The sequence below is a fragment of the Acanthopagrus latus genome, chromosome 20 (genome assembly GCF_904848185.1).
Source record: "Acanthopagrus latus isolate v.2019 chromosome 20, fAcaLat1.1, whole genome shotgun sequence".
Taxonomy (NCBI): Eukaryota; Metazoa; Chordata; class Actinopteri; order Spariformes; family Sparidae; genus Acanthopagrus; species Acanthopagrus latus.
Genome location: NC_051058.1, coordinates 217319 through 289407, shown reverse-complemented (window position 1 = coordinate 289407; position 72089 = coordinate 217319). Strand labels below are relative to the sequence as shown.

Sequence of the window (72089 nt, the reverse complement as noted above, 5' to 3'; positions counted from 1 at the left end):
TATATGTCAGGTCACATTTCACATGTCTTTCCTATTTTGTCTGATTTGTTTAAAGGCGAAATATGTAAGAATTGGCCATAGCGGAATTTAAACAAATAAATGGCAGCATATCACATCATATACCAGAGTAATGTCTCTTCAGATACAATGTGGTTTAGGGCCTGGCAGGTTAGCGTACAAACTTCAATAGATATCCCTGCAATATAACAGACAGATGTCTTTGAAATAATGCCGAAAGTGTTATTATTGTTATTCTTCCCCTTCTGTTAATAATTTAGTTAATTTTTAAATGTTTAAACACAATTTCTGCAATATTCTGCCTTTAAGGTGCATTGTGTCACACAAGTTTTATTAAAAGTGTATCATCAAAATCAACATCAACAAACAATGTAATTATTTAATTATCATTATCTTAAGTCAAGTATTAAGTTTAAAAGATATATTACTAAGAATAGTTGTTATGGCCTAACAAAGCTGATGAATATTGATGTAACATTCTAATTCTATTAAAGAAACATGACTGAAAAGGTAAATCTATTCAAAGTGCTCCCGTAAGCAGCCACTCATGTTCTTCTTTCAGGCTGGCTGACTCGAACCTGAACCTAAAGGCCTGAATGAGGCCTGAGTGAGCACATTTCTGTGTTAAACAAATATATTAGTTTAAAGGCAGTGATGTGCTACGTTTATGAAGAGTTATATTTACAAAAACCCTGGCTCAGCACATCAAATCAAATGTCAGGTGTCTATGCTGTTTGATGCAGCTGTGGTTTGGGAGGAACCTTGGTCACACTGACTGACTTAACATGACTTTATGCATGGGGTACTGAGAGTCCTTAATCAGCCTTTCAGTGCTCCAAATATGGGCCATGAAAGTCAACAAGTCTGTGTGGGGGCAGCCGCTGATGTTTGTTGATCTGTCAGTTGAAGATGGGTCAGATTTATATTTAAACCAAATTAGCTTTCTCACTTTGACAGTTGCACACTCATCGTCTCTCTCCACCCCACTCACACACATTAACACACACACACACATATTTGCATGCACACACCCCAGTTGCTGTACTCCCACACAGAGAAAGTGAGTGGGCTACAAAAGCAAACTGTATCCAGTGTGGGTTTTTTCTTGATGTCTGTGACAATTAACCAGACAAGGAAATAACTGTGTATTCTCTCATATTAAACTAGCTCTGAGTGGGAATGCTTAAAAGTGAACTAGCTTGTATTTTGAGGAAGATAACAATGATGCTCTATTCATCAGAAAGATACATCTTTACCGGGTCAGTAGCTTAAAGAGATCCGACAAAATAGTAGATATCACTGGCAAGACTGGAGGCCAGATGTCCTATAGTCTAATGTTGTGTCATGCTAACTACATAATTATGCTGGTTTGTCAATAAAGGCTTTGTTTTACTGATATTTGTGAATTGAGCAAGACCCCTGTCTTCTGCTGATCAGATAAAAAATGGAAGTGACTGAATATATGATTTAACATCAGAAGGATGTTAAACATTTCACTGTATCTTTTGAAAGTGACTGACACCGCAGCACCATTGGGCTAAACAGTGATATCATGATAATTTTAAACAAGTATACATGTCCTCTGTCTATGATGATCATCCACTGACACCCACGGGCACACTATCAGTCACACTGCAGTAGGTACATTTTAGGGACAGTACAGGGATTTTCCCTGCTTTCTGTTGCAGCAGGTTACAATAACTGTTTTTTTTATGTCAAATGTACATGATGATATAACTGTCTTATGTCAGCTCATTATAGATTAGCATCACATTACGCTGTCATGGGTTTTATGAAGAATTCGGAGAACAGTCTCATTCATGTAGAGATCCATAATTGTGATTTCTAACAATGCTAGCAGTTGGGCTGGAGGAATGGCAAAGTTGGTCCACCACTTTGGTCCAGCCTGCACTATCTCAACAACTACTGAATGTATGTCCATCACATTTTGTACAGACATTCATGATACCCAGAGGGCATATCTTAATGATTGTGGTGATGTTCCAACACTTATGCTTCATAAAGATCGTATAATAAATGGAATAATTTCCAACTACATGGCCAACATGTGGCTACATCTTTTGTGTAAATTTGGTCGTAAGCTGAATGAAACTGTTATTTCAAAGATGAGAGGAATGAATTCTAATACAAAACATTAAAAAAAATGAACTAACATTTTAACAGTGAAAAACAACTATGTTGATGTTATGACATGTTCTGTGTTGCAGAGATATCTGCTGAAGTTAGCATTCTAACCTGGACCTGAAGGCACAAAGTGGTATCAGGAGAACGGATGGGCCAGGGCTAGCGGCCCATCCTTTCTCCTGATAGCCCAGACGCTCAGCTTTGTGCTGCAGTGAACGGGGTCCAGGGAAAAAGTGAAATAAACCACCTAAAACAAGGCTCACCTTAAAAAATCTATAACAGTTCAAGTGTACGTTGTATAGGGAAAATTCACACCGCTTTACATCGCTGTCAGACCTGCCTTTCTTTGGGCACTACATTTTTGTCAACCATAGAACCTACTTCAATAAACATGAACTATCCCTTTAAATCAGCAAATTTACTGTAATAATCTCACAAAAGGTTTTCTTTTTCACCAGGGGCGATTCTAGGATCTGACCTTTGGGAGGGGCTCAGCCCCCACGAAGCAGCTGACATCTGTTCTTGACAAAAAATTATGAGACTACCGAAAAAGACTAAGATTTTTCATAAAAGCATACATAATAAGAATCTTTGATTATCCAACCATGATCTATGTACAAGTTCCACTGACATACAATCCTCCCACTAATATCAGCTATTTTACCAGATGAGAATCTAATACCCTCCTAAACCTATGATGTATAACATTAATGATTAAGGATTAACAATAATCAACTTTTCTCCAAAAATGTGTTAATGTAAACTGAGGAGAAGGCTCAATTGACCACAGCTGTCTGTCTATATTGTCTATTTTTAAAAGCCTATGCCCTCTGGGATTTAATATGCATTGAGACATGAACCAGCTTCCCCCTGCCATGGACAGTACAGTATTTCTATATCATATTTTCACAGTAATGAAACACATTGGTTTTCAATGTAAACGACAGAAGGTAAATAACCAGGGCATGTGAGCGGAGTGGAGCACGGAGCGAGCAGGGGAGCAGAGCGTACAAAATATAGTCGGAGCGCAGAGCGGGTTTTAATCCAAAGGTCAGAGCATTTTGCTCCAGTACTGTTCCGATACTGCTCTCCACGAGTCTAGGGCATGCACAAGTCCACACAGACTCATGTGTAAGGCACACATGGGTTAGCCTACATCAGAGGTCATTCGTTGAGAGATGGAGCTGGTAAAACATTTCGAAAAGCAAGCAGACAGGTCATATAGGTGCAACATCAGGAATTGCTCCCTCTTATAAATTTGAGCGAGAGTAGAGTGATTTCACCGGAGCTGAATGAAATTTTAGGTGAGCGGTGAGTGGTCTTTGAGCTGAGCTGTCTAGTAGAACTTTGAGCGATGGAGCGAAGGAGCGAACATCCGTGTAAGCGGGGAGGGGAAATTCTCGCCACTCAGCTCTGCTCACATGCTCTGGTCTCAACATATCAACTAAAAAAGTTTCAAGGAAATGTCAGAAAGGAACATTGTTAATTAATTAGCGAGGTGGTTAACAATAATTGGGAGGGGGGGGCGGGGGTTATGGACGGGACATGGACGTGTACCAGAGATTATCAGTGAACTGTGAACATGTGCGTGCCTGAAGGGAGAACAACAACTGAAGGTTTAGTACTTTCTCTCTCAGAAAGACAACGAATTTTCCGGCACCTTGACATCTTGGATTTAGATCACAGTGGACTTGGAAAAAAGTGTACCCTCTGGGGTGGCGAATTGGCGGACCAAAACAGACCACCAATTTGCCGCCCTCAAAAAGGACGGCCAAATTGGCGGCTTGCTGCCCAGTAGAAAAATGCTATTAACTATGCAAACAAGGGCCATGCACTGCAGGCACACTGTCAAACAGAAGTGCACAAGAAGGTAGTGCAGGTCATAGCATAAACATGGTGTAGCCAGCCCCTTTCTCCCTTCTTGTCAGTCTCATTCCTTATATAGCATGATGTGACCATAGATAGATACTTCAACAACCCTGCCTTCGTGCAACAGCAATTTTGAGAGCTTTCCATAGGTGTTCTATGAGATTTAGATCCAGATTCATTGCTGACCACTTCAGAATTCTCCAGCGCTTTGTCTCCAACCATTTCTGGGTGCTTTGTGAGGTATGTTTTGGGTCACTGTGCTTCTGGAAAACCCATGACCTCTGACGCAGACCCAGCTTTCTGACACTAAGCCCTACATTACGGGCCAAAATCTATAGTCTCCAGATTTCATGATTCCTGCAAAACTGCAGTCTAGCATTGTTATGCCTCTGTGTCCGAAGTGGGTTCTCCTCAGTCTTCTGCCATAGCACTTCATCACATTCAGATGACAATGTATGGTTAAAGCTGACACCGTTGCACCCTGAGTCTCCAGGACAGCCTGAATTTGTGTGGAGGTTGACTAGGGTTGTTTATCCACCATTCAAACTATCCTGCATTGCATTCTTTTATCAATTTTTATCTTCTGTCCACGTCCAGGGAGATTTGCACAGTTCCATGGGTTATAAACTTCTTGATTATATTGTGCACAGTTGACAAAGGAACTTCTCTGGAGCAGTTTCTGGAGATTGACTTGGAACCTTGAGATTGCTGATATTTTTCGACAATTTTGCTTCTTAAGTCCTTAGACAATTCTCAGTTCTTCTTTCTCTTCTCCATGCTTGGTGTGGCACACACAGGCACACAACACAAAGGTTTAATCAACTTTTATACACTGGTGCCAATGATTTTGTCCAGTCGATTTTTGTAAGTTTCTTCTACTTTTTTGTGTTGTTCCAATCCAATGCAAGGTATATATATATATATATATATATATATATATATATATATATATATATATATATATATATATATATATATATATATATATATATATATATATATATATATATACCTTGTGTGGTCATGTGTGCATGTGCATACACATATTTGACTTTATTTTTGTGTGTGTGTGTGTGTGTGTATGTGTGTGTGTGTGTGTGTGTGTATTACATTGACTCATTGATAAATCTGTCTCTCTGTGTTGGCCCAGTTGTTCTCAGTTGCCACGGTGATGGTTACCGGGTTGGTCCTGGTAATGGACTGTGAGAGTTGTTTTAATAGTGATCTGTGAGAGCTGAGGCTAACATCACATTATCATGCTTCTCTCTGCAAAACAATAACTGCTATCACTCAAATAACAATATGGTTGAAACTATGAGAGTCTTTTAAACATTCTATGAAGTTTTTGTGTGTCTGTGGTCAAAAATGTGTCTTGTGGAGCAGTTTAGAAAAGTGGATGCCTTTGTCTGCCTCTAGATACTTTTCCCCTCAGTTTAATGGGACTTAATGCGGCAGTTGGTCGGTGTACCTGTCAGTTAAATGCCCACCGAGCTAAAGGTTTTTGTCCGATTGCCTCCAGGGATCCACTGTAAGCACGAGCATGAGTGTACCTACAAGCTGGTGTTTTTATTTCCTGCTGGAGTGTAAATTGTCGAAATTAGGATGAGTTGAATGATTTTCTGAATTTTTTTGAGCTCCTCTCCACTGTCAGTTGGCTCCTCCACTCTGGCTGTCAGCATTCCACCCCATACAAACCAATGCAAGAAATCTCAAAGTGGCTGAAATGTTACCAATGTTTGAAGTGTGACTGTGCAAAAAGTATGAATGCTGTGAAAAAGTTGAATTCAGGAGGGAAGTCCAAATCTTTGTGAATGTTTCACTGATGGAATTTCAATCTGGAAGTATGAATGACTAGATGAACTTTGAATGTGCTTGAAAATGTGTGAAAATTGATTGAAGTGTGAAAACATTCCATCATCTGCTTGGGAAAAAAAAGGCTGAAAAACATCAAATATCTCTGAAATTTTGAATGATATAAATTAGAAAAATAGAAGCAGTCAATTCCCAATTGAGATGAATATTTTGTGTTTGAATGGACTGAATCCATTGAAAAATGTTGAAGTAGTTAAGGGCCAAACTTTGACCCGGAAGATATAATAAGTACTAGAAAAATTTGCATTTCCTGCAAAAGTACAGTGTGAATGCTAAAAGCTGAAGTGTTTTCAGAAATCTGCTGAATGTACTGCTGAAATGCATAAAACTATCAGTTGAATGGCTGGGAATTTGCAGAAAAAGCCGAATTTTCAAAAGCTGAAAAGGCTTAAAAGCTGGAAAGTAAGAGGCTGAAAGAGCTTAAAAAGGTTAACAGTTTGATAGCTGAATAGATTCTCTAGATGAATATAAAGATGAATGTTTGAAGGAGCTGAAAAAGGCAGAAAGATGGATATCTGAAAAGGCAGAGCATAAAAAGTTAAAGATAAACATTTTGATAGCTGAACAGTTTCTTTTGCTGCTCATATAACTGAATGTATGGAAAAAGCTGAAAAGGCAGAAGGATGAATATTTTAAAAAGTTAAAAAATAAGAGGGCTGAAAGAGCATAAAATGGTTGAACATTTTGATAGCTGAACATAAAGCTGAATGTTTTAAGGAGCTGAAACGGCAGAAGGGTGATTATTTTAAGAAGCTGACGAGGCAGAAAAGCTAAAGAGGGCTGAAGGGGGGCTGAAAGAGTTGAAAAAGTTGAACATTTTAATTGCTGAACATGAATTTAAATGTATGAAGGATCTGAAAAGGCAGAAAGATGAATATCTGAAAAGGATGAAAACCTGTAGAGTAAGAGGGCTGAAAGAGCTTGAAAAGGTGAATAAAGGTTGTAAAGACTAAAAAGCTGTAGAGAAAGAGGGGTGAAAGAGCTTAAATAGGTGAAAAAAGACTGAAAAGGTGGAAAGTTAAAGGCTGAAAGAGCCTAAAATGGCTGCATTGTCTATGTAAAGTAAAAGATGTGGGATCCAAATCCAGCTGAAGAGAATTCTTTCTCCAGTGTTCCGGCTGCTCTCCAGTCAAGTGATGGTGTCACACAATCTAGCTCATGCAATACACAAGCTGGAGAAGTAGCAGAGACAAAATGTCCCCATAAGAATGAATGGGAAAATGCCTCCCAAACTCCTGCGATTTTAGAAAAAAATGTAATGGTTATGCCCAAAATATCTATATGGTGACTGAGAGGAGAAATGGCCGAACTCTGTCATGTCATTTTTATTTCTGGAAAGTGAGAAATGAGGGCAGAAATGCGAGAGACAAATCAGGTACCGTCTGCTCTCCTCCACAAATTTCGGCTCAAAATGAACATTGCGGCTTATGGGATGGCTGCTTGGGTTCTTGTTGCTCCAGGGCTTCCACATCCAAAACTGTAAGTCGCACCTCTGAAATGAGACCATCATCTGAAAGCCAACATGATTTCCTACATTTCTATGTACACATAGTCTATGTTGAGTAAAAGGTTAAGAGATTTTTTTCTTGAGTTGTTGCAGCTGCTCTTCACTCTAGCGATGATATCACGCACTCTAGCTGACGCTATACACACCCATTATAAAATCAGAAGACGGGCTAAAAATCCTTAAAACTAAAACTGTGATTATTTCAAAACCGTACAATATTTTGAAAAACTGAATACCTGGTAAATAGTTCAAGGTCTGCTGACTTGATTAAAGTTGGAATGGTGTCTCTAGCTCAAAGCGTGTGGGACAAAAAGAGGTTTGAAAGTCGATGAGTTTTGAAGAGGATTTGAAGATTTTCCCATTTGCGTCAATGTTAAATTCTTTATAGAAAAAGCTGAATTTCTGAAATAGCTGAAAAGTTGAAAAGCTGAAAAGCACAATGCTGAAAGAGCTTAAAAATCTTAACATTTTAAAAGTTGAGTTATAGCAGAATGAAATTTGAAAAAAACCCCATAAGGATGAATGGGGAACATTTTGCAGAAAAATCTGAATATTTCCAAAAGTATAAAAGATAGAAAAGCAGTAATGTCCTTAAAAAGCTGCACATTTTGATGGCTGAATGGTTTCAATAGCTCAATATTTGTAGGAGAAGAAGCGTGCTGAAAAACCTACGGAAACAGGAATAATAAATTCCAGAAAAACAATAATGTAAATGCTGACTCAGCATTCACACTAATGAACGCTGACTCAGCATTCACACTAATTATTTTCTCACATAATGATCAAAGAGGCAAAGTATGATTAAAATAAACATGTCATTTGAACGATTCGTCAAGTGCATGAGCAGCAGCAGCAGGAGCAGCTGTCTTTCAGCCCCCTATGAAATAAAAATAGCCTATAACCCATATTTAGTTCAGAATGATTTTAATGTATTAAAAACAGTTCTGAAATAAAAAGAGCATAGGTATGTGTATATATAATACAGTTTGAAATGTTTCGTGCATGCAGACTGTGTGACTCAATACAACTCTCAATACAATCAGAGAAATGTTTATATTTTCTGGGAATCAGAAGATTAAATCGCAACGACCATATAGCCTCATATATGCATTTTTTCACCCCAAATTTAATGCCACCACCTGTGAGTCTTCAGTTGAGATAAATTAGATCTGCATGTGGGACTACAAGGGAGACCGTGAGCAGTAACCACATAACTGCCATGTTGTTCTTTTCACAAATATGGAAAATAATAGTCAAAAATATTATCAAAATGCATAGTTTCATATACAATATACAAGGGCCCAATTAGATTTATTTTCATGGGGCCCAGAATCCCCGGTGGCACCCTTGCATGTGTATACCAAAACATTTGTAATTGCAACACTTTTCTGAGAGAAATGGTACATTTTCTGGAAATGTTCCAAGGGTGCCAATACTTTAGTCCTTGACTGTACATAAAACATAAAGCAAACAATTTCTGGGGTAAATACAGCAAATGTAGGCCTACATTATAACCTGTCAATGTGCAGTGGGACAGAGCAGTTTTAAAACACTGAGTAAATAAATATGGGCAAATGCAATTAATGTGGCCAAAAAGGTGCTTATTATTATGGCCTTCTTGACCAGATGATTGTGTTCTCACCTGTTTCATCTTGTTCTTGTTCCTTTTCTCTCTCTCTCTATGTACTGTTCACCAAAAAGACAATGTAGTACAGAATAACAGCTAACAGCAAATGAATAAACGCTAGCTCATTAACATGTATTCATCTATTAAATATTTTTTTGCTATACTACTCAGTAGCATGACACTCTCTTACCTGCACCTGGCTGTTTTGTTTTTTTTTATAAGAAGAGCAAATGTAAGAACAAATGTATGCCCATCTATGGAAAACCAGACATTTGCAAAGGGTTTAATGTTCCAGTGTTTAAGATGGTATCCTACAGTAGCCTATAGTGACCATGAATCCTCTTTCTATCAACAGCCAGTCATTCAAACACTAGCACTATGTTTAGTCTACTAGCTGCTTGCACTATACTATTGATGCCACATTAACTTACTGATAGACTTTCTAACTTGACATAAGACATAGCTTCACAGTGACATTCCAAATCTTTCATATCTTACCACTGGGCAACAAGTTAACTCTTTGCAATTGAATAGCTAGCGCTAGCTCCTAGCACCCTGACATATCATGCTACGCATCATTACAAGCCTACTCTGGTAAGAAGAGGCACAGATAAAATTGTCTTGTGGTCAACTGCCGTTTGATAGACAGCTGACAGATTATGTCAAGGTCCTAAAATGAAGCATTACCTGGTCATTAGCATTACAACACACTGCTGCCAATTGTCGATGTCGTATGATTCTACAGCTGCACCTCAGGTTATCTAACCTGCCTCTGGGACCCATGTTTGGTGCTCTTGGGCTGCATTTTTTGTTTTGTAAAACAGAAGGCCCCCACCCACCAATCAGTGACAAGACAGCCATGCAGGGAGGTTGTGCTTGATTTTACTGGCCCATTAGATCCTGTTACCATTTTCCCCATCTTCTTCGAAAAGGCTGCATTGGTAGTTTATCATGACTGAGAGGGATGCAGTGATAAATAACAGCATATATCATAATACAGTCTCTCATGGAAAAATTTCTTCGGTAATGGCAGAATTTACAGTTTTTAGGTGAACTTACAATTGCTGATATGTGAATCTGCTACAGATTGCTACAAATGCTGTCACAATTTCAATTTGATATACAGCAGACACAAGATGTTAAGTTCATTTGTTTAAATGTTAGGCACAATGATTGGTGGTACCTGCTCAACACATCCTACTGAACAGGCACACACAAAATATTATGGCAAGTAATTCACACAGCTGCCATGAACCACGATGAAATGTGAGAGAAAAGATAATGATCCTGAAGATCCCTGTGTGAGTTTTCTCCAACATTGTTTTCTTTTTCTTTGACATTTCCGACCTCCTGATAACAGAACACACACACACACACAAACATCCAGACAGGAGTTAAATGAATAGAGCTGTTATTGACAGGGTGTATTGACCACTGCATTGATGAATGTGAAAGATGTGTGTGTGAATGTGACACTCTGAAGCTATTCAAACAGTTGTCTCATTAGTCACACTTTATGTGAGATGTAGAGACACGTAACTACTGGCTTTAAACATACTGGCTTTAAACATAGAATTGATGACATATCAGTGCCCTTCTTTCACTTTCATCATTTCGATCATTAGTTGCACTAGCAGCAGTAGACAATGTGACACACAAGCAGTGGCAGCAGTTATAGTGAAGATTAGTATAAATTAGTAAGTGTTGTAAGTCCTGCACATAAAATTGAAATTTTGAAACATAAAATGTGCAGAATAGATCACATAATGAAAAGGTCTAAATGCTAAAATAAAAAAAGTGAAATAATAGCATAAAAAATTATTCAGATGACAGTAGTGAAAATGTCTTTTTCAATGAGAATCAAAAACATCTGAATACAGATGCTCATAAGAGCAGTCACTCAGAGAATGACTCAGATATGGAAAACATGCCAAGATGACAAAAACTAAAGCTAAATCAACTTAGTACATAAATTCATGTCTGTATATGGCCTTAAATACTTGAATATATATATGAAATAACAGTAACATTGTATAATGTACAGGATATTTGTGTATCTATTGTCAGATGGTGGCAGATACTTATGTGTTTAAGGTTTGAGGTTTAAGCTACTTACTACAGAGTCTTCCTGTCCTGGGCAGTGATGAACCAGGCCAGTTTGTGACATGTTCAGAATGCTTTAAATTGAAATATTTAAATCTGAGATCCCTCTTAGGTTTAAATGAATGAATGTCTGAACAAAATGTCACAAAAATCCATCCAAAGGTTGTCAAGACGTTTCCTTCTAAACCTCTCATGAAAAGTCCTCACCACAGCCAGTAGCAGGGCCATTTCTGTCTTTTTTGGGGCCCTATGCAAGATGCTGTTTGGGGGCCCCTATTTTGTCACGATGTCTGCGATGGATAGATTCCTAACCCTTTTAGGTGATCCACAAAGATGCAACAATCTCTTACAGTCTAAGAGGAAAACAGGCTAGAGTCATGAAAACCTCTCTCAAATTAAAATCAAGCATCTTAAGCTGACCCACCCAAGCAAGTTGAACTGATAGAAAATGATAATACAAGGTAAACAATGGGGATCCTCTACAGGTCAATAAATCAAACTGATGCAGTGTTCCTCAAAAATGTTTAATCCAAATTGTAAAACATTTTTAAACTTTAGCATCTTGATCCGGTGGTGCTGAAGGCAGCCGTGTTGCTTCCTTGTCTGCAGCTCCAAAATATTTCAAAAGTGCTCCTGCAAAGACAAAACTCCCCAAGTTCCCATGCAGAATAGATCCTAAGCAAATATTCATGTTGTCACACTAATGCAGAAATTCCTAACCTGTTTTTATATTAAACATTGCAATATACTGTACAGTGTCCCTTTACAGTATGCACTGAATTTCAAAGTTGTCACTTTTAAGCAGTTTTCTACGCATTGTACTTGTTAGAGTTATAAAACAAAGACAAATGACTGATGAGCACTATATGATATTGAAGGAATATTTTTGTGAATGTTAGTATGGGTATTTATATTACAAAGTGGACTACTTGTGATTAACTGATGGTATGGTCTTAACCTACATTCTGTGGGCAGAACTAACAGTCATATCATGTTATTATGATTCTTTTGAATAAAACAAAGTATACATCAAAAACAACTAAACTGTAGGAATGTAGGCAAATATGTTCAAATTTTACTGTTACAATAGACATTCTAATAAATATGGTAAAGAAAGACTGCAATTAACTCAGTGGAGTTAACAATAATCCACTCAGAGCAATAATCCACTGCCACAATAGTCTATAATAATCCATAGGTCTAATATGTATTAGTGTTGTTTGGCACACTTCAGAGACCTATAAACTGAAGACACACTAAAATAATCCTAAAGGAATGTTATGTGGCAAATATTTAACAGCATAGGAGGTCTACGACGGAACAGCCGCTCCCACTGCCAGACATGACAGACATCTGCCTAACAACACACCCTCCCTCCCAAATATAATGCCAACGTGCTGGACCTGCTATAATTCACCAAAATGGATGTCACTTAAGTCAATCAGTCTTATGGCATTCACATGTGACATCAGGGGCACAATCAGGGATTTTGGGCATCATGAAACGAAATCTAATTGGGCCCTTGTCTAGGCCAGTGAAAACATTTGATGCCCTTTTTTATAAACATTTGCATTTTGATTATATTTTTGACTACAGTTTGTCATATTTTTGAAAAGAACAACATAACAGTTATGTGGATACTGCTCACTGTCTCCCTTGTAGTCCTGCATGCAGGTCTAATTTATCTCCACAACTGTAGACTCATGGATTTAATCTTCTGATTTCCCGAAAATATAAACATTTCTGTGATTGTACTGAGAGTTGTATTGAGTCACACAGTCTGCATGCACCAGAAATGTTCTCCTCTGTTCCTACTGCAAAGCAGGGGGGTGAGAGTCCCAAACTACTGACCAAACATTCTAATTTAGTGATACCTGAATTTGAACTATATTATATATACAAATACATATGCTCTTTTCATTTCAGAACTGCTTTTAATATATGCAAATCACTCTGAAATAAATATGGATTATAGGCTATTTTTATTTTATAGGGGGCTGACAGATAGCTGTTGCTGATGATGCACTAGACGTATCTGCTCGAAGAACATGTTTATTTTAATTATACTCTGCCTCAATGATCATCATGTGAGAAAATAATTTGTGTTTGAATTTCTGTCATTAATTAATATTTCATTTTCTTTTTTGTAATAGTAAAAAGAGCAAGAGAGACGGAGAACTCCCCACAGACTCCCTGCAATGATGCTAACTGGCATGTCATTGAACACAATGTTGCTCACCTTCTTCACTGGGACAGGGAGGGGGACAGGTATGGGGAGAATGGGGTGCTGCTGACTAGTCTGTTATTAAGTCTGCTAAAAGGAGCAGGGACAATGGTTTAATATGAATATCTTGCTAAACGTTTCCCTGCACTGATTAAATGTTGATGAAATGTAGGCTAACACTTGTCTGTAGCTAGCAACCTAATTTGCTATGGACATTAAGCCGAGAGTTTAGTACCACTCACAGACTATAGGCTACCCACCTTTCTTGGTGAAAAACTGGGTCACAGATTGACACCCTTTCCTTTGTCTTTCCTCTCTCTCTTTCCTCTCTTTCCTTTTTTGAAAACCAGATTTTGATTTAGGCAACATTGTGATCACTGTAGTTCTGGCATCTTCTAACTGCAACTAAACAGTCACTGATAAGTGGAAAAGTGTGCTAAGGCAGGACCAAACCATTTCATGCAGATACAGGGAGGTGGTCGGTCAATATGGATGTTTACTTTTTGGTCAATGGGGGATATTTAACTTTTACTGCCAAAAGCAAATAAAAACAAAAAGATCATAAATTTTATTATTATATTTGAAATATATACTCAGTGATGATGGTTGAATAATTTTATATTAGTTTTTTTTTTCTTACCTATTGTTTGGGGCCCCTGTCAGTCCGGGGCCCTTGGAATTGTCCTAACTTTTTCCCTGGTGCCCCTGCATGACATACATTTTATTTCAGCCCTTTCCAAAAGAAAACACTTATGATAGCTAAAAAAAAATTGGCATTAAAGCTCCCCCCAAACCCTTTATCCTGGGAGCATTTTTTCTTCATCTGGTTTCTAATTTTTTTCTTTTTCTGAACCAGATGAATAAGTTCATTTTGATGCCATGCCATGAATGACCGGTATCAGCGGCTCAGCGCAACTCGCCCTGCCTCTCCTCACTTAGTAGTACGGGTCGTCACTGCAATATGGCACGGTAGAGACCAGCCAGATCTGACCAATCAGCGGGCATAGGTATCGCCTTGGCTTGCTTGGAACCTCAGCTGCGGTGCTATGAAAAAAGTGGCAAGTACTTCTCACACCTTTTATGTTGGGTCACTCCTCAGATATTGAACCTGACATTGCAACTTGAGGAGGCCCTATGCACCCGCATAGTCCGCATATAGCAAGAAACAGCTCTGGCCAGTAAAGAATGTTTTTCTGGACTGTCAATGGCCCTGCTGTGACTGCACACATAATGTATTTTATTGGGATTTTATGTGATAGACCAACACAAAGTGCCGCATAATTGTGAAGTGGAAGGGAAATGATACATGGTTTTCAGTTATTTTTACAAATAAAATCAAAAAAGTGTGGCATGTAAGCCCCCTGAGTCAACATTTTGAAGAACCACCTTTCGCGCAATCAGTGCGTTTACATGAACAGCTTAGTCATATTACAGCTATAGCTCGAATATGCTACTCAATCAAACAACTGCATTTGTCCGAGTATACATGCCGGTGAGAAAATTACTGGCCGAAGCATGCATGCTACCGATACGCTAGGTGGCACTGTACCCATTTCACCTAGTGTTAATAGAGCCACCTCCGGCTGACCTCTTTACGTCGCCAGCTGCCTCGGCATTTGAGAAAGATGCCATATGAAGAGTGAGGAGAAGCTACATCTTTGTACATTTCGTATATGGTGTACATGATAATTACACAAACTAGATGCACAATTGTGCTCTTGAAAGCCATCACCGTCCTTCTACTTCCCGCTCACGGCCCCGCAAAAAAAATCTCGAGCCTGCGTAGAACGCAAAAATCCGATCCGATCTGATGGCGCGTATACATGCAAGAGTAATGCAACTATCAATCGAATAATCTAGATGTATTAATCCGACTATGAGAAATCCGACTAAGGCAGTAATTCGGTTTTCTTGAGTGTCATGTAAACGCACTGAACGACACCTGCAGGTCTTTTGGGGTATGTCTCTACCAGCTTTGCACATCTAGAGACTGAAATATTTGCCTGTTCTTCTTGCAAAATAGCTCAAGCTATGTCTGACTGGATGGAGAGCACCTGTGAACAGCAATTTTCATGTCTTGCGAGAGATTGTTCCAGTGAATTTAGATCTGGACTTTGACTGGTCCATTCTAACACATGAATATGCTTTGATCTAAACCATTCCATTGTAGCTCTATATTTAGGGTCGTTATCCTGCTGGAAGGTGAATCTCTGCTTCAGGCTTTTCTTCCAAGAATGTGCTGTATTTGGCTCCATCCATGTTCCCATAAACTCAGACCAGCTTCCCTGTTCCTGCTGAAGAAAAGCATCGCCCTAGCATGATGCTGCCACCACCATGTTTCAAGGAGCGAATGGTGTGTACAGGGTGATGTGCCACCACACATAGCGTTTTGCATTTAGGCCATCTGTCCAGGGCACCTTCCTCCACATGTTTGCAGTGTCCCCCACATGGCTTGTGGTAAAACTGCAAACAGGACTTCTTATACCTTTGTTTCAACAATGGCTTTCTTCTTGCCACTCTTCCATAAAGGCCCGATTTGAGGAGTACATGACATTGTCATGACGTTGTCATGCTGACGGATTCTCCCACCCGAGCTGTGGATCTCTGCAGCTCCTCCAGAGTTACCCTGCTTCTCTGATCAATGATCTCCTTGCCCGGCCTGTCAGTTTAGGTGGACGGCAATGTCTGGGTAGGTTTGCATTCCATTTTCGGGTGATGGATTAAACAGTGCTCCATGAGATGTTCAAAGCTTGGGATATTTTTTTTATAACCAAACCGTGCTTTAAACTTCTCCACAACTTTATCCCTGACCTGTCTCCTGTGTTCCTTGGGCTTCATGTTGCTGTTTGTTCAATAATGTTCTCTAACATATCTCTGAGGCCTTCACAGAACAGCTGTATTTATATTGAGTTTAGATTACACACAGGTGGACTCCATGTACTAATTTGGTGACTTCTGAAGGTGATTGGTTGTACTGGATTTTATTTCAGGGTATCAGGGTAAAGGGGGCTGAATACTTTTGCACACCACACTCCAGTTTGTTTGTTTTTTTTATTTTGAAAATCATGTATTATTTTCTTTCCATGCCACAATTATGCACCAGTTTGTGTTGGTCTATCACATAAAAAACCCAATGAAATTGGTGTTTGTAACATGACAAAATTTGGAAAAGTTTAAGGGGGATGAAAATTTTATATATATGTGTATATATATATATATATATATATATATATATATATATATATATATATATATATATATATATATATATATATATATATATATATATAAACAAGTATTTTTTAAAAAGTAAAGAAACATATCTCTTATGTGACATATATACATTTGTGATAACGCTGCCAAATGTTTTCAACTGTGTCCTTGTGTTTGACTGTTGGTTTGTAAGCAGGATTACAGAACAAACTGGAGGATGATTCTTGAATGGACTTCATTAACTGTTGATGTGGATCTGGTTAAAGGACAGATCCAAGAATTGTTTTCTCATTTTCTTTAACTTTGTGAGATTGAACGTTTTGATGCCAAAAGGACAATTGAGTGACAATCTTATAAATTGTTGTGTAGTTAAAGAGTTTGCAGTACACACAATGTCCACTGTCAGCAGCAACAGGGTCAGTAAAAGTCCTCTGACATAATCAGTGAACATTTGACTTTCAAACCATGGACTGCCCATCATCAGAAATCAGCCTATATTTAGATCACAGCCTGACAGTGGTGATCTGTGACGCTGCTGTGCAACACACACAAACACACAAAATGGAAACAATATTCCACCCAAGGTCCCTGATCATTTTTTGTTTTCTGTCTGTGAACTTTCTCCACCCACAAAGGGACTTTACAAGATTAAAACGGGGCAGGAGTCTGTCTGTCTGTGTGTGTGTGTGTGTGTGTGTGTGTGTGTGTGTGTGTGTGTGTGTGTGTGTGTGTGTGTGTGTGTGTGTGTGCGTGTGCGTGCGTGCGAGCAACAATTCCTCAGAAGGCCACAGGAGGGCACACAACTCTCTGAGGACTTAGGAACAATCCTTAACAGATTCTGTAGAATTAGAATATGTTTGATGAATTAATAAAAACAAAAACAAAATGTCATGTGAGCATCAGCAGTATAATATATAATTTGTTTATTTGACATGGCCCACCACCACTGTCTCTACAAATGTCTATAAATAACCTGCTGGTTTCCTTCAGCGGGCTTTAAATATCTCTAAATGACTATATTTAACTCCTCAGTGAATCTGTTCTTTCCTAGAGCATAGTCAAATCACACTGACACAAGTTTCCGAGCCCATGAAGCCTATCGCACTCAAAGGAGTAAATTCCGCCCCTCTGTTCCTCTCATTTGTTTGTGGTTATGGTAGAGCGATTTTCTCTCTCTCTCTCTCTCACTCAGCTCGGCAGAACTCGTCACTTTCCGATTATCATAATTCCGGAATAAAAACCAAATATGGAGTGTGGGGGGTGTACCCGGTCACCGGAATGAACCTTTTATGGGTTAAGAAGCACAACCGGAATTCCTCTTTTTCACATAAGTGTGCGATCAGACAGCGCAAACAGGAGAAAACATTTAGAGGATAAATAGTGTTTAAATGAAACCTGGACACATTACAGCTCTGCGTGCTCACATTGTGCTGCTGTGTTGTTCTGTGGCAGATTATGTGTGTGTGTGGCACTGAGTGGAAAAAGTGTGTTTATCTCTCCGGGAGCGGCGGGTTCTCCATTCACAAGTGATTCCCTTTGTAATCGTCACGGAGCCTCTCAGCCAATCAGCAACGGCAGCGCCTCTTCGCTCTCGCTCTCGTCACCCCTCCCACTCCATATTTGGGTAATGACGCAGCGGCCGTATTCAAAAGGTTCCCCATATATACAAACTGGTGTCCGGGCCCCCGTTCCCAATAACAGATACTTTACACGGTGTTAACTTTGACAGCAGAGCGCATGCACAGCGCCAGACACACGGAGTTCATCCTCTCACAGCCGCTGACAGACAGAGACATGCAGTGGTGACCCACGGCCGGCCCGGTGTTATATGCTGTTGTTAGTAAAAAGCTTTGAGGAAAAGAAAAATAACGACAAGAAGGAGAGAGCCAGCGATCTGTCCACGATGACGGCTAAAACTTTGGAGAAAGTGCCGGTGAATCTCGGGGGCTTCGGGCATCCTGGTGGGGAGAGTGTGTACTCCGTGGACGACATCGCCACCAGCTTGCCAACCTCGGTGGCGATCTTCCCCAACACCGACATAGGAGCGCATTACGACCAGATTAATGTGGGAGCAGGTAAGATGACACTAAGATTAGATACGGCTCATTCATCTATAAAAAGTTGTATATCCTGTATGTTTCAGTAGCCTGATTACAACTCCAGACCACCAACAAACTTCAGAAAAGGATACAAAAGATTTACTTGTTTGCCTTAGACTTCAGTGGTAAAACAAAAGTTGAATAAATGTTTTATCCATCAACAGACAAGAGTCTGTGCGTAATGGAGTAGAGCCGCAGTTTTCCCTCACTTAAAGCCCACTTCCCTGTGTGCTGTGAAAAGCTTAATTATTGTCGTTCTGCTGCCTCACTAATGACCTGTTTTGTTTTGTCTGCAGATGGCTTGATGGGCGCAGACATGAGTGCAGAGAAGCGCTCTCTGGACCTCTCCTACTCCAGCGGCTTCTCTCAGCCCGCATCCCACCGCAACCAGACCTTCACCTACATGGGAAAGTTCTCCATCGACTCCCAGTATCCAGGTAACTGGAACCCCGAGGGAGTGATCAACATCGTCTCGGGCATCTTCAACGTGGCCCAGCCGCCGCCTCCTCCTCCTCCTCCCTCCTCCTCAGCGTCCTCCTCCCCAGTTTCCTCAGGATCTCCCAATCACTTCTCCAGCGGAAATTTGAGTTGCACCATGGCGGCTCAGAACCAGGCAGAGATGGACCACCACCACCACCACCACCTGTATTCCCCGCCCCCTCCATACTCCTCCTCTGGCTGCGGGGAGATGTACCAGGACCCCTCGGCGTTTTTGTCCACCTCTACCTGCCCCATCGCCTCCTACCCGCCCCCCTCTTACTCTTCACCCAAGCAGCCCGGCAGCTCAGACGCGCCGGGGCTCTTCCCGATCATCCCCGACTACTCGGGCTTCTTCCAACCGGCTTGCCAGCGAGACATGCACCCGGCGGGGATCCAAGATCGGAAACCATTCGGTCCATGTCCGCTCGATTCATTCCGTGTCCCTCCACCCCTGACCCCACTGAACACTATCAGGAACTTCACGCTGGGGGGGCCGGGTGGAGGTGGCTCTGAGGGTGGGCCGCCGAGGCTCCCCTCTGCCTACAGTCCACAGAACTTGCCCCTGAGGCCAATCCTGCGGCCCAGAAAGTACCCGAACAGACCCAGCAAGACTCCCATCCATGAGCGACCATACCCCTGTCCGGCGGAGGGCTGTGACCGGCGGTTCTCCCGCTCAGACGAACTGACGAGACACATCCGGATCCACACTGGACACAAGCCGTTTCAGTGCCGGATCTGTATGCGCAACTTCAGCCGCAGCGACCACCTCACTACGCACATTCGCACGCACACAGGAGAGAAGCCGTTCGCTTGCGACTACTGCGGCCGCAAGTTCGCCCGAAGTGACGAGAGGAAGAGACACACTAAAATCCATCTGCGGCAGAAGGAGAGGAAGTCGTCTACGGTCTCTTCTACGTCCTCCTCTGCGTCCAGCAGCTCCGGGGTGGAGCGGCCATCAGGCGGCAACGGGATCTGTTCGTAATTTTCCCATAATAACTTTATTGTCACCATGGCAGCGTGACGCACACTAACCCCTTATAAAAAGAACTCTTAAACAATGATTGTGAAATTGTTGTGAAGTGGCATAAACAGAATGGGAATGGATAAGAACTCCTGTGCAGAGGTGCGCAATACGCACATCCAACCAGTCCTGCTCCAGAACTGACAGAGAGACTGACACGAATGCACTTTGCCTGCACAGTCTACTGAACATAAAAGTAAATATAGCCATTAATTCATAAGAATATACATGGGCGGTTGTAATATAAAGGGGGATTGTTTTAATGTCCCCAATACATGGCACAGGCTGTGCGTTTAAATGTGAAATAACTGCAATAATGTTTTGAAGAAAAAAAAATCTGTTTTAAGTTATTAAATTGACAATGTGTTCATTCTAACATGTTTGTTGATTACCTATTTCCCCTTGTGGTGCCTTGCTGTGTGTCTTTTTGTACACTGACTGATTCAAGGACGCTTCTAATACAATGTATATTTGTCCTTTAATATGTAAAGTTGAAAGACATTATATTTTTGTACACATTTCGTGTCGCGTAACTTCAAGTGTCCAGCAGCTGTGGTTCACGTGTAAAACAGTGTTGAAGTATAAATATGTTGAACTCATACCGACTTGACATTTTTGTTGTGATGTGTGTTTTGAGACTTATTAAATGTCTGCAGATGATATAAACAGTTTGGCTTATTACTCATAACTAAAACAGCAATGCAAGGCAGCGGAGTCAACCGCGATGCATTCAGGGCACCCGGACGTCGAAATATAAAATACTCGAGCTGTTGATGTTGGAAAGTCAATTGGGTAAATCCCACCTTGAGTCACCCGTGGCATCTCTGACTCAGTTCACACCTACTCACTTTTTATTTAGGTGTCACATCAGGTTATAAACAGACGCGATCTGTTTTTTCTCTGTAAAGTTTAAGAAAAAAATTTACAGGCTGTCAAATTGTTCTTTTATATCACAGAATAATTATAATTTAGCCTATATAATTTATATTTCAGCTGAAAGAGACAAAATGATATCTCCAACCATTCAGATGCGTTCTTGTCGTCCGTTTGTAAACCCGCCTAAGGATCAGAGAAAAGGCAGAAGAACACATGAACAAATAGAAAGTTAACATCATTTAAATGCAGAGATTTACTCTGTGAGAGAAGGTTATAGAGAGATGTCCGCAGCAGACAGGTCCGCGGCAGAGAGGTCCACAGCAGACAGGTCCACAGCAGTCTGCTAGGGATATCGCAATGGTTTTATAAATACTGAGACCATGAATCCGGTTCAGGAAGCACACCAATTATTTTCTTTTTCATATTTCACTCATTTAGTTAATCGCTGAATTACATTTTCTTCAAAGTTGAAGAAAATATGAAGGACATTATTTTCAAAGCTGAGTGCAAGGTCAATAAATATTGAGTCCTTATATTTTCATTTTTTATCAGATTTATATTCAGCATCCATTTATTTGTTGGACATGAGGACATGAGGACGTGTGTTCAGTTGTTCTGTTCAGCTTGACGCTGTTCATACTTACTTACTCGCAATTTTACCAGTCGGACATTTCCCATTGTATCGTGTGTGTGTGTGTGTGTGTGTGTGTGTGTGTGTGTGTGTGTGTGTGTGTGTGTGTGTGTGTGTGTGTGTGTGTCTTCTATCGGGTTCGGGCTGGGTTCTGTTCTGATGCTGCCTCTATCTGTGTCATGTGTTGTGACTCACACCTGAACACCTCTGAGCAGTAGGCAGCTGTGGTAACCTGGTTCCGTTCAATGTACTAGATGTCTGTATGTAATGAACAGCAGGATGTGGTATAGCAGCCATTCGTGGTGTTTTACCTAAAGGTAACCTAAATGGCAGAAGGATGTTAAAGACATTTTATGTAAGAATTAAATTATTTTAATGTGAACAAATAAGAAGAGCCTCTTCATGCAATGGGCCACTGACAGCAACACTTTGCTGTGCAGGAGGACCTCTGATCTGATGTTCTAATCTGATTCTGTTCTGACACATCTCACAAAGTTTTTACATATAATCTGTGTAATAAAATAGATTAATCAAATTTTTAAAAAAAACAAAAAAAAAACCAACGTGTTAGGGCTCATTCTGCTGTTCATTTACTGAAGTATTTACAATAGGTTAGCAATCACAGTTAGTATGGATAAATAATATTACCATGTACAAAAGACCTGCATTTTAAGTTGGTAAAGATACTTTTCTGCTTTGAACAATGTAGTGTTTAATGTATTTGAAAAGCTCAACTATCTGCAGTCAATCAAAGTAGATGGATGGACAGGCAAACCCTGCAGAAGAATGAGTCCAGCACAGCTAAACTGTGATGAGACTGGTTAACATCAGGTCTCTTAACATCAGGCTGTTGGGATTGAGGTATTTGACTGTACTGGGTCATTCAGTGAGTCTTTAGAACTTCAAAACTTCAAACATTCCAGAAGAAACAAGAAGAGGACAACCTGTCTGAAGTATTTTATGGTTCTGTGAATGTTGACAAAGAGCAAAATTCTGCCAAAGGACTTGTACTGTATCAACACTGATATCAGAATCATAACAGCTCATTGATATGTTTGCTACATTTGATCTTTGTATAGATTTATTCATCTGTTGATTCATCTGTGTCTACTTTTGTAAATTGAGAGTTATCTAACACACACAGATGCGTAGAAAAGAAATATAAAGAATACAATATAAAGACGACTAAGCACTAAGTTTGTTATAAGACCACTGTCAGACATTAAACGTATGATATGAAGCAACAAGTTTATAAAACCATATGAACATCATCAATGATTGATAAGCATTAGGGGGGATAAGGGAACATTTCCAGCACTGATGATAGACTGATATAATATATAATATATAAATAATTCATGGACTGCATTTATTTTTTGTTTTGTAATTTTTCCACTGTATATAATTGTTTTTTTTTTTAGATCAGTGGTGCCTAAACTTTTTCCAACCAATAGAACTGTAGAAATGTAAAGTTTTAATATCCATGGTCTGATAAATAATACATTTACATTTACTGGGTTGCTTACCTCCTGCACAATACTTAGAAATCCGACACAGATAAAGATCATGTTTACTTTGGAAAATCAAAAAATAAAATGTTTATCATAATTTAGCTAATATATTTAGCTAATATATTTCTTAGGATTCATACTTTGGTAAATTTCAAAACATTTTAGCTATAAGGTAATAATGACAAATAAACAGATACAGGGACATCATTCCTCTCATTTGATTCTGGCGAGGACAGACTTAATCTTAACTTAAACCCACTCTCCTATCCTAACTCTAACAACTATATGATAGTCTGTTATAAAAAAAAAATCATAGACAGATTTACATTTAAGTCTACCCTAAAATTGTTCGTTGATCATTCTTCATTTTTCATGATGGTCCGTGTGCACTGCTGCGCCTGCACTTGTCTAATTAGCTGGAGGAATGTTGATTTTGATGTTGTACCTGGCTCATGACAAATGAGGGAACATTTCCTGATAGATATAACCAGGTGATAGCAACTGTTTCATTGAGACAATAAGGAAAGAAAGACACACATATCTTACGTCTCTATTCGCAGCTGCCAACAAACGGCTTTTCTTGTTCAAGCTGCTCCACATGTACTACCCATAGTGATATACTGGCCACTTTACACTGGAAATAGAGGATAATTGCATTTACTATGAACGTCATCTTAAACTGAATTAACTAATATGGGTAGCAAATAAAACAAAAAACTTTATTATGAACAGAAATACCTCCTGAGCTGATTGACACACTAGGTGAGATGAAACCTGCTCTTCTAGCCCCTAGGGTGGTTTTCTTCACATGTATAAAGAGAATGATTTCAAATTCAGTGTTCAAGTTTATATAGATGTCTATTTTTAAGATTAAGTGAGGACCACAAATTAACATTGACGTTCAAGTCCTGCAACAAATCCTTTATTGTGTTGAAGTGTGGGAGAAGACTTGGCACACCCGCAAAGTGACCTTTCTTCTCTTCTTTGGTCCAATCTGTCTGGAATTGACTCTGTTTGAGGGTCATTGTCCTGCTGGGATGTGAATCCTCTCTGTCTGTTTTCTTGCACAGTTTAAAGGATGTGCCTCCTGGCTTGGTACTCATTTTACCTTCTCTCAGGCTTTTATCTGTCTAACATTAAACTCCAGTGTGACATGAGAGAGAGAGTCCAGATCTCAGGTCTGTGGACTAGTGGGGTACCAAGCATTTCATGTATGGTGTCTTTCTGCTCAGGACTTTAAGTTTCATAAATATTAATGGTGTTTGTAAAGTAAAAGAAAATGCTCAGTAGTGTTTATTGTAGTGTTTGGTGTAAAAGAAATACCATAGAGGGGGAACAGTGCTACACACTTATCTATCACCCACACACTTGTGTTGGGTTAGCTATAACTCATGTTAGTCTGTCGCCAAGTGACCGTAACTGTTCATGCAGGACTATACAGGCATGTTTCACAGAATACAAAACATAGTCCATGTCAGGGTTTGACTTGAGTGAATTTTGTTTGTTTGAGCCTAAAAAGTCTTATCTTTAAAACTTACTCTCATTCTCATTATTATCATTATTATATAAGCCCACAGCAACATAATGTCATAGCAAAGACTATTAAACAAGGGAGAAGCCTGTTGTTGCACTGTACCTGTCCCCATGAGGGGGGCGGGTCGAGAGGCGAGCTGCCTGAATCTGACCACAAGACAAAGACTGAAGCCATCCAGCGCTCAGTGAAGGAAAAGAAGGAAAGTAGGGGAAGACGTGAAGAAGATACAGGTAAAGTAACGTCAGTGTGATGAAGCGAAAGGAAATTAATAGTTGAATGCATCGTTGTTACCGTTGTTGGAGCAGAGTGTTAACTTGCTAGCTTACTTCGGAAGATAACAGCATTGTTTTATAATCAATAAATAGCTGAGTAGATGGGTGTTAAGGTTACTCCACCTTAAATTAATCAGGGACATTTCGAAAGTTAACATTAAGCCTGTTCAGGTGTTACTTTAAAGGAGTCTTTCCTGTTTGTATGTCAGTTAAAATGCTATTAGTTTCCATCCCCTTTGTAATAGGGTCGTTGTGTGCCTTTGGTTTATTGTGTCACATTTTTTTGTAAAGTTTACACCAGTGTTAAAGTGCAGTTAAAGTGTATTACTGTTAATACTCCACACCTTAGCTTTCCCATTCCCATTTCCAATTTTCATTATTAGTATTTATTAGTCTTATGTATAGCACACATCAAGCATGTTTTTTTTTTTCTTTTTCATTAAAATGTAACATGCAGTGGTCACATATACTTCTCTTCTCCCTTCAGATGCACTTTTAAAATATTTCACCACCACCATATTGCCCCAAACCCATCCGTGGTCCTGAATTTCAGCTGTCTTAAAGTTGCTCAAATAAGTTCTACTGAGAGCAGGCTGTTTGTGTACCTGCACCTTTAAATGTTAATGAGCTCCCTCTGTCAAGGCCTCCTTTGCCTGTTATATGCCCCTCTCAGGGAGAGGATGCTGCTTAAGCTACACTGTAAACCCAGATTTTGTTTCTAATTAAACTTCCTAGTGATCATTACTTAAACTTTTTATGTTTTATAAAATCTGCTATCATTACTAAACAACATTAGCTGATTGTACTATTTAGCTGAAAGATTAATTGCACTAATCGGGTTTAGTAGAGATAGCTTGGTATGTTAAGTTTTATAAGAAAGGGGAGGGACATCATTCAAAAGTGTCCCTGGTCACAACACAAGGCCAGCACAACGGACTCTGCGGGAAGAGCACCAGCAGAGACGGCCTGTCAGCACCCTCACCTGGAAGCAGCTTTACTGAACACCTTGAACGGTTAGTATGTAAAATAAGTAGAAATTTTTGGGAACTTTTAACACTCAAAATGTTGGAGATAATTTGTTGACGCTGTTTTTTTCTGTCACATGTTAATGTACTGTTTGAACCTGTGCATGGTGTTATGCTTATTGCTAGCTAATGTCCGCTCAAAATAGTGTCAGCTGAGCATTAAAGTTAGCTTAATTTTAACAGTGTGAGGACCGCACCAATACCGGCGAGTTTATGTGACTATAATTTATATTTCCGCCATTTCATTCGGTAAAAAAACAATTTAACCACTATCGGGGGCAAAGGAGTGTAGCAGGCGCTGCCGCTATGGAGGTGTTGATGTTGGGGACGCGGCCAGCTGCGCGCCACGCATTGATCCACTGACCGCTCTGCTCAGTGCCCACTCTTTTTCCCAATCTCACTCTCTCTCGCACACACACGCTTGTTTACATGCCGGTTTTATGTGTAACACAGGCGTCGTTTCGGTTCTGTTACCATTTTGTTTTTTACAGCGATACTGTTGAGCTGAGTTGTTGAGCTAAACGTTTTCGTGTTTTCTATTTTTACAGATCCTTGCGTTGTGAGGATGCTGTGGAAGTGTAAGTATTGTGAGTTTATGTGTGATAAAAGGGGTTACCTGTTAAAACATTATCGGTTAAAACATGGAAACTATGGTAGAACTGTCCCATTTCCATGCTTACAACAAGAATGTGTGTGCACATTCAACTCCATTAATGCGCTCAAGGTCCACTTGGCAAAGATTCACCAGAAAACCCAGGGTGCACAACCAAGAGACACTGCACAAGTAACCTTTCAGTGTCAGTCATATGATTTTTCTGCGCCCTGCACAGAAGCAGTCTTTCTCACCCACCTGCGCAGTACACATTTGAAGGTACAGTAAATCACAGAGTCCAGTGTCCATTTAATGGCTGTAACTTTCACACCAATGTGTATTCTACCTTTAATGCACACAGAAATAAGGAGCACAGAACACACAACTGGAGGATGTTCAGGCCGGAAATTGTCTCTGGTAGTGTAACTAATGAAATGGCTCAAGAAGAACATGAGCCTCCAAATGACACCTCCGAATCTGAAGACAGCGAGGATTCTACCAATGAAGGTCTTCATGACCTAGAGAAACAGCTGGAGCACAATCTCGCAGTTCTTTTTTTAAAGATGCAAACGGTGCTACACATTCCAGAAAATACAGTACAAGAAGTTATACAACAGCTGTTGCAGATGTGTGAACTAGCCCAGCCACTGCTGCATAATGCAGTCAAGGACATTCTCAAACAACATACAGTTGTAGACGATTCAGTTGTGGAAGAGTTAGTCAGCGCTGCCGCAAAGAGCAATGTGATCATGAAATTCTGTGGCAAGGATGGCCCCTTGTCAACAACAAAAAGGAGAGCAGCATATGTGAATAGAAACATCACAGAGGTTAAACCAGGAGAGTACCTTATTGAAAGAGGGGAAAAAAATGTAGTGCTGTATGTGTACCTTTGCATCCAATGCTACAGAAGATGTTGAATAGGGCAGACATTTTGGATAAAGCTCTTCCCATCCAAAAGCATGTGCAACATGAGTACAGTTCATACAGAGATGGTATGTACTGTAATGAAAATGACCTCCTTAAAGGGGAGGAATTCAAAATCGCTGTTGGACTCTATGCAGATGATTTTGAAGTGTCCAACCCTTTAGGAACATCTAGAAAGAAACATAAAATGAGTGCAGTGTACTGGGTGATAGCTAATGTGCCATCAAAATACAGATCCACACTCCACTCCATTCAGCTTGCCGTTTTGTGTAAAGCCTCTGATGTAAAAGAATTTGGCTACGCCAAAATTCTCCACCCACTCATTCATGATCTAGCTTCTTTGGAGCAACATCGTGTGTATGTTGAAAAGTTGGGAGAATGTCTCAAAGGTACAGTTTTATATGTGGCCACAGACAACCTGGCTGCTCATTCTCTGGCAGGATTCTTCGAAAGCTTTATGGTTGACAGATTCTGCAGGTTCTGCATGGCAACGAGAGGCGAGATGCAAGCCAAAGAGGTAAATTCAGGTGCTTTTGAACCCCGAACTATAGACACTCACAACCAGCAGGTGCAGGAGGTAAAGCAGGATCCCACTATGGCAAAATGGTATGGTTTTAAAAGAGAGTGTGTATTGACTGACGGTCTGGAGCACTTTCATGTTGTCCGTGTGTACCCCCCTGACATCCTCCATGACCTTTTGGAAGGGATTGTTCCTGTTGAGCTATTGCTCTGCATTTCAGACATGATTTCTAAGAAATATTTCACCATAGAAACACTGAACCATGCCATGAAAACTTTTGAATATGCTTTTGATGACAAAACTGACCAGCCTCAGCCAATTGCCCACGGCTTCTCTACCAAAGGGACCATAGGTGGCAATGGCCATGAGAACTGGGCCCTACTCAGGCTGCTCCCACTTATCATTGACCATAAAGTCCCTGAGGGAGACAATGCATGGAACATTCCGCTGCTTCTAAAAGACATTGTTGAGTTGGCTGTCGCAAAGCACACTGAAGAGTCGGTGCATTTCCTTGACTGCAAAGTGTCAGAACACAGAGACTTGTTGCAAACAACATTCCCAGATTTTAGATTACGGCCGAAACATCACTACCTTGAGCATTACCCCGAGATGATCAAAGCATTTGGTCCCCTTTCAGATGTTTGGACAATGCGATTTGAAGGGAAACACAAATTCTTCAAACGGGTCATTCGTAATGCCCACAATTTCAAAAATGTAGCTCTTACACTGGCTGTTAAGCATCAGAAAATGATGGCTTACTATTTGGACACAAGTTCATTTTTCAAGCCGTCAGCTGAAATGGACAAGGTCACTACAGCATCAATCACATCTTATCCTGAGAATGTCCAACAGGTTTTCTGCCAGAGAGTTCCTCAGCTTACATCAGTTCTTGTTGCATCATCAGTCTTTGTAGATGGAGTTAGATATTGTTCTGACATGATAGTCTCTGTTGGTTCATGCGCTGGCTTCCCTTCATTTAGGCAGATCAAACAGATAGTGGCACACAACACCGAGATCCTGTGCAATGAGATGACTGCTTGGTACCACGAGCATTTGAGATCTTTTGAACTCATCTGTGACAACAGTAACCCCTCTCTGTGTGTGGTGCAGCTGAAAGAGCTGAATGATGTTTTCCCTCTTTCAGCATATAGATATGGTGAAAATTTAGTAGTGACCCTCAGACGTCATATCCTGTGTTAAGAAGCCACAATGTCATTTCTGCAATCAGTCGAGACTGTAATGGGAGATTTTGTTTGTCTTATTTTAGAGCTTATGTTTGGTTCAGTGTTGGTGTTGGTTCAGCTTGATCAGTGTTTTCCAAAGCCCAGTGTGACATTCTCAAGTATTCTGATTTGAAATTATCACTCAAATGTGAAAATAGTTGGAGATTATTACAGTAACGTTCATGTAATCTATTGATTGTTGCAGCTCTTTTATTCCATAGATGTGTGAAACTATTTCTAGTGGTACATCGGACCTCTACATAAACACTTATCTCATTTAACTTATCTTTACAGTAATGTTTCTCAAGGAGGAAAAAGAAAGTACACTGAACTTGAGCAACCAACTTATTACTCAACTATTTTTGTAATGGGGCGGCTATAGCTCAGTGGGTAGAGCAGGTTGACTAGTGATCGAAAGGTCGCTAGTTCAAATCCCAGCTCTGGGCAAGGCTGAGCTGCATATCGAAGTGTCCTTGAGCAAGATACTGAACCCCACATTGCTCATCAGTGAGGGCCCTGCGATGATCATTTTTGTGATGCAATGGCTCAGCAATTGAATGACTTCTTCGATATGTAAATTTATAATCTAATTCTTGTTTCTATTCCCAAGATGACTGCAAACCAGAAGATGACCATGAGGGTCATTCTAACCAAGGCAGATGTAAACCTTTTTTTATTTTCTGTATAACAGGCCAACAAACAGGCACACGTAAAACAGAGACACACACCCGAACACCAGACAACACCCACACACAAAAAGCACTGACACATACACACCTACGCACACTTAAATGCTGTAGGAAGTGGGCTGAAGGATGTGACCTAAGTCTTTGTAGGTGTTAGAGTTAGATATTGTTTTGATATGATAGTCTTTGTTGGTTCATGTGTTGGCCTCCCTTCATTTAGGCAGATGAAGCAGTATAATTGTTTCAATGATTTGAAATGATGATGATGATGATGATGAATGATTCATCATTTTAGGTTGGATGTGTTGATGTTGACCTGATGATAAGTTTGTAATAATAAGATTGGCTGTGTTTTGCCTTTTTCCTTAAAAATAAAATACATTGGAGCATTTACAGGTGTTTATTTTTTCCATCCAATTTAATAGAAACAATGTTTTCTAGGTTGTTTTTTTTTTTTTTTTTTTTTTTTTAAAGAAAAGGTAATTTAATTAGAGGAAAATACAGTAACTGTAATGAACAATAAGTAGCAATAACAAGTAATAATCATTATATTTAATAATTTTGAGTACACACTAACAAATAGAAATACTAAACTTATTAAACTAATACAACTCAATATATTTAGTTTCAGCTTGTGTAAAAACTAAAGATTCTGCGTTAATACAGCTCAATATATTTAGTTTCAGCTTGTGTAAAAACTAAAGATACTGTGTTAATACAGCTCAATATATTTAGTTTCAGCTTGTGTAAAAACTAAAGTGGTATAAGGCAACAGGTTTCCACGCGATTTGGGAGTAAAATCAACTAAATCGGGTTAAGAGTGTAGCGGTAGCATGCTCTAATGTTTACGGTGGATGTTTGGCTATGGCAGTCTGCACGTTTCCAGACTTTTTACTGTGAAAACCAAGCACCCTCATTATATTAACATTAAACTTGCTTCAAACGCCATTGCATGGCGGACAGGAGAAGAGCTAACTAGTTAGCCAATTTCAAGCTGACTTCACCATACTCGAAATGTGGCGACACTTAACCTGTGGCTCGGGTGCAGTTGCTGGGTCCCGTATGGGGGTCAGTGTTGAGGCAAAGCCAGCTCTGCACTGACCCTTGTTACTGAATCAGTCCGATGTGGAGTGGTTAGCACACACAAACAAACTTTGGGGGTGAACACCCCCTTTTGGATAACTCCAGGGAGAGGGGGGAGTGTTTTTGCACAGAGGAGGCCGGCCTATGAAAATCTCTCCTGTCGTTACGTAAGGACAGGAGCTGAATCTGAACAGAATGTTGGAGTCCCGTTTTACCAGTGGGTGGGCCGCAGAGAGGATGCAGGACTCGTTTGCTTTCCTCATTCTGGGAGTTGATAGGCTCAGGGAGGACCAGTTTATATATGTAGAGACTAGGGGTGGAACGGTCCATCAAAGAAATCCGTCCCATTCAGTATGCTTGTCACAGTTCGGGGCGCGTGTGTACCGTTTGGTTCATAGGCACGAGCAACTTCTTTTTCTCATTTACAAAGGAGGCGAAGTGAGTACACTCCAGAGCAGCAGGTGGCAGTACCGAGCTAGATGCCAACCGCCATTAAACAACAAGAAGACGCGAAGCGGTGTAGCAGATAGTAATAGAGTATCTTTGGGTCAGCTGTGGAGACGTTTGTGGTCATGGCGAGTGGAAAAGTGTCGGAGCTAAAAGATGCGCCAGCAGCACTGTATAGGTCTGCTGTATGGGACCACTTTGCATTTAGTGACCTACGATGACAGCGGTATGAAAGTTTTTGACAAAAGTGCAACAGTGTGCAAGCATTGTGCCACACATGTTGTTTATGCCAACAGTAACACGACTAACATGTCAGCTCATCTGTGAAGACATCATCCCGGTGAGACAACTGGCAGCGCAAGGAGGAAAGAGAGAGAGTAAACAGGACAACTTCTGCTACCCGCAGCTTTTAAACAGCCTTACAGTGACGAGTCAGATGGGGCAACATGTATAACGAAAGGAATGGGGTAAGTGGGGTAAGATATGCAGCCTTTTGCCGTGGTGGAGGGTGCAGGATTTTTTTGTATGATTAAAACACTGGAGCCACGATATAAAATAAAACCCCCTCCTGCAAACACCTCAGCAACACGGTAATTCCCGCACTTTATGAAGAGACCTGACGAGGAGTTGTTAAAGAGCTTTCTGACATAGCCTATGTAGCCCTTACTAGTGACGGATGGACCTCCAGGGCTACTGAAAGTTTCCTGACTGTGACTGCCCATTACATTACATTAGTGACAGTGAATAACTATTTGTTCTTAGCATTTGTTAAAGATAACTTTCTTTGCCAAATAAATGAAAACCATGTTTGAACTAGCAATATCACCTCTCTTGCAGTGCTAGAATTTACCTACTTTTAACCTGACTGTCACAATGATGTATCAAATGTCAGACTGCCTCATCCTTTAAGTTTTAACCTGACAATACAAGACTTAATTGATTTTCCTAATAATCAGCGTATACCGAACCGAACCAAAAACCGTGATATGAACCAAATTATGGACCATAATATGGGACCTTTAAGTTGTATTTACACTGTACGTTTCTTAGAGTTGAGATTCACTTTCAGTTACACCCATTTTTCAGACATAAAGTTACAACACTGTTGAACTCCAACTCAAAAAGGGTTTAAAGTCACTGTAAAAATGTTGCATTTACACTGTATTGTAGTGTAAATGCAACATTTTTAGATAGGTCAGGTAATCACTGTATTGAATACAGTGATTACCTGAACTACCAGACTATGAACTTCTAATACCGACTGAGTCATTTTATACACATTACTGATGATTATGGACCATAAAATATTGTTGCAATATTGACATTGAGGTATTTGGTAAAACAAAAAAACATCCTGATATGTGATGTCAACATTTCTTGGTGGTTAAATTGACCAGATTCTAGTCTTTGCAAGGGAAACTTTGTTTAATAATTTACCATTTCATATATCAAAAAAGTTTGCCCTAGCAGTGGTGTCTAAGATGTTGTTATATTGACTAAAATAAAAGAAATCAATATCACTTCAGGACTCACTGGATGAGACAGAATACAAATAAGATGTTTCATGATCACTCATATCTATTTTATTGTTCCACATACATTCAACATCACAGTAACCGAGTCATTGTCAAACTGGTGCATACACCTGTGTTAAGTCTAATTTAAGCCAAAGGAGGATAAAGATATAAGGTAAAGTAATGTAACATACAGGTTGGAATGATATAGTGTTTATCAATCTACATGAAAAAAGTAGTGAAGAAAGTCTAAGTGCGTTGGTTTCATATCACAGTTTCCATTTTAAAATATGATACTTTGTATGGAATATACTTTCTGGACTGGGTTTAAAGACTTTGTTCAGTCTTCGATATAATGCATCACATACACCAGGGATACTTATGGAAGCCAAGTGGCATGCCAAGCATTTTCTAATCACAATGGCAATAAACTGCTTCACAATGTAATAGGTAAATCAGCAGTGGATAAGCAAATATTACATTTAGTTAATTAAGGTCAAAAGTCTCTATGTCAGTAAACTAAGACAAATAACGAGATCTGAGTACACAGCTTGTACTTTGTGAAATATGTATCAACATTTTTCAATGACATTTTATAGCCCTAATCAATTAAAGCAACTAATCAATTAATCATCAATCAATTCATTAACAATGAATATACATTTAGGTGCAGCCCTAGCTCATTTGAAAATAAAGAAGTCTAAATTCAAATTTGTTATTGGCCTGTTCATATTATTGTTTGCTTATTTGTGGCCTTCAGTCAATTGGCAAAAGTGGCTCCAGGGCAAGCCAAGTTTAATATCCCTGATAATCCCCACATCACTGTGGAGTAAGCTACAGAATGTGTAGCTTTGTCCCCTAAACTGACCAGACCTGTGTCATGACTTCTGGAAACAACATTAACATAAAATAAAATAAAATAAAATAAAATGAAATGAAATGAAATGAAATGAAATGAAATGAAATGAAATGAAATGAAATGAAATGAAATGAAATGAAATGAAATAAAGTAAAATAAAATAAAATAAAATAAAATAAAATAAAATAAAATAAAATAAAATGAAATGAAATGAAATAAAATACATATCATATAGTGGGTGCACTTTGGAAGAGGAAAGGAGTGTGTACAATAGAAATGGCACTCTTAATAAGTACATTCAATATTTACACATAAGGCAGGTACGACTGGAGTTACAGGCTTCGGCAAAATAAAATGAAATAAAATAAAATAAAATAAAATAAAATAAAATACATATCATATAGTGGGTGCACTTTGGAAGAGGAAAGGAGTGTGTACAATAGAAATGGCACTCTTAATAAGTACATTCAATATTTACACATAAGGCAGGTACGACTGGAGTTACAGGCTTCGGCATTAAGACACAATACGATGTGGAACTCCTCTGTGTGGAAGGCTTTCTCAGAGAACACACATCAGCAACCCTAATGACACCCCGGCATTCACAGAACATTTGGCTGACAACATTCATTTGTGTACAAGTGTATTAATCATCCACAGAAAAAATACCATATTAGGAATCAGAATTCCTTGGGTTCACTCGTTCCTCAGTACTGAGGAGGTTGTTGACTGTTTGTGGAAAGCAGTTCAGTGTTCCTGATTCTGTGCAGAGTGTCAGAGTTCAAGCTCCTATTTCAACAAGCTTTGGCCTTGTTTAGCATCCTTGAGCAAGGCACTCAGTCCCTTTGACCTCATGCTAGACCCCCTTATGGAATGGGCAAAAACAAAGTTTCCCCTCGTGGATCGATGGATATCTCTATATAATCATTGTTACATACTGTAGTGTAGTTAGGGCTGGGGTTGATTCAGACTGAGACTGTCGGTCCTGGGTAGTGCTCCCCACCACACCAGAAGTCCTCCGGCTGAGGAACTTCTAGCAGCCATGCTTCCTTTTCTTTATCTGTCTCCTCTCCTTTCTGTTCTTCATTGCTCTTTCCATCGGTTTCTCCCTCTGCAACAGTTTGCAGGACTTTGTAATAGTGACAGTCCCGCTCGTCATCTGGATTGTATGGAGGTGCCAGGATATCCAGGAATGCAGCCGGTCCCTCCACTGCATCGATCTGGTGGAGGTTATCCTGTACAGGAGTTAGGAGACAAGGCCCGCTGGTCTCTGAGTACTCAATGACTGAACGGAGCACGGAGCGCCGCAGGGAAGTCATCTGGAATGGAGCCAATGGAGGTTCAAAACAAGGCAGGACATTGCTGACAGTCAGGTTATCCTCCATCTTGTCAAAACAACGGACATTCACCTTCCCGTAGAGAACCTAAACAAGAGTAAGAATACAGTTAGAAGAAAATCCTGTTGCTAACATTAATATACAGGTGATCAGGGACTTGACTCAGAAGCTTGAATGTGTTATCATTTTATAAATTAAGGACCTGCAGTCACAATCAGACAAAGTAATGCTCCTATCAGTATACATCCATCTCATGTTGAGGACAGTATAGATGGCATAGTCTTGAGTATTCATACCAGGAGTGTGGAGAAAGGAGTCTGCTGCAACACTGTTTTGCTGTCAAGCTCCAGAAATATTTTGTGGACGAAAAAAACTTCACCCAACTTTCCATCAGCATGGTGGTGAGTAGATAATAATCACTGAATTTTCATTACTGGATGAACTGTCCCTTTAATCTTTGAGGGGGCCAACAGGCCACAATTTTAATGTTGGTCCCTGCTAACAGGGACCCAGGGTTTACAAGAGATGGAAGCAGAATTAGCGAATGATGCCAGACCTAGTTTAGTTGATAATGCATTCCAAGTAACATTATTCAAATGATAAACATGGATGTGTGTAAAATGCATGTGAAATGAAAATGGATTGATAAATTATCAAGTGATTTGATTAATTTAAAGCCCATTTTGTTTTAGAAAGTGGTGATATGATGAAAAAAAGAGTCATGTTTTATCATTTCCTCCTCTTGCATTCATCTTTTATCAGGCACAACACGAGTCATTTATCAAAGGCTCCTCAAGGCTGAAAAGTAACAAAAAAAACTTACAAAAATGGAAGTGATGAAAACACTTTTAATTAATAATGAAAGTGATCAAATCTATGTGAATTGAAGGATATGATCATGTTATTTGATAGACCTGACTGACATTTTATTCCAAACAGTAATTCTCCGATAATCAACTTGGCTACAACTCATCATTCACAACACGCAGACATTTATCGTTCACAGCAAGCATTTTTGTTTCTTCGACTTGGTAATAAAAGAAAGAATAAAACATCATGCCCACTTAGCAATCCACTCATTCTAATGGCTCACACTGCATTTCTTGCAAGACCCTGTAAACTCTACCTCTGAGGGGATACCTTTGCTACAGTTTAGGGCTGATTATGGTGATTTAACAATTTCAGTTAAGCATAGGCCTCATATGTTGCTCTGGTTTGTAGAAAACTGTGAGTAAAGGGGCTGATACAGCAGTCTACGGTCAGTAGTTTCCCCAAGAAACACACCAGGCTTTTCAGCATCCTGCCCAGCCTGCTGCTGCTAAACTCTTGAGACGCCCCTCTTTGCGGCTGAGTGTCTCTTGGTCAGGCAGAGCGGACAGGACGTGGTGGGTCAGATGTCAGACTGCCCCACAATCTGGTTACATCTATTCATTGTGTCCCACTGACCCAGGGCTCCCTCCCTGTGATTGTCCAGCGGACAGGATACAGAGGGGTGTGTGAACACGGGATGTCAGCCAAGAACAAGCCCTCGGCAGTGGGCACAGGCCACACCAATCAACCGCCCTCCTTCTTATCAGGTGGGCTACCAGGGTCACGAAAAATAGGGCAGCTTTGTGCACTGATGTATTGTAAGATACAGTTCTTGCAAGAAAAGCAATGAGATCCAATAAGCCTAGAGCAGTTCACTAACAGCGTGGGATTTTTGCTTGGTAAAGATAAATTTTGCTTGGTAAAGGTGTTGTGAAAGATGAATGGTAACTTAGCTGTTTATCAGAGAAATACTCTTTAAAATATATTGTCTGTCCAGTTTATCAAATCTTCACAATTTATCACTATTTTTTAGTTCACATACATTTGATCACTTTCATTATTAATTCGTGAGCCTATTCTTGTTACTTTCAGCCTTGAGGACACCTCCCTTCAATGATAAATGGCATGTTGTGTGTTGTGAATGACAAATGATGAATGTTACACGACATAGATGATAAAATCAAAACTTTTTAAATCAAGTCAGCTTCAAATTAACCTCATCATTTATTGTTCACTTTTTTTCCACAAATGTTTTACATTTTCAATTTTTTATTACATCCATGTTTATCATTTACTCTGTATGTACTAATGTGCAAACAATGCATATTAATATATATGTAATATGTTGGTGTGTGATAATATGATGCCCCGTACAGCTTCATGCTCCCTGTGACAGGGACATGTTACTAGGGATGTCCTGATCAGGGAAATCAGGACTGATCACGTGGTTTCAGTCTCAATCGGAATCAGACATTACATCACAATTTTTATATATATATGTGTGTATGTGTGTGTATAAAATTTATTTTTCTTTATTTATTCTCATTATTTTTTTATCACCGTTTCGTAGTGGTACAGAGTCAGACTGTCCGACATCACTTGTCCGACAGCTTTTGGCTGAATTTTGAATGTGGACCCAAGCCCGATTTTATATTCTTTTTTTATGTCAGAGCATGATTTTTGGCAGAACACAGATGCATGAGTAACGTTATAACGTGATAGTAGTTCAACGGTGACATGCAACTTCTGCATTACGACCGTTTCGTGGGGGGCCGGTGGGGTGGTGCTGGTGCTGTTGGTTGTATAACAAAAGAGATACATATAACACTACACATTTGATACGGCAAATACAAAAAATAAAAAAAAAACACTCAAAGAATATAAGGAGTTCACTCAAGCAACACAAGCAGTGGTGGATCTACACGGGGGCCTACAGGGGCCAGTGCCCCTGTAAAAATGTCCCTGGCCCCCGCTTAAATATCGAGGCAAACTCACCGAAGAAGCAGAAGCAAATATGCGAATTACAGTAACATTATCCTAGCTACTTCTACACAATGTTGACATTAATCACGTAATTTTATCAGTCTTGGCTGTTGCATTTCGATAAATAATACATTTATTGAGTAAAGTAATCGACAGTATCCGCCTGTGTTAAGTTGGGAGGGATGGTTACTTGTGAAATGAGACGTATGCCTCTACATTGTGCTTCCTCTTTTAGTAGTTATCATGAAATGAGGAAGGGGCATTGCAGCCTTTTTGCCCCAGTAAATAAAAATCTGAGAGAAACATACCAAGGTATTTAGAGTGCTACAGAGCAGGAAGAGGGAGAGCCAGAGGAGTCGGTGGTGGTTGGAGAGAAGGCAGGTGATGAAACTCAGGGCACTAACACAGTGAGGGACATTCCAGAGGGTGAGAAGGAAGAAGAGGGTGAGGAGGGAGAAAACATACAGGGACAGAGAGAGGAACAGCCAGAAGAACAGCAAGTGGATCCATGTGGATCATGTGCTGCATCATTAGGTTTGTGATGTAGAAAAGGTGTTCTTGTTCAGGCCATTTGCAAAGCAGTGTCACTACAATTCATAGTACAGTGTGTCCATAAAATGTTGGTTTCTGCCATAAGTTCTTTTTTTGCATCCTACTGTATTTAATTTCTAATTTTTGATGGCCCTACCTCATTGTTTCAATTGATGCACTCTTTGATGATAAACATGATAAACGTTTGCATGATTTTAATGTAAAGCAAAATTAAAGCATGTAATGTTTAAATATCATTTGTTTCCGTTTTTTTAATGTGCCCCTCTGATTAAACACTGGCCCCACCTTGGCCCCTCCAGTAAAATTTGTCTAGAACCACCACTGAACACAGGCAAAGACACCGAAGCAACAAACATACTTTCACAGACAAATATCCTCGAGACAGCGACATGGCCAGAAATATTACAGAGAGGGTAATTAAATTAATCGCTCTGGATAACCAGCTCATCTCCGTGGTAGAGGATCAGGGTCTTCTTCGTCACCTTGAGTTTTTGAATCGCTGGTATGCCCCATCATCTCGGCATTGCATTCATTTTTTCCACTTTTGAGTTACAATGTGCTGGTATGTGCACGAGTTTTGTGGGTGTCATACAGCAGAGCATGTAAAACAGGCAATCGAGGAGATGCGGAACGTGTGTGATATAGACAAGGAACGCATCCACATCATTTTACATGACAACATAAGGAATATGTAAAAAGCAATGGATGATATGGAAGTACCAAGCCCGGAATAGCATATGCAGAATCAGGAAGAGCCATAAGAAAGTAGAGCTGTGGGATATTACAATATATATCGTAGTGCGATATAAAAATGTCTACCGTAGGATATAACCCTCTGTTGTTTATATCTTAATTTTAATGTGTAGGCTACTTGATTAGCACTGTTGCTACACTAATGTTAACGTACAGTACGGTTGTGATTTAATACTGCGTGTAACGTCGGAATGACCATTGGACAAGGCCGCTTTAATGCACGGGCTGCGCCCCTACTGTAAACAAACGTACCCCACTCGCAAATTGATGATGAATGACGTCACACACATAAGCTGCCGCAGAGCTGCTACATGCGATGCACTGTGGAGAAATGTCCCGGCAAAATTAAAAGTCTGGCTGCATTTCATAAAGAAGGACAGCATCTCGGGATCGTCACCTGTAATACCTGTAAGAGGGATCTGTGCGCCAAAGGCGGTAATACAACTAATATGCCCAAGCATTTGGCCACACAACATGGCATTATAATCCAGCATTGCTGTGTATTTGACGCACTTAGCAGCACCAGTGCTAGCACTAGATAGATAGATAGATAGATAGATAGATAGATAGATAGATAGATAGATAGATAGATAGATAGATAGATAGATAGATAGATAGATAGATAGATACTTTATTGATCCCGGAGGAAATTCAAGAAGAGCACCAGCACAGCTGGTAAAATTAAACTGGCCAAGGTCATTTTACTCATTTGAGTATTATTATTTTTTGTTTATTGAGGACTCATTTGAGTATTGATTTATATTAATAAACCTGAAATTTATTTTAATGAACCAGGTTGTATTCTTTTCTGCACTCATGTCTACTTGTTTTGTTATATGTTAATAATAATATTATGGTGTTACAAAACCTCTCAGTCCCGGGGCCTAACATTAGGTTAAGGCGGCCCTACCGTTGGATATCCAACTTTTGAGTTCAAAACAAGTTTATTGTATGAAAGCAAATGTAACTGCAGCAACGCTACTGTTTTGGTGGTAGAATTTTTACGTCACCTGCAAGAACTCATTTACGGCACCGGTTGCTCTGCAGTAAACAGAGGCATGGCGGAGACGGAGGAGATTGCAATGGAAGATGAAAATAATGTTACTAGTAACGGTACATCTAACGCGGATACAGAAGTAGAACACCAAAAAGATTTGGTGCCGAAAAGGGGGAAACGGAATTCCATCGTTTGGCTTTGGTCAGACACCGACCAGACAACGGTGATCTGCAAAATATGCCGCCAACAAGTTGTTACTAGCAACACACATCTAATCTTTCCTACCACGTTAAGACACAGCATGAGCTGAGCACTAAGGTTACCTCAAAACCACAATGACGAAAAGAAAAAAACACACCAAACGAGCCGTTGACAAGAGGCACCCAGAAGCAGTCCCACACACATACTCTCACTTATTGACTCATGTCCTCACTTTGCCAAAACAAATTGTAACATGTAGATGTCCTGATTCGAAACTTAGCCTTAACTAATATTTTCCTTATATAATACAGCTGCGTCAGCTGCATTATTTTGATGAAACAAAGTAAATACTTTGTGTTGTGCTGTGCCACACACACACACACACACACACGCATATATATATATATATATATATATATATATATATATATATATATATATATATATATATATATATATATATATATATATATATATAGCAAAGTGAGGACATAAGTCAATAAGTGAGAGTATTACAGATATTATGGAGTGAATTATATCAACGAAACGTTCTATATAATTCATTCATTAAAATGAGGAGTAAACACCTTCAGCATCCCGTTCATGCCCGGGTGGTCGTGCAGCGGTATGGAGGCGCCGGCCCTCAGCAGGAACACCCCCATGCTGAACACCTCCGTCTCGCAGATGTGCATGTAGGTGACCGGGGGGTTCTGGAGCCCCGCTGCGGCGGAGCTCGGTTTGGTTTTCCGGGGAGATATTTTCAGGTCTGCAGCCCTGGCCGCAGTCACTAAGGAAATAAGTTCACTGTGTTTGTCCGCGACGAGATTATTGTCCCCGTTAGCAGAAGCTTTAAAGCCTTTAAAGGTGATGTGGGCTTGCTTTGCTATCTTCTGTATGAGAGGAGTTTTGTTGTCCCGCGGCATTCTGGCTAACGTCGGTGTGTCTCTGGCTCAGCTCCGACGCAAATACAATAGTTTTACCGGTTTGCAAATCCTCCGGTGTCACCAGTTTTCCCCCGGAGCCTGCTGCTCGATCAAAAAACACAAAATAACGTCTTTAATACAAAGAGAACGCACTTCATGGTGGTATCTAGTATTTTCAGCCTCCCTATACTCATTTTCCACCAAGTCGCCTCTTTGTCTCCGCTCACCGAGCCTGCGCACCAGCCGATGTGCAGGCTGGAATATGGAGTTTTATCAGAAAACATAAAAGTACTCTTATTCAGGGTTACATGAGCAGTGAAGCGCTACATAATTCGATTGTTTTTAACCGGAATGGTGCGGATGATTTTTCAAGACTTGGGCATATACAACCAATCTAACTGTAAATAGTAAGATAGCCTGCATTTCCAGAAGACTACATTTCCCAAGGCTCCTAGGGATGGCCGAGGGTTGAAGAGGGAAGGCCAGACAGGCCATTGAACTCTCCGCCGTCCATCCGTCCAACACCACATCCTCTACCACTGCGGTTTACTCCCATGTAGTCCCATTAGTCTAATTTTCTCATTGCGAAGTGTTATAACCAGCGATTGTTTTTAGCAGTCATCTTTTGTGTGTCACTGTCATTCACTTTTGGCTTTGAGTGCTACAAGAGCAATTCCTCTGTAAATGCGTGTGCATAACCAGCACAGTATATCTGGGTAATTTGATGAAATAAATAAAACTGCAAAATTACACTGAAGAAATAAAGGCAGCCTTTTCAAACATGTGCCCCACATTTTGAAAAACCGCTGTAACAGTGTCATAATGTATGTTTTACTGCAACAGTGTCTGCAACATGACTGGTTGCTTTTTGTGCAGTGTAGATGAAAATTGTATCAGGTGCTCTTGGAAAATGAGAACAAAATGAATCCAGAGGGGATCCAAGCACAATATGTTTCAAACAAGGAAGGAAATGTTAAAAAGCCTTCATTATAGTGACTAAATCATTACAGGGCAGTTAAAGCCAACATGTTTCGACCACTTGTTCTTCATCAGGATGTAGGATTTAGCTACTGTTATTATACTAACTACCTTAATGGTATGGTTAAATGACTTGCATTACTAGCACCCAGAACTTGTTGTTGTACACCTCACCTTCATTACAGAGAGGTTCACTTCTGACAATGGAGTCCAGTTGTCATTTATGGACACAGTCACAAGTCAAAGTTAGTCTGGGACAAAGTCTGGTTCCTGTTCAATGTGGACATGATTATCTGAATGTTTCTGAATCTTTCAAATCAAACATAAGGTGTTGATCTATCAGATTATAGTAGAACTCTCTGCCTCTTACTGCTATCTGGAGCTGAAGGAAGTGAACATGGTTAACCTACAACAGAACACAGGGCTGAGTCACCTGCATCTCAAACATGATAAAACACAGGACTGAGTCACTGGCATCACAAACCCATTCTGAGGAAACATACTGCTGATCTTATGTGTACGTGTGTGTGTGTGTGTGTGTGTGTGTGTGTGTGTGTGTGTGTGTGTGTGTGTGTGTGTGTGTGATCACATGCAGCTCTGTCTAACAGTTGGCACGCTTGTGGGTGGGTTAGGTTTGAGTAGCTTGTGGGTATTTTTTATTTTTTTGAGTGAATAACCGAGTGCATTTGTGCGCGTGTTGCATTATGTATGATGCATTCTGCATGAGGAGGAAGGGGGACACAAAGCAAGCAATATCCTCTTGAGAAATAATGAGGCCAGGTTCATTATGGGTTCACACACACACACACACACACATACACACTTCGGACAGAGGCACAGCATCATTGCTCTTGAAAATGAGACTGTGTTGCTTAGAGACCTGTCTTCGTCAGATAAGACATGTTGTAAACTCATATAATTCCATTTAAATCTCACAGGGTCAGATGGACACAAATTGTCATCTGATAGAGTTTAAACCAAAGGAACGTTGTAATGTTATTATCAGCAATAGAAAAGACCACAGATTTTGGTTAATCAATACTGATACTCTCCTTTATTAGTAACATTTTCTTTGGGGTACACAAAATACATCTACACCAAGACAGTAATAGAGTTACAAAGATAGCTAACAAACTGTGAGAAATGGTAGTATGATGTAGGTACAGCTCCTGCTGTTGGCTGGCGATGATTATGTGATGTGATTTCCAGCAAACAACTTTAACTAACAATGTCTCAGTTGCCCTCCACTGTTGCGTTGCTGCAGTTACTGACTTTAGCAACTTATATAGAGAAACATCACCCCAGCCGAGAGCCAGACACGGTCTGTTATTTACTGATGCTGATTTTGTGATGTAATTTGGAGGCAGAAACTGTTCCTTGTCACTTTACAAGGTTGGTCAAGGATGTCAGTCACAGCAACAGCATCCATATAATTAGAAGCAGAAAATGCTATAATTGGCCGTTTTTGATTATTTTTGATGTAGCCATTATATTTCACTTTAAAAACTATTTACCTTGCCTTGCTTGGTGTCAGTATTTTCAGCACAACCTCACAAGTGTGACTGTAAAGATTTTTTTTTCATTTTGACATACTGTATTAACACAATGGACATAAAATCACAAAAAAAACTTAAAACCTGAGTAGGAAAAAGTTCGATTTTTTACTTTGAAAACCACAAATATGTTTAATGAACCATTTTATTACTTATAATGCACATATAAATTCTTGTTTGTTAAATTTGTGCATAAGTGTTTGAAATTTACAAAGTTATATGTAAGTATTTACATTTAAATGCAGGCAATGCCTCAGGTTCAGGCCTCCCTTAGCTCCTTCCAGGTCAGTGAAGAGCTACACTGCCTGCTCCACATTCAGCAGTCTTATTGTTTTGACTGAGTAAACAATAAGCTTTACTACACACTAAACACACTACACCAAACACTACATAATACACTGTCTATACACTCCAAACATGCTAAATGTCACAAATCTCTCAACTCTCAAAACTCGTTATCGCTATCACTGTCTCTATCACCATCAATGTCGCTGTCACACTTTCACAGCCGTCCCTCCCACAACTTACCCCTGTTCCTCAGCACCCAAATCACATGGTTTACCACATACATTTGTGATTGGTTGGTGTGGTGCCTTTTTCCACCAATAGGAAAGAGAGTATTCAAGTTTTTTTGCTTGCAAATACTTCCTGCTTGCAGACACTTTCATGAGAGAAGCCCGTTTTGACTGCTTCTTCCTACACCAAACGTGCAACAAGTGTGACGGCAATGTTCGCGAAAAAGCGTGGCGGACATTAAATATCATAAGTCCCATTTTACTTGGCCTATCAACACAGTTTGAAAACTGGTGTATAGTTTGAAGGCCGCACCAATATATACATCTGAACCGAGACTCACGGAGGCTGTGTCTTGCTACTGTAGCAGAATAGGTCTGCAGTATATTCTGCTCCAGTATGTTGGCTTGGTGGTTGACAGCCAGTCATTGTAGACAAGCAACCTATAAAGCAGGTAGGGGTCCTATGCTCTCCCCTCTCTGTTGCTGAACCCACACATCATTTCCGGTGCGCCGATGTCCACTGCAGCAAGTATGATAGCGTTGATTGTACAGGTTGTGCCTGCAGTGATCGGTGTTATCATGCCTTAAATAGCCATATATGGTTTTATAGATGCCTGTCTTGGACCCCTGTCTCTCCCTCAGACCTGCCGCTCGCCTCAGTCAATGCCAGTAGGTTGCTTTATGCCTTGCACTGCAGCCTTATGTGCAGTGTTTAAGCTAACCGGCTGTGTTTCGTTTTCAGAATTGGCCCGTCTAACAGACTAAAGCTTCTTAGACACCCGTTTGATCCCCTCTCCGAGCTCATGGGCACAGCCAGATCGGGACTGTGTGCCAGTGCCTCTCGCTTCTAGCATCCGGCAGCTAGCGACTGTTGAAGAAAATCATTCAAGTCCTGTTGAGCAGTATGCTTTGGTGATGTGTTTATTCAAAGAATACCGGTAAACTGGTGAACTGACAGGCACAGAGCAGGTCTGAGCCGGTGAGTCAACCCAGAGCAAGTGAAACACATCCCATTTTATACAGTCAGAACTAAGAATGGCAGATTCAATCAACAGGTAAACAAAAGGGGATGCAAAAGGGAGTGGGCAGGTAGGTTGGAGGTAGTGAACAGTGGGGGGTGGGGGAGGTAAGGGGGCACGCATTTAACATAGTGATCAAACCAGGTCCAGACGTCTCTTGATCAACTGGTGTTACGCAAATTTGTATCCACAGGGTGCAGGAGACAGAAATCACCATTTAGGTCAGGTAGTCAAAGGGTTCTTTCCAGACGTCACTTCAAAATGTGTATTTTCTTCCTCACGACGTAGCAGCTACATCTGTCTGGCCCATCTGTCCCTACGCTGCTGCTTTGCCTACCTTTGTTTTGCATATTGTTTCTGTTCATTTTGGCTTTGCCATTTATTGCAGTGTTGGCCATTCTAGTGCCGTGGGGGGAGATCTGTGGGGCGTAACTCTCGCCACCAGAGTTGATTGTGTTTATTTCTTTATCCCAGTTGGTTTTGTTGTTAATTTCTTATTCACTCCCACCTGGCTGTTTAATCCCAAGTGACAATCTGTTTTGATTGTGTTGTCATATTAACTGTATTTTACCCACTGTTTTTCTTTACTTGTTCAAGTGACGTTCCGCTAATTGTCATGTTTGTCCCTTCTCTGCGCAGAAGCTGAAGGGCTAAAGGTAGCGGTGGTTGGTGCCCATCAGTGGTGGTGTCCCTTTATTGTGTGCTGTGTGTCGACCCCTGGTGTAATCCTCCCCATGTGTGTGTTTGTGTGGTGGTGTGTGCACATGTGATTGGGGCGACTCTCCCTTGGATACCTCACTCCTGGTGACCCATCCTCAATGATATTGAGGAATATTGTTTGTACACTGACAAAATGGATGTTGTCTTTTGTTAGAAATACCAGCTGATTTCAAAACATTACAGACATACAAACAACAATGTAACATGAGAACAGATAGACGCTGATCATAACTATGTTAAAGATTGATCTAAAAAAAAGAAAGAAAAGAAAACTGTTTCAGAGATGTTTGATTCGGCCACATGTCCAATTCAAACTTAAATGGACAGAGAGCAACATAGCACCAGTTAACTGCTAACACTGCTGCTAAACTGGAGATGACGTCAGTTAGTAGCTCAGATAGAAGTGCAGCTGCCAGTTTGGACCAGGAGCTCAGAGCACCGAGGGACTGTTGGTGTTTAAACTGTTTTAACAGCACAAGAACTTTGGACTGGGACAGGCCGTGGCTAGCTGGATATATGTTAACTTAGATATCTGTGCAACGCAATACACAGACCTCATAATGTCAAAACTTTGTCAAATGTCAAAAAATTCATTCCACTAAAATTCTTTCATACTTCCCCTTTAAAAACACAATTGACTTGGGGTCAGTAGATCAGTGACTCACTGGTCACCAGCCCAGTGTTTCTGAATAAGGCCAATGGACAAGACATTAATAGTAATAATAATAATAAACCCTATGACTAACCTATCAGCTGCCTTTTCTGCTGACTGATAGGTAACATCTATCCATCCATTATCTGTGACCACTTTATCCCTTTTTATGGGGTCGCAGGGGTTTTTGCTGCAGCCACTCCCAGCTGTCTCTGGGAGAGGGCAGGGTACTCCATGGCCAGCTCAACGCAGAGGCCACCATGCAAGGTGCCAACCCCACATCAGGAGCAATTTTGGGATTCAATATATTGCTCAAGGTCTCATCGACATGAAGCTCAGCTCATGCCGGAGCTGGGATTTGAACCAGCCAACCTGCTCTACCCACTGAGCTACAGCCGCCCATGATAGGTAACATGCACATGGTATTTGTCTGATTAAACTCCAGTGTTTCCAGATCTGCGCTCTTGTCCTAATTGTGCTGGAACCTCACTGAAAGGGCATCTCAGCATCCTGAGTTAAGTTGCATAAAACAATATTGTTTGAATTATGCATTCACTGAAGACAATGTTGTAAAGACCTCTATTTGTCTGGGATCTTATTTGCATTTGCTGCTGCTTCTCGAATATAAAGCAAACATTATTCCCTGGCTGTTTAAAATGTGCATGACTTACATTGCAGAGAAGTCAAGCAAGCTTCATCATGCTGTCCTCAGAGCCGCAGCCAAGGAACTCTGAATGGAGCAAGTGATTCTCTGGCTGTTCACAATTTGCATAGCAATATACAAACACAGTCACATGCATACAGATATATGTTTGATGCACAGTTGAATGATACATATATAATGCTTATATATAAATACAGGCATGCACACAGTTGGAAGTACAGGTTCCTCAAGTATGCACACAAGAAAGAAGAATGAAGGGTTACACACACACAACCATAAACACACGCACACACTCACTCTCTCTCTCTCTCTCACACACACACACACACACACACACACACACACACACACACAAATTCCTCTGTCAGACAATGAGACAATGATTACAGCTGCTTATGGATCATTTAGTGCAACCAGTCAGCGTGTCCTTTGTGTTCAGTCAATACACCGCCTGTTCTCTGTCATCAGAGTTGTCATTATTTAGCGATGTGTTCCACAGTTGAGAACATGAGGAGTCTTTTATTTGTCGCCCCCTGTGGCCTCATTGAATCAGGCCATCATTGCAAATGAAGCCAACTGTGTTGTCCAAGAATGTTAACAATGCAGGCAAAAGTTGAAAAATTCATTAGTGTACTGGGAAAAAAAATATCTGCATAACTCGAGTGGAAGCAACAGGAGACAATGCAATGCTAATGTTTGTTCTTTCCACAAAAAAGCTGATTTCTTCGGGTGCAGGGGTTGTGGGGATTGGGGTGGTCCGTCAATGGACTTTGAGCCCACACAGCCAAACTCATCAGATTCATGGCATGCAAATGGGTCATTCCACACCAACACAGAGAGAGCCTCCCAGCTCATGTCATGTATTTTCTTGAAAAAAAGTTCATGTTAAAACACAAAAAAGTTTTGGGAGGAAAACTAAAACAGCCAACAAAAAATACACTCAACATATTTTCAGTTCTATATCGTAGGCCACTGGACTAGATTATTTGTTAAGGTAAAACAGTGATTTATTATTATTCATTTGATTACTGTAAACACTCTGCAACACTTGAATACATGTTGCAAATTATCCTCAGGGTTTCTTGGATGTTCAGGTCAAATTTCAACCCATTCCAATGAAAAGTAAGCAAATGGTGAGGTTCAGAAAACACATACAGACACTGAAAAAATGATGAAATAAAAAAAAAAAAGAAAGAAAGGTACAAGGACCACAGCTTTAGGATTTTGGTATTTTAGAAAATCCATGACATCACCTGGGAAAAGATCTGAATTCTGTGTGAGTTGGCATGGAATAACCAAAATGGTTATTCAGTGTGCATTCGAAAGAAAGGTGTTCTATGTTGGCTCTCAGTACACATGTATTTTGGGTTCACAGGGATACATAACTGACTGTATACTCCCATGTCAGTATCAGTGTCAGCCTCTCACATACCATTTCATTCTGTTGGAGCATATGCATTCTGAAAAGCTTGTGCTCTCCTACCAGTGTAATATATGTTTTTCTCCACTGCATTTAAAGTCATTCATCTGTAACTAAATAATTGTTTAATTGAATAAGTGATTTTACTTGATAATATAATGATATATATATATATATAAAATGATAATATACTGTGTATACTCAAGGAAAATACACACACACACACACACACACACACACACACACACACACACACACACAAACACACACACACACACAAACACACAAACAGACATCTGTGTTCCCTGTCTTTCATGGTTGGGCCACAGACTCTGAACACCCAGCCAAGATCTCTGGATGAGGAATGATGACAAGCAATGCTACACACAAACACACGCAAGGACATATAGAGACAGCCACTTGCAAGGAAGTTTCAGACTGCTGAGGGTAAAAACTCTCTTGTAAAATGGTCTTGTAATATTTCTTATCCTGAATTTAAATCTTTACCTTATTTTTTATTCATCAGGAAATACTCTAAACTCTTCTCTGACTATTTATACTAAAGTTGATCCTGATTGCACCGTGTAATGCTGTAGAACGATCACACCAGCCATGTATAAATTGGTTTCCTATAAACATAATTTTCACTGTGCTATTGGATTTGCCTCTTAGCCTGTAGTTTTCCTGGAAAAAATAAGGAAGAAATACAACACAGATGAGGCAGGTCTGCTACTGCTCAACCAAAAGAGGTAGAGGCACAATTTTCCCCAGTCACTATTCCCAGGTAAAGGTGGCAAGATGGCAAAAACTGTGGAAACTCTGCACTAAAAAAGAAAAAGAAACCTGCTGATGGAGGAGGCAAAGAAGGTGAAGAAGAAGGAAAGAGTTAAAATCTGTGGTAAAAGAAGGGTGAACAGATGGACATTTACTAAGTTTGTTTCTAAATCCAGCTTTTGATTCTTGTGATTGTTTTTTTTGAAAGTGGCTAGCCACTAGTGATAGCTCACGTTATTACAGTTTTTTTCAAATGCTTAAACACAATTTCGAATAGAGGGCCCAGTTTTTCAAAACACTACACACAATTAGCACAACCATACACACAATTAGCAGAACACCTCACATCCTTTGCAAAATGAAACACTCTTGTAAAAAATATACACTACTTCATAAAAATGATATTTTGTTGCCATATGAAAACACACACGTTTCATATGACTAAATTCTGTCTGAACCAGTTCCACACTGCTTGTTGTGTCAGCGAGATACTGAACCCCACGTTGCTCACTAGTGAGGGCCCTGCAATGAGCTGGCGACTTATACAGGGAGTACACCCCGCAACCCCATTGTCACATCGCGGTGAGGTTGTCTTGTCTTTGGATCTGTCTTGTGAACTTCCTGTTTTATTTTGAAAGTAACTCTCCTCTCGTTTCAGGTCACTTACCCTTCCTCCTGTGTCATTGGTCTGACGTCATCCCTGATTCCTGATTGTTTCCACCTGTGTTCCCCTCCCTCATGTGTATAAAGTCTCTGTCTTCCCCTGTCTTCGTCGCCTAAGTATTTCGTCTTTCATGTCGTATACTAAAGCCTTTAACCACAGCCTTGAACCTCGTCGTGTTAAGTATTTTCTTGTTTTATTCATCTGTATTTTGCCTCTCTAGGAGAGTGAGTTTTCTTTGTAATTTTCTGGTCAGGAGTTTTGAGTTTGAAGTTTGAATTTTCATAGCCTTTTGTTTATCCTCGTTGTGAGAGATTTTTTGTTGATTAACTTTGATAACGCAGAGCAGTTATATTTCATAGCCTGTTGTTTCCTCTTCGGAGAGTTTTATTTTGTAATTTTTTATATCTTAGAATTTTTCTAGAATAGAGTAGATCCCTCCTTCGGGAGCGCCTTTTGTTATTTCATGTTGTATGCTGTTCGTCTTGTTTGTCTTCTGAGAATTTTCATAGTCGTTTTGTTTTCATTCTTCCTGGAGAATACCAAAATCAGATTAATAAAATTTGATTGTACTTTCGCCCACTCTGCATCTGAGTCCTACTTTCTGTCCAGTTCTGTCAGTATACTTAGGCCAGCTATGGACTCAGCAGAAGCGGGGCGACTCTCAGAACTGTTGCGGATCCAGGAAGCTCGTCTAACTCGCCAGGAGGAGTTCCAGACCGCCATGGCTGTTAACATGGGGCAACTCTCGTCTCAGATCCAGGAAATGCTGGGACAGCTCTCTCGCCAAAGCCCCGTCACTCCGACTCCGCCTCCTCCAGCCATCCCGGAAGTACAAGCAGCAACTGGAGGAGCTCCATGCAAACTAGCTTCTCCCACTAAGTACGCCGGTGAGCCTGGACTTTGTCAATCTTTTCTAATTGACTGCTCAATTCATTTTGAATTAACGCCAAAAGCCTTTTTGACCGACCGAGCTAAGGTGGCGTTCATGATGTCACATCTAACCGGGAGAGCTAAAGCTTGGGCTTCGGCCGAATGGAGTCGAAATTCAACAGTATGCGAGACCATAGATGGCTTCCAGACGGCGCTAAAAAAAAAAACTTTCGACCCCGTGAGTTCTAGCAGGGAGAAGGCGCAAGAACTCAGCACCCTGAAGCAAGGTAAAGACTCGGTTTGTGATTATGCCATTCATTTTCGCACTTTGGCTGCGGAAAGTGGGTGGAACGATGCTGCTCTTTATGATTCCTTCCTAAAGGGGTTATCGATTGAAATTCAAGATCTGCTCGTTCCCTTGGATTTACCCAACGATCTGGATGCACTCATCGCACTCGCCATTTGCACGGACAACCGACGCACACAACTCCGAAGGCACCGTGAGGGTAAACGAGGCGACAGGGAACCCCAAACAGCTCCAAAGGAATCAAAATGGCCGACGCCACACCGGGTGTCTCCAGAAAAGTCTTCTCCACGCACCGAAGAAGAACCCATGCAGTTGGGAAGGGCTCGCTTATCTTTGGAGGAACGGCAGAAAAGACGACAAGAGGGTAGATGCTATTATTGCGGAGAAATGGGTCATCTCGTCAACTCATGCCCAGTCAAACGGATCCAGGGGGTGAGTTCTAACCAGGTTGCAAAATCTGCTGTTCGTGTACTCACTCCAGTTACAATTAATTCGCACCTAGACATGAACGTTCTGATTGACTCAGGAGTGGATGAAAGTTTAATGGATTATAACCTAGCCAAGAAGTTACACATTGACTGCCAGCCTCTAGCCAGGCCTATTCGTGCACGATCCCTGAACGGAGCAGATATTTTTGTCATCACGCACATAAGCAACCCGGTTAAACTGTCCATTGGTCATCATCTTGAGAATATCCAATTCCATTTATTCACCTCCACCTCTCACTCTCTGATTCTGGGGCAGCCTTGGCTTTTTCTTCATAATCCCCACATAGACTGGAAGAGTGGCCAGATCAGAGGGTGGGGGGAGGATTGCACCGAACACTGCATTTCAGAACCAGTTGCCGAAATTAACTTATTCTCCACCAATCCTGTTCCAGAAGCTGAATATCCGGACCTGACCACCGTTCCAAGCTGTTACCACCATCTAAAAGAAGTTTTTAACAAAGCTAAAGCATTGTCTCTACCTCCTCACCGCCCATATGACTGCGCCATTGAACTGATTCCTGGATCTACCATTCCGAAGGGGCGACTTTACTCCATATCCGGACCCGAGAAGAAGGCCATGAACGAATACATCACCGCATCTCTGAAAGCCGGACTCATTCGCCCCTCATCTTCACCGGCAGGAGCCGGCTTCTTTTTCGTGGGTAAGAAGGATGGCTTGCTTCGTCCATGTATTGACTATAGTTCATTGAACGATATTACTGTTAAGAATCGATACCCGCTCCCTCTGATGACATCTGTCTTCGACCAGTTGCAGCAAGCCAAAATATTCACCAAATTAGATCTTCGTAACGCCTATCACCTGATCAGAATCCGGGAGGGAGACGAGTGGAAGACAGGCTTCAACACCCCGAGGGGACACTACGAATATTGTGTTATGCCTTTCGGACTGACTAATGCACCTGCTGTTTTTCAGGCCATGATAAATGACGTACTCAGAGACTTCCTAGACCAGTTCGTCTACGTTTATTTGGATGACATTCTGATATACTCACCCGATCTTGTCACCCATCAGAACCATGTAGCCCAAGTCCTCGAAAGATTGCTTCAACATGATTTGTACGTCAAAGCAGAAAAGAGTGTTTTTCATGCTGAGACTGTCTCGTTCCTGGGCTTCATTGTAGCCCCTGGAAGAGTACAGATGGATCCGGCTAAAGTTAGCGCTGTAGCCGAATGGCCTACCCCAGACAGCCGCAAAAAGGTGCAGCAATTCCTTGGTTTTGCTAACTTTTACAGGCGGTTTGTCAGAGGTTTTAGCGCAACAGCTGCCCCTCTCCATGCTCTTACCTCCACCCAGGTCCCGTTTGCTTGGAATCCGGCGGCTGAAAAGGCATTCCAGGAACTAAAACACCGCTTCACCACAGCTCCTATCCTCACCCTACCGGACCCCCAGAGACAATTCGTGGTGGAGGTAGACGCCTCTAATGACGGAGTCGGAGCAGTACTGTCCCAAAGATCTGAGAAGGATGGTAAGCTGCACCCCTGCGCATTCCTGTCCCGACGACTATCTGCAGCAGAGCGGAATTACGACGTGGGCAATCGGGAACTGCTGGCAGTGAAACTAGCGTTGGAAGAATGGCGACATTGGCTAGAGGGGGCTGAGATACCCTTCATTGTCTGGACTGATCATAAAAATCTGGAATTTATTAAGAAGGCCAAAAGATTGAATTCTCGCCAGGCCAGGTGGGCGCTGTTCTTTAACCGCTTCTCTTTTACCTTGTCTTACAGGCCGGGATCCAAAAACGTGAAACCCGATGTGTTATCCAGACTCTTTGATCCCGAGCCAAGGGCCAAGCAAACCGAACCTATCCTGCCACTGAACTGTGTGGTAGGAGCGGTGACCTGGCCTATAGAAAACAAGGTAAAGCACGCTAATGGTGGAGCCCCATCGCCTCGTGGCTGTCCAGACAACCGTCTATTTGTTCCCGCAGAGCTACGGTCACAGGTGATTCATTGGGCTCACACCTCGCTGCTTTCATGCCATCCGGGGGTTAAGCGAACCATGTACGTCATCTCCCGGAGATTTTGGTGGCCAGCAATGGAGTCGGAGGTCCGGGAGTACATAGAGGCGTGTTCGGTCTGTGCTCGCAACAAATCGTCATCCAAGGCCCGATCAGGACTCTTACAACCACTACCCATCCCATCCAGACCCTGGTCGGACATCTCCCTGGACTTCGTCACTGGGCTCCCGGTCTCTCAAGGAAACACCACCGTACTCACAGTGGTGGATCGATTCACTAAGATGGTACGTTTCATCGCACTCCCGAAACTACCATCAGCCAAAGAAACAGCAGAAGTCATGATGACGCAAGTTTTTCGAGTCCCCGGATTCCCAAAGGACATTGTATCGGACCGGGGCCCCAATTCATATCCAAATTCTGGAAGGAATTCTGCAAGCTGATCGGGGCCACAGCGAGCCTGACATCAGGGTACCATCTAGAGGCTAACGGCCAGACTGAACGACTGAACCAACAATTGGAAACCGGCCTCCGTTGCGTGGTCCACCAGAATCCCTCGACATGGAGCAAACACCTGGTCTGGGTTGAGTATGCCCATAATTCACTACCCACTTCTGCTACTGGTCTCTCTCCATTTCATTGTGCTTTCGGTTATTCACCACCTCTATTTCCAGACAATGAGAAGGAAGTCTCGGTTCCCTCAGCATATGCCATGATCCAACGATGTCGCCGCATCTGGGCAGCTGCCAGACAGGTTCTCATCCGGCAGGGAGATCGGGTGAAGAAGTATGCAGATCGGAGAAGATGCCCAGCTCCTGATTACCAGCCCGGGCAAAAGGTTTGGCTATCAGCTAAGGACCTCAACCTCAATGTGACTTCTAAGAAACTGGCGCCTCGTTTCGTAGGGCCATTCCCAGTCACCAGGAAGGTTGGACCTGCAGCGGTTCGTCTACGTTTGCCTCGGTCCCTGCGTGTGCATCCCACATTTCACGTCAGCCAGGTCAAGCCGGCAAAAGAAAGTAGGTTGGTGCCTTGTTTTATTCATCTGTATTTTGCCTCTCTAGGAGAGTGAGTTTTCTTTGTAATTTTCTGGTCAGGAGTTTTGAGTTTGAAGTTTGAATTTTCATAGCCTTTTGTTTATCCTCGTTGTGAGAGATTTTTTGTTGATTAACTTTGATAACGCAGAGCAGTTATATTTCATAGCCTGTTGTTTCCTCTTCGGAGAGTTTTATTTTGTAATTTTTTATATCTTAGAATTTTTCTAGAATAGAGTAGATCCCTCCTTCGGGAGCGCCTTTTGTTATTTCATGTTGTATGTTGTTCGTCTTGTTTGTCTTCTGAGAATTTTCATAGTCGTTTTGTTTTCATTCTTCCTGGAGAATACCAAAATCAGATTAATAAAATTTGATTGTACTTTCGCCCACTCTGCATCTGAGTCCTACTTTCTGTCCAGTTCTGTCACCCATGGAAAGGGATAAGCGGTTCGGACAGTGACCTGGCATTTAGAAAGTTTTTTTGTTGTCAGACCTAATTTTAAACATGCAGTTTAAAATTAAAGTTTAAAATTAAAGATGCAGTTTAAAATTAGTGAAGTTGTGTGTGTGTGTGTGTGTGTGTGTGTGTGTGTGTGTGTGTGTGTGTGTGTGTGTGTGTGTGCATGCGTGCATGCGTGTGTGCTTGTGTGTGTGTGCTTGTGTGTATGTGTATGTTCGTGTGTACAGGGAAGCTCCCACTGTCAGTGTGTTTAACTGTGTGGAAGTTGGTGTGGCCCTGTGGCATTGTTACTGGGATACAGTACAGATGTCAAACAAGTCAGTGCATTACTCATTGAAAATGCACTGTGCTTCACCAATTGAATGAGAATCAAGATGTCATCTACATTGTGGTCTTATTGAAGTTAATAAGGTATTTACATTTTTTATTTTCACAATTTTGGTTCATAATAATTCATATATAATTTCAATACTGATCACTGACCTTAACTGAGGAATAGAAACAAGAACACAAAGGAAAGTTGAAACGAAGAGCAAATCAGCGAATACTGTATACACACTTGAAATGGCCTCCACTGGTTCAGTGCAACAATGAGAGTGATAAAGGGTCCCCCTGACAGGTAGACCTTCAGTAGCCTGCGATAAATTATATATCAGCTTTATAAAGTCTTCAAATCTTACCCTAGGCCAAATCTTACCATGCTGACAAATGAATAAGACCACTTTCTCATCATCAAGTAAGATCATAAGACCTTGTCACTGATTAGGATTTTTTGTGCTGAATGATGTTGAGATGGGATAGTGGGGCTATGTTACGCATACATGAGAATAAGGAGTAGCAAAGCCATGTGAAGTAGCCTACTCAGTAGAGTTATATTTCAGTACGTGTGTGCCTGCGTGCACTGGAATGCCATTTGTGAGCATGCGCAGAATAAACTGTCAATGAGTGAGTTCCCAGGCCAAAGAAATGATGTCTGTCATTTTTCTCCTGTGAATACTTGCATATGTGAAGGTGCAAGCTAACCACTTTGGTGACTGATAGTGATAGACTGCGGCAGAGATGTCTAACACTACAGGTTATGAGCCCAGTCACTCAGGACAAAGATGGTTCAGACTTGTATTCAATGGTGACAAGAAAAATTTCAAACTCTGGGAGACGAGGTTTCTCGCGCACATGGAGTTGCGTAGCCACAGAGAAGTTATCTTGGAGGACCCGGAGATACCCAACGAAGACGAAGCAGCCCTCGTGGAAGATGAGGCAAAGAATGGAGAGGCATATGCACAGCTGGTGCAGTGTCCAGACAACAAGAGTTTGTCACTGGTAATGAAGGACGCGAAACGTGATGGAAGAAGAGCACTGGGGATTCTTCGTGAACACTACGCGGGAAAGGACAACTTTGTGAGTTTGTCTCTATTGTGAACTTTCCTATCTTCACGCCAGTAATGAAACAGTTGCAGATTGCATTATTAGAGCAGAGACTATATTCGTGTCACTGAGAAGAGCAGACGAGCATATAAGTGATGGGCTTCAGATAGCCATGGTAGTAAAGGGGCTACCTGATTCATACAAGCCATTCGTCGTGCACATAACCCAAACAAATGACATTGTAACTTTCAGTGAGTTTAAAACAAAACTGCAAAGTTATGAGAGTACTGAAAAATATGGGAAGAGTGACATGAATGTAGAAGAAGATAATGTGATGAAGACTAGCGGGGCAATGCGATCACAAGGAAGAGGAAGAGGAAGGAAAATGGACCTGGCTAATGTTGAGTATTATGCATGTGGTAAAAAGGAACACTTGGCCAGGACATGTCCTGACAAATACCAGACGAGAAGAGAGGAACGAAAACGTGACACTCCACAGCGAGGAAGGGGACGTAGTCGAGGACGAGGCCCTGATCATGTGAAGAAAGCTGATGGAGAGACGGAGACAGAGCCCACATCTTTCTGTGTCTTCAAGTTAAGGACGGTACAAATTCCAAAATGGAAGTGTATGGTAGGCTGTATTACCTTAGCACAGTTGAATATGAAAATGTTGATGAAGTGCATCGTTGTCATGACATTCAAATGTGGTATAGGATACTTGTTCATTGTAATTTTGAGGAAGTTACAAAATTAGAAAGACGGTCGAAGGGATGTCGATAAAAGGGAAACATGACAAGTCCAACCAAAACTGTGAAATATCCACACAGGGGAAGTTTACACAAAGCAGAAACAGACAGGCAGACAACCGTACTAGAGCTTGCCAGGTTCTGCAAATAGAGACGACTCAGGTGCAGATTGGCAACAGTAATGACAGGTTTTATTTTCTAGTTCGTATCTCTTCCGACAGAATGATAAATAAATTGGCTATGAAAAACTTTGCGTCCAAAGGACAAGACAAAACAACAAGGAACACAAACGTAACAAAAAAACACTCCTGCAGGAGGAAAAAGGAAAACTACACTGATCTTCAAAAAACTAATTCTATGAAAATGTAATAAACAGAAAATCACTCTCAGAGGAAAAAAGCTCACAGGCTATCAAAATTATCTACTCTCTCTATATACAAAATTTATCAAAAGAAAACACTCCAAAGGAGGAAAAAGCAAACACTATCAAAATAACTGACTAGAAACAAAAGACTGACCAAAAAGATATAAACACAAAATCACTCTTCTTCCGAGGAAAACAGAAAACAAAACTTGACAACTGTGAAGAGGAACAAGACTATGAACAAGGCTCGATGTATTCAACAGAATGAATGAAATACACTGGCAACGCAGACAGGGGAAGACATAGACTTTATACACATGAGGGAGGGTAGCACAGGTGGAAACAATCAAGGGTTAGGGATGACGTCAGACCGGTTACACAAGATGAAGGGCAAGTGACCTGAAACGAGAGGAGAGTTACTTTTTAAAATGAAACATGAAATTCAAAAGACAAAAACCCAAGACAGGACATCCCTCACCGTGGTGTGACACAGATAAAGATGGATACAAATGTGCAATAGCATTTAATGATTATTACAGTGGGATGATTTTTTCCATACTTTATCAAAGCAAAGAGTGACACAACAAAAGCTATAGAAAAATTCATAGCAGACGTAGCTCCATATGGAAAGATAAAATGCATAAGGTCTGATAACGGAACAGAGTTTACTGGGCAGGAATTCCAGTCTTTACCTCGGAGTAAAGGGATAAGTCACGAGACTAGCGCACCCTACTCACCTCATTAAAACGGAACTGCTGAAAGAGGTTGGAGAACCTTATTCGAGATGTCACAATGCATGCTATGGGAGAGTAACCTCCCAAAGCAGCTATGGACATATGCTGTACAGACAGCAGCACAAATCCACAACGGACGCTACAGTAAGCGGTTAGAGCAGACGCCTTATTGTGTTTTCACAGGAAAAACGCCTAACCTATCTAACTTGAAGTTATTTGGCTCTGAATGCTACGTATATAAGCAGGATAAAAAGAAGCTGGATTCTAGGTGCGAAAAGGGGATTTTTGTGGGCTATGATAAATATAGTCCAGCCTATAACGTGTATTATCCTCAAACAGGAAAAGTCCTAAAACATATGCTGGTAAAATTCATTACCAAAGGCAGTGCAGATAGCCAAACTCAGACTGAATCTGACATTGAGATTTATGAAGACACAGCACCGAAGATAGCCAAGCAGGGTCAGGGATAGCCTAAAGAGAGTAAAGAGTCCAGTGTTGAGCAAACTGCTGAGGCAGGTCCGACCCAAACAGATAGTAGTCAGAGAGAACAGGGAGAAAGGAGATATCCCATGAGATAGACAGAGGCTCCAGAATACTTAAAAGAGTACCAGCTTAAAGCTGAGTGTAATGATGAAACTGAAAATGTAGATTATTTCTACAGAGTGACTTATGATGTACCTAAAACATTTAGAGAAGCTATGGACTCTAAGAAGTCAAAAATGTGGACTGATGTGATGAAAGAGGAGATTAACTCTTTGACAGAAAATGACACTTTCACTCTGACCCCATTGCCAAGAGGCAAACAAGCAGTGGGACATCGCTGGGTATATGCAGTGAAAGAGAGCCCAGACGGATATGAGACTTGTAAAGCCAGATATGCCGCAAAAGGATATGGTCAAGTGGAAGGGATTCACTATAAAGAGACTTTTTCATCGACAGCCAACATGACCTCTGTCCAAGCACTAGTGCAGGTGGCTGTACAGGAGGATCTTACGCTACACCAAATGGATGTGAAAACTGCTTACCACCATGCTCCGATGGACTGTGAGGTGTATATGGAGCAACCGGAAGGTTTTGAGATCAAGTCAAAAACAGGAGAACACTGTGTAAACTCAATAAGTCACTGTATGGTTTAAAACAGTCTAGGTGTAACTGGAATATGACTGTGTCTACAGCAGAGAATCTGAAAATGAGAAAGTTATTCTGTTAGTGTGGGTAGATGACCTAATCACGGCAAGTAACAACACCTTACTCAGTGATGTAAAAGAAATGTTGAAAAGAAGGTTTAAGATGAAGGATATGGGTCCACTTTAACACTTTCTGGGCATCAACTTTAAACAGACAGAGGGAAAGGTCACGCTGACTCAAAAGAGACACATAGAGAAGATGTTGGTGAGATTTGGAATGTCTGAATGCAAACTGAGATCCACCCCATGTGAGCAAAAGTTAAACTTTGACAGTGAGGGTGAAGTTATTGCTTCAACAACTGGTAGCTTGATATACATTATGACACGTACCAGACTTGACCTGAGTTGCGTTGTTAGTAAAGCAACATTGGGCTACAGCAAAACACCTACTGAGGTATTTAAAGGGTACTATAGATCAAGAAATACACCACCAAAAATGTGTGAAAAGCCTACAGCTTGAGGGATTTAGTGATGCTGATTGGGCAGCCGACAAGAATGATAGGAGGAGCGCAACTGGATACTGTTGCAGCTTAACTGAGAATGGTCCAGTTATGTCTTGGAATAGCAGGAAACAGCCAACAGTGGCACTCTCCACCTGCAAAGCTGAGTACATGGCGCTAGCAGCTACTACTCAAGAGAGCATGTACCTTGTACAACCACTTAAAGGAATAGATAGTAGTAACCAGCATGTACCAGTCAAGATATATGAGGACAACCAAGGGGCGATAGCTCTATCCAAAAACCTAGTATGTAGACAGAGAAGCAAACACATGGACATAAAAGTATCACTTTGTACGGTCTGCACATTCAGAAGGGAAAATATCCATAAGATATTGTCCAACTGAACACATGGTAGCCGATGTCTTTACCAAGCCAGTAACAAAGGCTAAGTTTGAGAAGTTCAAGGGGTATTTGTTTGGAAAGTAATGTGAACTGGCAGATGTAATTTTTTTTTTTTTTTTTTGAGCTTTTCAAAACATTCCCAGTGTGTCAAAATGTCTTATTTTTGAAGTCATGTATTTTGTTTTTTGTTTACCACTATAGAGAGCTATAAACATGTCTTTGAGTGGGAGTGTTAAGCATACATGAGAATAAGGAGTAGCAAAGCCATGTGAAGTAGGCTACTCAGTAGAAATATTTATCAGTGTGTGTGTGCCTGCATGCACTGGAATGCCATTTGTGAGCATGTGCAGAATAAATGGTCAGTGAATGAGTTCCCAGGCCAAAGAGACGATGGAGGTCTGTCATTTTTCTCCCGTGAATACTACCATATGAGAAGGTGCAAGCTAACCACTTTGGTGACTGATAACGATAGACTGCTGCAGAGATGTCTAACACTGCAGGCTACATTTGTCGGGGGGGTTGGTCTTTCATAAGAATGAAAAATATATAATGAATCCTGGCTTTAATTTTACAGGTATCATTTTTACAACCATTTCCTTTTGGTCCAGGAGCTTTTCCATTCTGTAGACGATCTGTTGCATTTATGATTTTGTCAGGGTTATTGGTCTTGGAAGACCAGTCTGCCTTTGAAACTGACAGAGGGTTATAAGCCCTGTAAAAGTGTAAATGTGTGTTCATGCTGTGTTGTAAGTGACACAGAGGCTCACTACAAACTGCATCCTGAACTGGATCTTTTTATGCAAACTGAAGTTTTTCTGCTGCTACAGGCCATTTGTGAAATATGTTGCTGTGTCTTAACTCCTTTGTATTCAAGTCTTTGTTCCCCACTGAGTGCCAGTGTTTTCACCCTGTCTGCTGGGTAGCAATGCTTCATAAAGACTCTGGGGAGCACGCCAGGCTTAGAGCTGCTGAGACCTCAGTGCTACCTGTCCAGTCCAATCCTGCTTTATGGTTTCCAGATAAAGAAGTCAAATGACAACTTATTCTTTCCTTCCATTTCTTCCTTGACACAGATGATTTTCATATTTTCATCAAAGGTTTATTTTTTGTAGAGCTCCATACAGTGTACTAATGTGATTATTGTATGTTCCTTTGTTATTCAGTGTACTATTAACAGGTCAGTAAAATCATGGCCATTTCTGTCTTTTTGGGGGTCCTATGCAAGATGTTGTTTGGGGGCCCCTATTTTGTCAAACTACGATGGATACATTCCTAACCCTTTTAGTCATCCACAAGGATGCAACAATCTATTACAATTTAAGGGAAAAACAGGCTAGAATTGTGTAAACCTCTCTCAAATTAAAATCAAACATCTTAAGTTGACCAACCCAAGTAAGTTGAACTGATAGAAAATGATAATACAAGGTAAACAATGAGGATCCTCTATAGGTCAATAAATGACACTGATACAGTGTTCCTCAAAAATGTTTATTTTAAATTGTAAAACATTTTTCAACTTAAACATCCTGGTGCTGAAGGCGGCTGTGCTGCTTCCTGGTCCGCAGGTCGAAAATATTTCTGAATTGCTCCTGCAAAGACAAAACTTGTCAGGTTTACCAAGCAAAATAGATCCTAAGCAAATATTCTGACGATATAATTGAGTAATGTTACACTAATGCCAAATTTCATTATCTGTTTTTATATTAAACATTACAATATACATTACAGTGTCCCTTGAAAACATGCACCCAATTTGTCCCAAGTTGTCACTTTTAAGCAGTTTTCGATGCATTGTACTTGTTAGAGTTATAAAACAAAGTTAAATGACTGATGAGCACTCTATGATATTGAAGGAATATTTTTGTGTATATTTCACAGGGTATTACAAAGTGGACTACTTATGCCTACCTGATGATATGGTCTTAACCTATATTCTGTGGGCAGAACTAACGTTCATATATAGTATAGTTTACATTAAATTTACTTTAATTTGTGTTGTTATGATTCTTTTGAATTAAACAATGTAATACATCAAAAACTTAACTAACTGTAAGAATGTAGGCAAATTTGTTCAAATTATACTGTCACAATAAATATTCTCATAAATGTGGTAAAGAAAGACTGTGAGTAACTCAGTGGAGTTAACAATTATCCACTGAGGACTGACTAACTGAGGACACACTAAAATAATCCCAGGAATGTTACGTGGCAAATATTGAACAGCAGAGGAGGTCTATGAGGGAATACAGCAGACATGACAGACATCTGCCTAACAACGCTCCCTCCCAAACGTAATACCAAACCACTGGACCTGCTATAATTTAACAAAACAGGTGTCACTTCAGTCACTCAGTCGTATGGCATTTACATGTGACATACATATTTTTTTAGCTCTTTCCTAAAGCATTTAAACATTTGAGATGTCTAAAGATTCGGCATGAACACTCCCCCTCCACCCCACATCATGGAAAAAAAACCTTCATCATTTTTCTTCATCTGGTTTCTTCTTTTTTCTTTTTTCTGACCCAGATGAATAAGTTTGTTTTGAGGCCATGCACTGAATGACCAGTACTGATTTTACATCAACGAGGAATTTGTCTTGGTGAATAAGGTGCATGCATTGAAGACAATAAACAATAAACACACAGTGACTATTATATATACAATATAAAAAATATAAACAAACAGAGAAATAAGTGTGGGGTGATAAATAAAGATGGAAGAGCTGTACAGTAATGACACAAAATGTAACAAAAATGTTACAAATTTTAGATTTAAGGGCAGTGATGGGTATGAGTGCAAAAGTCAATGATGAATCACACACACACACACATGCGCACACACATACACACAGGACACCAGAGTGACTTGTTTTTACTTATTTGTCACTCAAAATTAAAAAAGTTAATACAGTTGCAGGTGAGGTTTGCTGGGTGTGGAGGAAGAGAGGGGCAGTGGACAAGAATCTGGCAGAGAGAGACCATGAAGGAAACAGGGCAGAGACAGAGGCATGTGTTGAAATGGAAAAAAAATAATTAACTGATTATATTTTATTTGGATTATACGCAACATAATAATAATTGTTTTATGATGTTTAAGTTGCAAGGTAAGCTGCAGAAGGTAGAGTTGTTCGAAGTCACCATAGTTTGGAAATACATAATTTTAACTGTGTGTTTTACATCCATCCACATGGTTGAGATTTATTCTTGTATAAACAAATATAATACTATAAAAATCTGCCATTGTATTATTGATGCAAACTCCCTGTCAGGGGGGCTACAGGGGGGTCCGGACTCACAGTTACATGGGCATTGGCCCTTGTTTCACGCTACCTGCTGCCGGATGCTTTCGTCAGTTCGATGACTTTTATGGCTCCTGCAAACCAGCGGCTCCGCTCCCAGTAACCCAGCTCCCAGTGACCTAGCTCTCAGTTACCCAGCTCTGTGTAACCCAGCTGCCAGTAACCCAGCTCTCAGCACCTCTGCAGCCAACAGCCTCCCCCTGAGCTCACCGGAGCCTCCACATGCCACACTGTCCAGCAGCACCACCATGAGCAACCTCCCCTCCTCCCTCCTCTCCGATAGAGCCTCCAGTCGCAATTTCTTCTCCACCTTCACTTGCATATTCCTTATGAAGTTAATTAATCTCCCTAAGACTCTGCTTCATTGTCTTTAAATAAGAATATTCTGTCTCTTCATTCATGAAGCATATTTTACAGTAATACTTCTCTGTAGTACAGTTATTTAGTTTTTTGTTAGTTTGTTTGTTTGTTTTTTGTTTTTTTTTTCCCTATTATGTAGTAGACCGGAGATGGTTTTAACACTTTTTGTCTCAGCTCCTATAACTTGCAGATTGTTTGTGGGAGGGCACTCAAATTGTGACACAAAGTACCCTAATTTGTCGATTACAAAGATAAATGCTCTTAACTTCTTGTTACTACTACTTGCTATGTATTTACAGATAGCATTCATCTTTGTTAGTATATTTCTAAAGTAAAGTGTGAATATACTATGCTTCAGTATATTTTTAAGATAATTTATTATATTCTATTCCCTAATTTATATCTATTTTACCTGTGAAGTGTGTTGAGCATTGGGATATAGTCCCATCAGATGTTAGTATACATGTAATACATTTTCAACATTATGAGATGCAATGTACAAAGTAGTCCAGCAAAGTATGATAAAAATATATTGATATTTAACTTTAAAGTGTGCTTTTTAAGTAATTGAAATAGTCCAGAAGTATAACTGCACATTACTGCAATAAGAATATAGTAATGGTATATTACATGATTCACAATTATTTTTAATGCACTTAAAACACAAATAAATAGACTTTAAATTAACTAATCAAGCATGTTTATTAGTATTAGTACACAGCAATATACTTAAAGTGTACAGCGTATACTTGAAGTTGTTCCACTTCAGCACATAAAAAATACATAACATAAACTCCAAACATAATTACAAAGGAAATACATTCAGGACAACATTAGCTGCAAAAAAGCAAACTTTATGTGAATGAATCCTTAACAGTTGTTTACCAATTACTCTTATTCAACCTGTAAAACAATTTTGAGTTGGCTTCTCTGATACACACTCTAGAGGGAAACACTAGTTTGTGAGAAACCATCGCCACATCCAAAGCTGGTAATAAAATCAACTGCATCTCTATCAATCAGGGCTCAGAGGAGCATGAGTAAAGTGTAAAATAATGGGGCGGAACCAGCCCATTTGTCACTGCTGTTGTTGCTTTGATAGAAACTATTACCTCTGTGTAAACTATCTGACAGTATGTCTCACAGTAATGTATGGGGTTTGCCAGCAGTCTTGTGTCGTACTGCCACATTTTCAAACACTTCAGGGCCATATATTTTGTAACATGTCCTTCACTCCTTTAATGTTCACAGTTTCACCACAGCCCCATGTCTGAATGAGCCCATTCAGGCTGGGAGAAACAACATCACTTCCAACTCTTCACAAGTCTGATTTACATGCTTTCATTACTCTAATTTATTCTCATCATTAGTTGCACATTCACACACACACACACACACACAAACACATATATTTACATATCCATTGATTCAAAGAATGTGCCTGTGACTTAGCATTGCACTATGATCTTAAATTGTTGGACACGAGATATCATCTTGTTTATAGGTGCTTGTTATCCACATGTAACCTGAGCACGGTCAGTTCAGTTGGAGATTGTCAAAGTAATATAGCAAAGGTTGCATTCTAAGTTTTAATACTTGCTACAGACTTCTTAACTAACTTTTAACTGTGTGGTTGGAAGCCATGATGCCCCTCTGGTAACATCGACAAGAACCCCCTCAGTTGAAGTTGTGTCTTGCTTAACTTCTAAATTGAGTACGATGCCACAGTACAGATAACAAGTTTAACACTAACACACAAGGTCATAGAAGAGTAAAAAATGGTGAACCCACTGATATCAAAGAGTTGCACAACTGCTCCCAAGTGATTTTATTTCCTATTGCAAGCTTGAGATCAGATTTTTCTTCCAAACTGCCAGCCAGCTTCCTGCCAGACCTACGCATCACAAAACGATTTTTAAATGTATTTTAAAGATGTATGTTTTTTACAATTATCATATGTTAAGTAAGTAACATCTTTCTGGATTAACTCAGTGTGCGTAATGCTAGCACTTGTGCGGTCAAGAGAGAGAAAGAGAGAGTGTGTGTGACAGTTCAAAGCTGGAGCTGTGAACATAGCAATGCACTGTGTGAACTGTTCATGCTATTTTACAGTAAGTAATTTGAATGGTTAGCCCCTTATATTGACAACTTCGACAAAGGCTCAGTGTATGTGGACTATTTGTTATGGTGGACCGGCGTTTCGAATTTGTGTTCTCTGGCCTCCCACCACAAATAAAAGGTACTAATAAGTTAGCAATGGCAAATGTCACAATTTTAAGAGTTTCTTGAGTGGGTCAACCACACAGTCCTCCGGATATGTGCAGCAGAGGACAGATTGCTACAATCTGTCATATATCTACAAGCTATCATTTAGTCTGTGATGAGAGCCACCAGGAAAAAAGGATTGGATTTTTACGAGGAGCAGAATTGCAAAGGCTCCAGACAATTGTCTTAACTTTTGTGCCAGCATAGCAGATTTATCTGTAGTGATTGTTTTGCAAAAGCTGCCATAGTGTGGACAGAAAGCCAAATTTAGCCATCTTATTTTGGACACACTCTGACTGGTTTACTGACAGCAGTGAATGGGGGAGGGCTGATTGGAGCTGCTGTAGTGACAGCAGACTCGCCCATTGATATGCTAATTCTCTGTTTGTCACATTAAACAGTCAGAGAGACTTCTCTATATCTGTCCTTCCTGCTAAATTACATACAAAGCACCTGCTACAATTACTGTGCACTTGAAAATAACACTTTTGTGGTGCTTAATACACAATGGCTACACAAAATGGACATCTGTGACCTCACAAACGTTTTGGAGGTGTAGGGTTGCATTGTATATTGGGACATGACATTTTGATATGGGACTGCCAGACTGCCAGAGTTGGAGGCCGGAGGACGATCTTAGTACCAGTTCACTTTTGAGGAATTATGTATACACACATATAGACTCTGTGTACCTGATTAGGTTTTTGTGCAGATGAAGTGAACTCAACAAATACAAAATTTTATCAAAAAAAAAAAAAGTTTATGATACATTTCCCAAAATGTTATATCTGTGACTTACTGTGACCACAAAACTTAGCAAATGTACCCATATTTTATGTTTTCAGTGCAGCCATCCATGAGTTATAAAATTCCATTGATACATACGTGCTGATTGTTATAACAGGGAAGTTTTTAATGTTGTCACAGGGATCTCATTTTGGAAGATAATCTCGAAACGAACCTCAAGTTAAGCAGAACTTCCCCTCAGAGGATGGCTGATGATTGTGGAACTTGAGAAGGGGGTTGGAGTGTGTGTGTGTGTGTGTGTGTGTCTCAGGGGCAGGAAGGACCCACCTCCTCTCCCCACCCCACCCCCAGCCAGCCCTTTGTTCCCTGATGATGTATGAGACAGCATCTCCCTTGGAGTACCACAGGAACATGACAGCGGAGCAACAACGCTGTCCCATAATGGAGACTGATGGGACGGCTCCTGCTCTCTTCACTTTGTCCACTACTAAGATTGAATTGGCGTGGCACTTTAGGCTCTGACTGGGCCCTTGGACAGCTCTGAGAGGGGCCCTCGTAAGAGAAGACTCAACCTGATGGCAGCTCACGTCTGTTGGCCGTGCTGGGTTCCGCCACTGCCTGACAGGTGGATGGATGGATGGATGACGTATGAGTGGATGGAGGGGTAGATGGATGGACGGGGACCTGCACAGGTCTTTGTGGGATGGGTGACAGTGGAGGAGAGGTGAGGCGGAGCCCTGGTCCTCTGGTTCCTGTTGGACATTCCTGAGATGACTGAGCTCACCAAAGGCAGCAAACACACTGACACTGACTGGGTGCCATCAACTGAGGGTGGTTTAATATCTGGAGAAAAGTCCAGAGTTATATCACAAAATTTGGGAGTTACATCAGCAAATAGGTGGGCAAAGATGTGGTAATATAAGTAATCACAAATTAATTCTACACTCCTGTCAATTATTTCTGTCACCATGCTGGTAACTAGGCTCTAGGAATGGCATTACAGCTCTGGTCACTTGGTCCAGACTATAATATCTCAACCATTGGATGGATTGCTTTGAAATCAAATACAGATATGCATGGTGTCCAGCCAGTATATCAGATTTGGTCTTTTGGAGGGTCTTTGGTGACCCTTTCTCATCTAGAACAACCATGCGATTGAAATATCACAACCAAGTTTTGATTGCATCCTGATTGCAATAAAATTTGATTCAGATCTTTGTGTTCCTTCAAAATGAATAATAATCACTTTGGTGATCCTGTACTTTTTATCTAGTACCATCAGCAGATCAAAATTCAAATTTGACCCATAGCTTCTTTCCAGTCACTTGATCCTGATGACTTGCAAAAATCAGATGGGGGTGGCAGGAAGTGAAGAAGACCAGTTGGTAATCGTTGATAAATGAGCAAAGTGAATATGCTAAAGCCTTAGATGGACTTGCACACAGCAGACATCATCAGGACATTTCTAGACACACTGGATACGATCCCTGATGACAGCCACAGTATATAGCTATATTATTGTGTAACCATATGCCAGCATTATGGCCACTGAAATATCATAGTGAGACCAAAATATCAGACATTTGAAGGAAGTCTCAGCAATCTGCTGCTTTTGATGAACACACATCCTGCAGAAACATCCTGTTACAAAATCTTGGTCAGTTTATAAAGTATAAAGACTGCGACAAAATGACAGTGGGGTATATTGTCAAAGCATTATACAACCTGATGGTGTCATGATGTTTGATACTTCTGTTTACAGTGGTGTGAATATCAGAAATTGAAGGGTAAATCAAGACCTAGGATGTACATGAAGGTATCTGCAGTCTGTATCTGGGTACCATTAACCCCTTGCACCAATTTTAAATTTAGCTAAAAGAGACAGTTTTAATTTTTATACATTATGAGACAACTAGCCATGCTGTTGTTATTCAAACTGAGGCTGATGAATCATAGCGTGAGGAAAGAAAAGACAAGGGTGAGTTTTGGCAAATAATGTGTGAGAATCATTCTTGGAATTTCCTGGAGCATCAGATCAACAGGAGTAAAAACAATAGACCAATTCAGGTTTTAACAGTCACAAAAAAGGTTTTCTGTAGCATCACAAAATATTAGCCCAAAATATAAAATATTATATATAATATATAAAAATTACAATGATGATCAAGCTTCAGAGGGAAGGTAATGACAAAAGAAGAGAACAGGACAGATGATCAAAATGAGGACAGAAACAAAAACAAGAATCAACAGAGAGAGGTGGTGAGTTTAAAACATGAGTGTCGTATGGGTGGAGGACAGGGAGAGGAAAGCACAGAATGTGTAACTAAGTCTGTGTGTGTGTGTGTGTGTGTGTGTGTGTGTGTGTGTGTGTGTGTGTGTGTGTGTGTGTGTGTGTGTGTGTGTGTGTGTGCATGTGCGTGCATGTGTGCGTGCTTGTGCGTACGTGAGTGAGTGCGTGTGTGTTGTATGTGGATAGATCATGACTCAGACAGGAAATATATATCATGATCTTTCAACTGGAGGCTCAATTATTGAATGGATAATACAGTATGATACTGTATCTGAGTAATGTCCATACTACACAAAGGCTTGAAACACATGCACACAAATGTCTGTGATGAATCATTTCCTGGGATCACAAGGATACATCATGCATATGTCCATACGCAGAGCGACCGTTTTGTAGCTATAGAAGCTTTGGAATTTATAGTGTAAATAAAAGAGAATAGCTTAATAATAACAACTGAAAGCAGAATGCATTAACAATTGGTGATGCAAGCAAAAACAGAGTTTGTCCCTATCAAAGTGACGTTTCACAATTATTGACTAGTTTCTGAAAGTGAGACTAAAGGTTGATATCAGTCTTGTGCATGTGTGTGTTGACTGCAGAGCTACAGTCCGGGTGTGGTAAGCCTTGCTTTGCAAACAGACTGGAAGCAGGAGAAACAACTACTATAGCTTGTCCAATCCATCTGCCAACTCCTTTTAGGAAGTTTTATTATTACTTTTTTGACCAGTTTTGTGTTTAGACTTTGTTGGATGATATTGTGTATGTACCAGACCCTTAGGTCATCAAATTTGTCCTTCATCATGTCATATAGATGCAAAATACCTTTAGTAACTGTAGAAGACACACCAGGATTTCAGCTAACTCATATGTAAACCCTGCTGCAGCAATATTGTGAGCATACAGCAAGTCAGGTGACTTAGTATACAGTGACAAAATCTGCATAGGTTGGAGTGGATTGATGAGTAATATTCAGAGGGAGAGAAGGCCAAAACAACGAACAAAATCATTCATCTCCCTACCTTCCCTATACAAATCAAAAGTATTAGCAAAAAGACAAAATCTTACCTAACTTCTAAACAAGGAAAACAGGAGAAAAAAGGGTTAAAGAAAAGGCTTCTCCACACACAATGTTCTAAATGTACAAATTTACAAAAGACTCAGGTTGACAATTACACTAGGTTTCACAAAACACAAACTCAAAATCCTAGACAAGCTAGACACTGGTCCCAGTTGTATGTGGGTGAGTGGTTGGAGAGGGAGACTGCAGTCAACAGATGGTTCAAAAAGGGCTCCTCTCCTGCCTCTGGCCAATCCTGGAGCAGCAATCAGACTGCTCCAGCCAATCAGTAGGTCCAACCTGCTATCAATTTTAATTTTTAATTTAAGTTAAATTAAGTCATCTAATACTTGTTTCACATACCTAATGTAGTCACAAACGTGTACATGCAGCCCATTCTTATCAGGAAAACAACCATATGTCAACTATGAATGCAGATTTTTAAGACCTGTATTTAATTTTTTTGTTAGGCGCCAACCTCTTACACCCATCACAATTGTGACAGCTGCAAAGGAGGAATTTAGGAGTAGTAAGATAAAGAGCACTAAGTCTGCACTGGGAAGAGGCCTAACCCTAACCCTAAGAAGTCAACAAGTAGTTGTAGTACAAGTAGTTTTCTTGCCTAAACCCTCACCAAACCGCAACGGTTCCACGTTAACCAAGCATTAGAAAGGCTTTCTGACTGAAAGGCTTTAGGTCTCATGCAGATGCTGAATGGTACAGAGGAGTGTGATGAATTAATTGTATTTAATGAACTACGAATGAGAATGGGTTGGAAATTGATAATCAGATTGGCCCAGTGTCACTACAGGATTGGTTGTACTGCATCATGGTGGTAAAGGCTGAGCTGTGCTCAGTAGACAACTCTAACTCCTTACAGAGGGTCAAAAACTTTGGATTGGTACCAAAGCTATGTTGGTATGTTTCAAATGAAGTCCTAAATGTGTGCAACTGATGACAATTCAATGAATGCCTTCAACTAGACCCATCCCAAAAGTTTGCAGCCTTGTCAGTATTTTAACAACCTAAATAGTCGATCTTGTCAACTTTTCACGAGGAGGAGCAGAAAGCATCCTGACTGGAAACATCACAAACTGGTATGGTCCATCTCTTCCCAAGATAGGATGGCTCTACAGTGGGTGTCTGCACAGAGCCCAAAGGACACTAAGACAATAACCACCCTAGCCACAGTCTGTTCATCTTGCTGCTTTCTGGTAAAAGGACCAGAAATATCCATTACCACTGTGTACCATAAAGTGATTATAATTTGTGGAGAGAGATCAGGGAGAAAGTGTCATGCAACCA

At 40.6% G+C, this 72089-nt stretch overlaps 2 protein-coding genes across 2 annotated transcripts; one reads left to right on the top strand and one right to left on the bottom strand.

Annotated features, from left to right (window-relative positions):
- Positions 1 to 17352: 17352 nt before the first annotated feature.
- On the top strand, positions 17353 to 20835 carry egr2b (early growth response 2b). Its single transcript, XM_037080353.1, has 2 exons — positions 17353 to 18653; positions 18974 to 20835. The coding sequence occupies exons 1-2, from the start codon at positions 18407 to 18409 to the stop codon at positions 20137 to 20139; spliced, it is 1413 nt and encodes a 470-aa protein (XP_036936248.1). The 5' UTR covers positions 17353 to 18406; the 3' UTR covers positions 20140 to 20835.
- A 12235-nt stretch (positions 20836 to 33070) lies between these two features.
- Positions 33071 to 41658, bottom strand: adoa (2-aminoethanethiol (cysteamine) dioxygenase a). Its single transcript, XM_037082584.1, has 2 exons — positions 41096 to 41658; positions 33071 to 35299 (listed from the first exon to the last, which is right to left on the bottom strand). The coding sequence occupies exons 1-2, from the start codon at positions 41429 to 41431 to the stop codon at positions 34841 to 34843; spliced, it is 795 nt and encodes a 264-aa protein (XP_036938479.1). The 5' UTR covers positions 41432 to 41658; the 3' UTR covers positions 33071 to 34840.
- Between the last annotated feature and the right edge of the window lie 30431 nt (positions 41659 to 72089).

Coding starts and splice junctions, on each gene's coding strand:
- egr2b (XM_037080353.1), top strand. CDS start 18,407: ATGCTGTTGTTAGTAAAAAGCTTTGAGGAAAAGAAAAATAACGACAAG. Junction 18,654..18,973: donor CCAGATTAATGTGGGAGCAG/GTAAGATGACAC, acceptor TTTTGTCTGCAG/ATGGCTTGATGGGCGCAGAC.
- adoa (XM_037082584.1), bottom strand. CDS start 41,431: ATGCCGCGGGACAACAAAACTCCTCTCATACAGAAGATAGCAAAGCAA. Junction 35,300..41,095: donor GCATGAACGGGATGCTGAAG/GTGTTTACTCCT, acceptor ACTCTTGTTTAG/GTTCTCTACGGGAAGGTGAA.